At 48.6% G+C, this 64,991-nt stretch overlaps 2 protein-coding genes across 2 annotated transcripts in view; both read left to right on the forward strand.

The window, feature by feature from the left end:
* NCF4 (neutrophil cytosolic factor 4) overlaps positions 1-2,832 on the forward strand; it is an 18,126-nt gene extending 15,294 nt beyond the window's left edge. Inside the window, exons 8-10 of the mRNA XM_027107530.1 lie at positions 843-973; positions 1,213-1,278; positions 2,450-2,832. Coding sequence (XP_026963331.1) covers positions 843-973; positions 1,213-1,278; positions 2,450-2,645 — 393 coding nt within the window. The 3' untranslated portion in view covers positions 2,646-2,832. The remainder of the gene's footprint in view (positions 1-842; positions 974-1,212; positions 1,279-2,449) is intronic.
* Positions 2,833-33,021: 30,189 nt separating this feature from the next.
* CSF2RB (colony stimulating factor 2 receptor subunit beta) lies at positions 33,022-55,347 on the forward strand. Its single transcript, XM_027107531.1, has 14 exons — positions 33,022-33,185; positions 40,232-40,481; positions 41,453-41,576; positions 43,388-43,578; positions 46,811-46,962; positions 47,045-47,213; positions 47,765-47,900; positions 48,061-48,218; positions 49,389-49,528; positions 50,475-50,637; positions 51,707-51,797; positions 52,018-52,075; positions 52,918-53,021; positions 53,664-55,347. The coding sequence occupies exons 2-14, from the start codon at positions 40,331-40,333 to the stop codon at positions 54,790-54,792; spliced, it is 2,766 nt and encodes a 921-aa protein (XP_026963332.1). The 5' UTR covers positions 33,022-33,185; positions 40,232-40,330; the 3' UTR covers positions 54,793-55,347.
* Positions 55,348-64,991: the final 9,644 nt, after the last annotated feature.

A 64,991-nucleotide genomic window follows, 5' to 3' on the forward strand; every position in this document is an offset into this window, starting at 1 on the left:
CTGTCTCAGGCAGTCTACAAGCTGTTACAGCTGAGGGGTATTGCTGGGTCATTCTCCAGAAACAGGAAATGTTTGTTGACTTCTTGTTTTCTAGAAGGTTCTATGAGTCAGTATGCTGGCCGACTTCTGGCCTCAGATGGAAGGGAGGGTTGGGGAGGAGTGAGGGTAGCACTTCAGCCTCAGTTTATACGTCTGTAAAAGGGGGCGGAAACAATATGTCTTCCATAGTATTGCGAAGGTTAAGAGAACAGGTGACAAAGCACAGGCAGTGGCTGGGTCTTGGATGGAGTTTAGGAGAGAGGCCTGGCTGGAGGGAGATTTCTGGCGGTCTGGTCTAGAGCAGATGGAATCCGTGGACAAATGAGTGACTTGGCCCCACCCCTCCCTCCCCCCTCCCCCCTCCCCCCACAGTTTTCTCCCTGAGCGCCTACCACCACCTGAGTCCCCGTGAGGTCCACCTGTTTACCTGTGCATTGTCTGTTGCCCTCCATCACCCTGGAAGCTCCAGGGGGGAGGGCAGGGATTTTCATCCCTTCTGAGTGCCCAGAGCCTGCTCCGTAGCTGGCACTCAAGAAGCCTTTGAATGAATGACTGAGTGAATCAATGACTGAGGTGAAAGCAACTTTCCAGATAAATTCAGGTCTTAACTTGTTCTAAAATGGATGCCTTGGGGTGAACAGCTTGGTGACCTTGCCCACTTTTTCTCCTCCCTCTGCCTGAGGGGACCCAGAGCTCATCCGCCTGTCCTGTCATTATAAAGGGGCGGGTCCCCGGGGCATGGCCCCCGCTGCCTCTGCTGATACCAGGCAGGGCAGTGCCTTCTCCCCCTCCCGCCCCCGCAGGGCACTGTCCGGGGAACCACAGGCATCTTCCCGGTGTCCTTTGTGAAGATCCTCAAGGACTTCCCGGAGGAGGAGGACCCCACCAACTGGCTACGCTGCTACTACTATGAGGACACCATCAGCACCATCAAGTTAGTGGCCTGCTGGGAGGGAGGGGCCTGTCCAGCCTCCCTGCCCCTCCCCACCCCTCCCCCACCTCCATATCACACTCTGGGCTCTAAGACGCAAACCAGATCGCATGTCCCCCCACCAAACACACACACTTAAAAGCCCGCAGGGGCTCCCATGCTCCAGCATGACCTGGCCAGCCTCATCCGCCTCTCCCCCTTCCAGCCTGCGGCCTCCTCACCCCTGCCCCTTGTCCCCTTAGGGACATCGCAGTGGAGGAAGACCTCAAAAGCACCCCGCTCTTCAAGGACTTGCTGGAGCTCATGAGGTGAGGGGCTGGGGTGGGAGGCGCTGGGGGCGTCCGACACCCTGGAGGAGAGAACAGAAGGGGAAACAGTGCATTCAGGGGCTGGGGGTTCTGCAACTATTTCGCCTTCTTGTTTTATCCACAGCCCAGCCCTGAGGGGTGGGTGTCGCCTCTCCACATTAGAGATGAGTGGGGGGCTGCAGAGAGGTAAAGGGGCTTACAGTTTGTGGGCCTGGATTTGCTAAAGTCTCTCTAGGTTCAAAACCTTGGACTTGGACCCTCCGCCCTCAGGGAACCACCACCTCCCAAGATCCAGTTGAGTTATGAACAGTCATTTTACAGAATGGAAATAGCATCGTTATATTCCTGACTGCAAAAGCGATCGATATCTATTCATTATTTTTTTAAAAGAATGTCAGAAATCACAGAAAACGTAAAGCGGTGAAATCCCCTCGCATTTTGCTCCTCTCATTATCTGATACGCATTCAGATTTCTTCAGCACACACCCCACCTGCACCCCGCTCCCCCTTAAATATTATTTAATTGGCTGCACAGCATCGTTCTGCGGATGCACGGTAACTAATGTAGCCACATCCCCTTCTGTTGCCATTGAAGTTATCTTCCACGTTTTTACTACTGTCAGTAGTGCTGGGATTCACATATTTGCTGACTTGCCTGATTATTTCCTTAGGACGACTTTCTAGAAGTGAGATTTGGGGATCAAGGTGTTTGCAAGTCTGATGGGGCTTCTGACCCATTTTGTCAGATTACCTATGGAAAATTGGATGGCTTTTCGCCCATCTACCTGCACCCCAGGTGGGACGGTTCCAATCCTTAAAAGGTTCTTCTCCATAGCCACACACAGGGGCTTTTTTCTGCTCTACTCTGCGCCCAGCAAAACCCGCTCTTCTTCCCTATGACGGTTCTTACGTCTTCAGCACATTTATGCACAAGTCATTTCAAGCTGCACCACTAATTTGTTGTGAAAGTCCCGTTGTCCCCTGGAGGTCTCAGTTTCCCCATCTGTATAGTAGGAGGTTGGACCACTCGGATGACAGGGCTGGTGTCCAGCTCTGACCTCTTCTGATTTTTAGATCCCGACCCTAAAACTCCCTCTGTCCCCTCTCCCTACCCCCACGCTTAGGCCTAAGGCCGCTGGACCTTTCCTGAACCCTGATCTCTCCCACCCAGGCGGGAGTTCCAGAGGGAGGACATCGCCCTCAATTATCAGGATGCCGAGGGGGATCTGGTTCGGCTGCTATCAGACGAGGATGTGAGGCTCATGGTGAAGTGGACCCAAGGTCTCCCCTCCCAGAAGCACCTCTTCCCCTGGAAGCTGCATATCACCCAGGAGGACAACTACAAGGTCTACAACACGGTCCCCTGAGCCAGCGGCATCCCTGGGGCAGTGAGGGGACACCTAGCAAAGAGCCCTCGGAGAGGATTAAGACCAAGAAAGGCTGGGAGCACGGGACACACTTCCTGGTTCTGCACCAGATGGACCTACTGGCCTCGGCTTGTACCATCTCTACATTTGGTCTCTGAATTAAATAAACCATTTCATCTCAAAGTGCTGGACTGAGGAAGATAGTGTCTTTTAAAGAGAGAGAGGAGAGAGAGGAAAATACCCATTAATGAGGATCACTGAGGGGTCATTTATATACGGAAGGGGGCCCTGGCTTTGGGCCGCTAATCCAGCTGCCCTGTTCCCTCGCCCTGTCCCCACGTGTGGTGAAACCCAGCGACACTCGTGTCCCTTCTGGTCACTCCCTTTTACGCCCTTTCCCAGGAGTGGCCGCCTGCCTCACGGAAGTCATACTCCCCCGGGAACCCTCTGGGTCAGGCCAACACCAAGCCCTCTGCATGACCAGGGTCGAGGGCTTCCTCTGCCTTATTGCTGCTGCTCTGCAGAGGGGCAGAGACCTGGGTCGTGGTGTTGGTGGTCTCCATTTTAAGTAGGGGGTGAGCGGAGGGAAGACTCTGGCCCCACTGGGGAGGAAGAGGAAGCAGAATGACGGGATCTTCCTCTGTGAGCTGAAGCTTTTTCTCTCCTAAGCAGCTAAAATGGCAATAGCTATCACCTCCAGAAGGGCGGCAGGAGGAGCTTGGCGGACGCCCCTCCCCAGTGACACAACCACTTAACTGATGAAAGATACTAAAAACCAACCATTGAAAGTTTCTGGAAATTGTTCTGAGGGCATACAGGAAGTGGAGAAGCATTTATTCTAGAAAAGCCTACTAAGTCTCTAAGAACAATGAGTCTGTGGCATTTGAACCTCCATGTGCTCCCCTCCCTTCCCCATCCCCTGCTCCATGTGATGGAAACTCTGCTCCAGATGCGCTATCCTGAGTGAATGCAGCCAAGAAGATGGGGGACCCCTCTCCCCTCAGCTCCCCGCCGTTTGCCATTTCAGCCCCAGAAAGGGCAGGCGGCCAGTGCCTCTCATCCCCACAGCCCTGTGTTGTGGAAGCGCTATTCCAGGCCATCACGGCCCCCTACATCTGTGTGCTGGGGCCGCCATAACAAAGTACCACAGGGATGTCGCTGGCAGTCCAGTGGTTAAGACTCCATGCTTCCACTGCAGGGGACACAGGTTCGATCCCTGGTCAGGGAACTAAGATACCACATGCCGCCCAGCGAGGCCAAAAATAAAATAAATAAATAAATAACCACAAACTGGTGGCTTTCACAACAGAAACTTATTGTCTCACAGTTCTAGAGGCTAGAAGACCGAAATCAAGGTGTCTGCAGGGCAACGCTTCCAATGAAGCCTGCTGGGAAATCCTCCTTTGCCTCTTCTTAGCTGCTGGTACTTTTCTGGCGTCCTTTGCCATCCCTTAGCGTGTAGACACCTCACTCTAATCCTCCATCTTCATGTGTGTCTTCACATTTTCCTTCCCTCTGTGAGTGTCTGTCTCGGTGTCCAAATTTCCCCTTTTTATAAGGACACCAGTCATATTGGATTACAGCCTACCCTGATCATTTTATTTTGACTTAATAACCTCTGTCCAGACCCTATCTCCATGTAAGGTCACATTCTGAGTCACTGGGGGTTCGTATCTTTTGGGGGAGTACAATTCAACTGTAAGAATGCACTAGAAACATCTGTTTAAGAATCATTAAACAGGGCTTCCCTGGTGGCGCAGTGGTTGAGAGTCCGCCTGCCGGTGCAGGGGACACGGGTTCGGGCCCCGGTCCAGGAAGATCCCACATGCCGCGGAGCGGCTGGGCCCGTGAGCCATGGCCGCTGAACCAGTGCGTCCAGAGCCTGGAAGCATGTTTGGATAAGCCGGATAAATTAAAAGTGGTCACAACTGGCTACAATATTTCAAAACTACAGAACATGGAAGTGCAAGGGAAGATCTTAAAAGCAGTCAGAGAGAAGTGGCGATCGCTACAAAATAACAACAATTAGAATGAGAAGTGGACTTTTCAACGGCATCAATGGAAGCCAAAGCCAATATAATTGTATCTTCAGATTTTTGAGACAAAATAACTTTCAAACTAGAATTCTATGCTCAGAAAAACTCTCTTTCAGTAATGAAGTCAAGTGTGGCTACAAACTGAGGATCTGCCATCGAGATACCTGAACTACGCTGTACGTCAGAAGTTAACACAACACTGCAAATCAACTATACTTCAATAAAAAAAAGAAAAGATACCTGAACTAAAAGTATCATTAAAGTACATACTTCGAGAAGAGGGAGAATGGCCCTAGAGGGATAGTCTGAGATGCAAGAACAAATGATAAACAAAAAGGTGAACATAAGTTTTGGGCTTGTGTTGACTTAGCTAAGCTGGAACTATATTTCCAAGAACGTCCTTCCCTGCATGGATCCAGGGTAGCGTGGGCCGGAAGAGACATTTTGCAAGAGACTTTTAGAAAGCAAATGTGAAGCAGCAGCCCTTTTCAGTTCAGATAAGAAGTGCTGTCCAGAGAAACCAGACAGCATGGGTAACCAGAGAAATATCTCCTGACTGATTAGCAACTGCTTGTACCAGTGGTGCATATTCAGTGCAGGGACGGGCGGAAAACAAACAAACAAACAAACAAAAACACTGGTGAGATGTTACCATCCTTCCTGGAAAAATGCTACGCACGCCCCCTTCCTGACCTTCTAATGAAAAGCAGTGTTTCACATGAAAGAATGCTCAACATTATTAATCATTAGAGAAATGCAAATCAAAACTACAATGAGGGCTTCCCTGTTGGTGCAGTGGTTGAGAGTCCGCCTGCCAATGCAGGGGACACGGGTTCGGGCCCCGGTCCGGGAAGATCCCACATGCCGCGGAGCGGCTGGGCCCGTGAGCCATGGCCGCTGAGCCTGCGCGTCCGGAGCCTGTGCTCCGCAACGGGAGAGGCCACAACAGTGAGAGGCCCGCGTACCGCAAAAAAAAAGACATTGTAAAGCAATGGAAAAGAAAATGGTGTGATATTGGGACAGGGATTGACAATCTAGCAACGGAGCAAAACAGACAGCCCAGGAATACCATGCGTACATGATTTTTGATATGTGATAGAAGTAGCTTTGCAGATCTGTAGGGGAAAGGAGGAAGAAAATCAAAGAATGGTACTTGGGCAAATTGCTCAACTGTATGGAATCCCAAACAAATGAGACTGAATCCCTAAGTCAAACAATTCCCAAAGGCAGTTTTAGATATATTAGATTGTAGGAAAGAAAAGCAATGCTTTGAGAAGATATATAGAATACTACCTATCTAATCTTGGAGTAGGGAAGACATTCTTAAATAAAACAAAAATAAATATTAATACATTTGACTACGTTCTGTCAAACATACAAAGTTCTGTTCATCAAAAGATGCATGGGAAAAGATAAGGCAAAAACTAAAAGATATTTGCAAGATATATAAATGACAAAAGATTAGTATCTAAAATATTAAAGAATTCCCACATCTAGAAAAGAAAAATACAAACAATTCTATAATGTTTAAAATGAGCAACAAACATGAATATGTATTCCACCAGGGAGGAGAAAATAAAGGGCGAATTAATATATGAAAAGATGCTCAGTAATAATAAGAGGAATGTAAATTAACTCAGTTTCTTTGGGAAAACATTTTCCATTATTTTGGAGAGTTAAACATTTGTGTATTTTATGATCCAAGAGTGAACTCTTGCATGGGACCAGGAGACGGCAGCTCTCTTTGCAATAACTGCCAACAGAGGTTATCCATCCAAAACTCTCGTCCAGAGAATAGTAGGTTCATTCGTTGATTAGAGCACAATGGTGAAACACACAGCAACACAAATGATGTTTAGAAACATAACTGAATGAAAAACATCAAGTCTCAGAAGATAGGATTCTCTTTTTATAAAGCTCAAAAACTATGAAGAAAAAATAGCAAACACAAAATTCAGGATAGAAGTTGCTTCCGGGAGGGAGGCAGGAAATACATAGGGGAGGAAGACAGTTGGATACAGATGGTGGGTAATGTGTTGCAGTACTCAGGGTGTGAGTGGTAGGTTCACAGCTGTTTGTTATACTTTGTAGCTTACATACATGTTACACATGTTCTTTTCTATGTACCACTAAGACATTAAGGGTATATTAGAGGTTAAAAATGTAAGAGGGGGAGGGATAAATTAGGAGGTTGGGATTAACATATACACACTACTATATATAGGATAGGGAACCAACAAGGACCTACTGTATAGGACAGGGAACAATACTCAATATTTTGTAATAACCTCTAAGGGAAACAAATCTGAAAAAGAATATGTATATTCACCTGAAACTTTGCTGTACACCTGAAACTCACACAACATTGTAAATCAACTATACTTCAATTTTAAAAAGTTTAAAAGTCAGTTTCCATGGGAGATTCATATTCTCCAGGCTTCAGAACTTTGCGTTCATTTTGTGTTAATTAATTATTTGATCTATTATGCTAAGAGAGCATTGGCTCCCTCCCTTGGGTCAATTTGTACATTTTTGGACATGAAGAGAGACTGATCAATTCTTTCTCTCCCGGCTCCAGAATGGCCATGGCAGGACTGAGGGCTGACATTTCCTGTCTCTACAATAATTGGAGGAGGAGGATTTTCTGAGAGGGAGTGACTTCTATGCTTTGCAGTGCCCAAGGCTGCAGTCCGTGAATGTGACCTTAATATGTTTTCTCAACTCTTCTGGCTGACGGACGTGATAGAAATGGGGTTTTCCGGGATGAGGTTGTGGATTGGTGAGCCTGGCCTTGGAGAAGAAAGACCAAGGCAGGGATCCAAGTAGGCGCTGTTGTGGCGAGAGACTTGGAAGCCTCTTCCCAACCTGTAAACTTTGGGACTTTCCTCCTTTGAAATTCTGGCTAATGTTCCATTTCCCCAGAAGCTGGTGCAGTAAACCCGCACAATAGCCCCGGTTTGGAAGTCTGTCTTTAGGAGCAACAAGGAATGGACAAAAGGAAGGAAGGGGGGCCAACCAGGAAGGGAAGAGGGGGAGGGGGAGGAAAGTGAAGCAGCTGACAGCGGTGGGGGGAGGCTGTGAAGAGAGTGAAAGCAGGGGAGGCGCCTGGCTCAGTGAGTGAAAACATGGCTCCTGTCTCCATCACTTCCTAGCTGGGTAACTTGGGTAAAAGACTCAGTTTCCTCCTGTATAAAATGGGCTCATGATAATAGTACCTCCCTTTGTCATAGGGTTTGGGAAAATAAGGAAATATATCTTGTATTCCCTGGCATACCCCAAAAAATGCAGACTTAATAAAAAGAAGACCACCTAAAAAGAAATCACTAAGCCTTAACACAAACTCTGAGCATTTGAGCTGGGGCCCATGGTCCAGCGGGGAATGGGGTACAGTGCAGCCTGGCTGGAGTCTGGAGGGAATCGCAGACACTGTGGTCATATTTTCCCACCCCAATCCACCCACCCCATCCTATGACAATTCCCTCAAGGAAGAAATGCCCTTATAAACATGAAACTGCCCAGGCACTGTGCTGGAGACGCGGTTACTACTGTTAAGTGGACTTTTATGAGCCATGTCCTTTTCCTCTCATGCCTGTCCAGAATACATCAGGAGGTTTCCGGTAAGGCTGGTTTGACATTAAACAGTGTACACTTGGACCCAAATAACACCCGTTGGGATGTTTGGTGGCGTTGGTCCGGGGCTTATGTCCTTCCTGTTTGGAAATTGGGGCCTTTGAGAAGGAACATTAGCTCCTGTGGATGCTGAAGTCTTATAACTTCAGAAACCTGGGCGACTGGAATCCTGGAATCCCCATGATTGAGTCACAGAACCTCTGAAGATCAGGGTGGTGTTTGGAAGAGGCGGGTGGGGCAGAGGCTTCCCAAACAACAAACCAACGTGGGACAGATGAGACGAAAGTCGTACAAAAAGGACAAAACATTTCGCAACCTGAAGCCAAAAGATACCTGGTGATGGCCCAACAGTGGTGCTACCTGCCCCCTTGTCCCAGGGAAAGCAGAGGTCATCTGGTAGGGGCCACTGCTGCCAGCCTTCTGGGAATGGGTGGCCAGAGGATGAAGCCAGATGAAGCCAGACTTTCCTCTGAATAATATCTCGTCAAGGCTGTTGGCACCTGTCCTGCAGAGTTAAGGAAAGATGTAAAGGAAGTCAGTGAAAGTCTGCAAGTCAGAAAATATCAACAGCTGGAAAGTGTTAAGATCTCTTGCCAAAGGGGAAAAGTAAAGTTCTTTTGGAAAAATATAATTTTTTTTGGTAATAAGTAAATAAAAATAAGTAAAATATTTTTTCTATGCACTGAAAGCATCCACTTCTATCAGGTGAATGGTTCAAAGATTAAAATATACTTGAGGAATAGCAAACGATTTGCTTGACTTAATCTGACCGAATGGAAGAGGTAAATTTGCTCCCAGTCAAAAACATCCAGGATATGGACCTAGAGATGATCACACTAAGTGAAGTAAATCAGACAGAGAAAGACAAATACCATTTGATATCATGTATATGTGGAATCTAAAATATGAACTTACTTACAAAACAGAAACAGACTCACAGACATAGAAAACAAATTTACGGTTACCAAAGGGGAAAGGGAGTGGGGGAGAGATAAATTAGGAGTTTTGGATTAGCAGATACAAACTACTGTATATAAAATAGATAAACAACAAGGTCCTACTGTATAGCACAGGGAACTATATTCAGTATCCTGTAATAAACCACAATGGAAAAGAATATGAGAAAGAATATATATATGTGTGTGTGTATATATATATATATATATATATATATATATATATGTAACTGAATCACTTGACTGTACACCAGAAACTAAAACAATGTTGTAGATCAACTATACTTCAATTTTTAAAAGGCTGTACTAAGATATACACTCAAAAACAAATCAAAATTAAATTAGAGAAAATTCTAGAATGTGACCTACAGAAAAGGAAGGAAGAAAAAAGACAGAAAAACAAAAAATAAAATAAAACCAAAACAAAAACATCCAGGATCATATATTGAGCACGTCCCTCTGCCCAGGGCCAGCTCTAAGCACTTCCATGGATCACCGCACTGAATTTTCCAAGTGGTCCCGTGTATAAAGGAAAGTAGCATCCCCAGTTTGGAAATGAGGAAACGGAGGTATGGAGAGACTGAGGAAGTTGTTTGAAGTCCCGCTGACAGTAGCATTTGGACCCAGGCAGTCTGTCTCATTCTTTTAAACACTCCCGATCGTACCACGAGAGCATCTGCCTTTATTTTTGGAACCCAATTCTTTGAATGCTTCAGTTCCTTCCAATATTTTCCCTTAATTTTTGAAACATCATATTTTCTCCTGTCAAACTCAAGGACTGCACCATTCCTGGGTTTCTTGACATGGTGATCGGGTTAGAGAGAGGTCCACTGTAATTCCTCTAACGTTGAGTTGTGGATGCTTGCCATGTTTGGAACAAGTTCGAGATCTTATTTTTACCTCTGGTCTAGTGTCAGAATCTCCTTGGTTAGGCAGAGGAGGCTACTGGCTTCAAATCCACACCAAATGTGCTCTCGTGGGGAATGGCATCGCAAAAGGGCTTCCTCCAACTGTTCCTTGGAGTTGTTGCATCTGAAGATCATGAAATTTAAAGAATATCTCGACCCTTGGGCTTTCAGTAGCGTGTCAGAGAATAAACTTACCTCCAAATACTTATCCTGATCTCTGCATGCAGACACCCAGAAGCCGGGTGGCCCTTCTGGTGGCACATGGGTCTGTTGTAGGAACAGAAATAAACTGGAGAAATAATGATCACGATGAGCATTTCTTCAACTTTTATCATGTGCCTGACACTGATCTAAGCGCTTAGCATCCATCAGCACCTTCCCTCTTTGTGACACCCCATGAAGTTCAAGAATTGGAGATATAGGGGGCTGTTAGGAGTTTTGCCCCCAGTCTCAAGCTGGGGAACAAATGACTCCAGGGGAAGAACATTTCTCCTTTGTGATCCAGTGTTTCTTTCTGTCTCAGAGTTCTGAGAATTTATTCTTTTGCATAGAGGATGAGGTTACATTACCTTGGGGAATAAACTTGTCTTTGATGACAACTCCAGGCAGTGGCTGGACCTCGCTGCTTCCTAGGGGCCCGAGGTCTTCCATTAACTAGCCCAAGTGGTGACCTCACGGGTCAGGGCAGAGAGCAGTGGCCCTGAGAGCCGGAAGCTCCAGGCTAGACCACGCCCCCTTCCCCCTCCGCGTCACCTCGGCTTATCAATTTACAGCAAGAAATATAATTGCAGGGACACGGAACACTTGCAGTCTCTATCCAGTATTCTCTCGGAGCCATCCTGGGGAGATGAATTCTAATCCTCAAGGCCTGGGATGGGGAGATAAGTGGGTGATTAACATGTTTAATTATTTAGCGGATGGTGTTCATCTCACGGGAGAGATCTGTGCCTTAGTTTCCCCAGGGTCCCATCCTCTGAATAGGACTTGAATGGCTTTGGACTCTGTAGCTGCCCTTGTCTGTCTGCCCTGCCGAGGGCTCTACGCCTCCTTCCTGATGGGCCCAGCTGTCTTTAGATACATTAGCAGTTTCAGTGACCAGTAAGCTTTTGGTTCTCTTTTCTTGCCCTGTTCATAAATAATACATGTTCTCTTTTCTTGCCCTGTTCATAAATAATACATGTTGAGGGCTTCCCTGGTGGCGCAGTGGTTAAGAATCTGCCTGCCAGTGCAGGGGACATGGGTTCGAGCCCTGGTCAGGGAAGATCCCGCATGCTGCGGGGCAACTAAGCCCAGCCTGTGCTCTAGAGCCCTCGAGCCACAACCACTGAAGCCCGCCTGCCTAGAGCCCGTGCTCTGCAACAAGAGAAGCCACCGCAATGAGAAGCCCGTGCACTGCAAGGAAGGGTAGCCCCCGCTCGCCGCAACTAGAGAAAGCCCGTGTGCAGCAACAAAGACCCAACGCAGCCAAAAATAAATAATTAAAAAAAAATACATGTTGAAAAATTAGAAACTACAGGGGCTTCCCTGGTGGCGCAGTGGTTGAGAGTCTGCCTGCTGATGCAGGGGACACAGGGTCGTGCCCCGGTCCGGGAAGATCCCACATGCCGCGGAGCGGCTGGGCCCGTGAGCCATGGCCGCTGAGCCTGCGCGTCCGGAGCCTGTGCTCCGCAACGGGAGAGGCCACAACAGTGAGGCCCGCGTACCGCAAAAAAAAAAAAAATTAGAAACTACAGCTAAGCAAAAGAAGTAAACAAAAATCACCCATAGTCCTAGCCAGAGAAAAAAACTTTTGACATTTTTCGATGTATGCCCTTCCAGTCTTTTCCTTTTATATTTTTATATTTATATTTCCTCTTATATTTGCAAAAATACATGATTTATAATTTGAGGACAAAAAGTATTATTTTTCAACCAGCATTTTCACTTAACAGTACATTGAGAACATATTTTTATTCATGAGTATGCCCCATAATTGATTGACAGGGAACTCTGCTCAATACTCTGTAATAACCTAAATGGGAAAAGAGTTGAAAAAAGAATAGATGTATATGTATGTATATGTATATATATGTACATGTATATGTACATGTACATATGTACATGTATGTATATGTATATGTATATATATGTACATGTATATGTATAACTGAATCACTTTGCTGTACACCTGAAACTAACACAACATTGTTAATCACCTCTACTCCAATATAAAATAAAAATTTTTTAAATAAATAAAATTTTAAAAAATTTTTTAAAAAATAAAAAAACAAGGGATTCCCTGATCAACTTAGCCGTAGGAATTCAGTGATGGTTTTTCTTGGGGGGGCGGGTAGGTAGGGAAGATTTTTAAAAATTGTATCTCCTTCAAATATACAATAAATATATAAAATATATAGGATATAACTTGCCATTATAAGTGCACAATTTATTGACATTAATATGAAATTCATGTTTTGATTGGACAACCCATCCCCTTCCCAAGCCACCCTGCCACACACATTTCCTTATTTTCCTCCCATATCGATAACCTGCCTGTGCTGGTTATTAAGCTGTTGTCTCTCAGCTCCAAATCGGTCCTTCTGTCCTCTGCTTTGTTGCCATTTTGAGCCTGGGACTCCCCAACCACATTTCTGCTTTTTCAGCTGGTACCCTCTTAGCGTCTGTTAACGGGGACCCAAGAGAGATGCTTTGAGGCTGGAGGAGGAAGAAAGGACTTGCCCCTTCCTGCCTCCTAGCTGTTCTCATGGGCCTCACTCTGGGAACTCTACCTCACCCCAGCCGTGACAATACTTTCCTCTCCATTTTGTGGTTTTTCCAGCACTGGCAGGACCAGCTTCATTGGGCAACTCTGCCCCCGACCTCCCAAGACACTGGCACCAGCTGAACAATGTCCCTTCTTCAGGCATCTGAGCTTCACCTGAAGCTTCACCTGAAGCTTCACCTGGTCCCTTCTCCCAATTTCTACGTTTTTATAATTCCAAGCTCTTCCCTTTTTTCCCCCAGCACTTGGGCTGGTAGCTACATTCTGCAGTTGCTGCCTCCATGATACCTTAAAGTGCCCGCTCTCTCTTTTTAACCTTTTAGTTACCAAGTTAACAACTTTATACTTAACAATTATTTATGTCAGATTCTCTCTGGTCAAATAAATCGTGTGATTTCTTTTTTTAAAATTTATTTTAAACATTGTAAAGCAACTATACTCCAATAAAAATTAATTAAAAAGTAAGACAAATGAATCAAAATAAAGTTTATTTTATCGATGTATAGTTGATTTACAATGTTGTGTTCGTTTCTGCTACACAGCAAAGTTAGATATGTAATCTCTGGATCGGACCTTGACTTATACAATAAATATAAATTAATTTTATTTATTGCATTGTCATTTTCTGGGACTTAGAAAGTCTGTATTCCAGACCTGATTCTACCATTAGTATATAAAGTAGCTAGTATATAAAGTATATAGCATATAAAGTAATTAAGTAAACAATTCCTCAGCTTGTCCTCTCACTCTGCTGTCATCTTCTTGGGATACAAAGTTCTACCTACTAGACTGCTCTTATTTCCAGGCTATATTAATACTAATACTAATACTACTCATTTATTATGAGTTTTTTATGTGCCACATAGTTTCTTAGTTGAATGTTCTAATTTAGTCCTCAAAACAGCTTCATAAAGAAGACACTAGTCTTATCTTTACTTTATAAACAAAGACATTGATACACAGAGAGGTTAGAAGATGGCAGTGCCCAAGGACTCACAGCTCTAGGTGGCAGGGACGGAAATCAACCCCAGGTAGATGGACTCCAGAATCCAGGTACTTCACCTGTTGGCTGTGGGATTGTAGAAAGAAACAGGCTCTGAACCACAGCTCTGCCACTCATGTGATGAGTGACCAAGAGGCTGAGGTACTGGATGGATTGGATCTTGGAAATGATGCCCTAAGGAGTGGAGGGAGGGAGACAGCAAACCAGGTCCTCAAGCCATCAGTGATTGACAGGGGTCGACTGTAGCATCAGCAGATGCCAGCAACATGGAAGGAAGCTGGGTAGAGTCTGATGCCGTGAACTTCAAATGAGCTGGGGATTTTAGAAGACAGGAATGGGAGAAAAAATCCTCTGCTGGAGAGAGCTGTAGAGGAAGCAAATGTCCTCAGGGGAGGGCAGGCTTGATTCAGAGCTGGACGGGTATCATAGTTTTCGGGACTGCCTTAACACAGTAGCATAGACTGAGTGGCTCAACCAACAAAATCTGTCTTAGCTCTGGAGGCCAGAAGCCTGAAGTCAAGTTATTGGCAGGGCTGGTTCCTTCTAAGGACTGTGAAGGAAGGATCTGTCCCGGGCCTCTCTCCTTGGCTTGGAGATGGCAGTGTTTATATTCACAGACTGTTCTTTCTGTATGCATGCCTGTTTCCAAATTTCCTCTTTTTATGAGGATACCAGTTCTATTGCCTTAAGGGTCCATTTTGACCTCATTTGACCCCTAATGACCTCATTTGAACTTGATTACCTCTGTAAAGACTCTATCTCCCAATAAGGGCACATTCTGAGGTCCTGGTGGTTAGGACTTCAGCATATGAATGGGGTGGGGGTGGGGTTGCAATTCAACCCTTAACAGGAATTAAGGGAACAGTCAGAGAAGAGAGCCTGAGCTGTTGCTAGACCAGGAGTTCCCAGGAGTGCAGGGTAGGGTTTGGAAAGGCTGAGGGATCAGACGAGGGGTCCAATTAGGAAGCACACAGAGAACTTGGGAATGAATTTCTGGGTCACAGGGGAAAGCCTTGGGAGCCTGGAATTCTGGCAGTGACTGGGATGAATCAGAAAGTCAATGTGCTGGGTCTGGCCCTGATGGTCTCTTGGGGAAGATGGTAACCAGTTCCAGCTGGCCTGGGGCCACCAGACAGCTGACCTCTCTTCCATTGTTGATAGTTCAGGGCCAAGTTGGGAATGAAGGCCTCCTCAGGGCCCTCTCTCAGGCAGCATTGAGGCTGGGTGTGGTTTCTCCTCCTAAAAACAAAAGGACAAGGGACCTTCCGCAAGGCCATCAAAGTCGAGATAACATCACTGAGCACCACTGACAATTCTGTGTAGAGGAATGTCCGTGGAATTTCCAGAACCTTTGTGACTTCTCTCAATGAGCCAGGTTCATTACCCCTGTCAAGTTTTATCTTGTAATCAGCAGGGAAACAAAATCCTAAGAATGTGGAACGCCCTTATGGCAGTTTTGAGGCCTCCTGCCTTAGTGGATGTTGAGGGAGAAGGAGGCTGCAGAGGGAGTGGCCCCTTGAAGAGAGACAGTGAGGCAGAGAATCTCTGAAGCCTACAGGAGAACTAACTGAATGGAAAGCCACCCCATCGTCCAGGCTGGGAGGAAGGATCAGAGCTGGGGGTCAGGTCTTGGGGCAGCACCCAGATGGGAGAGGCCCTGATGGCCTTGTACCCCAGGGCTGATGAGCCCATGCAGTCTGGATCTACTCAGCTCTCCTCATCTGCCTTCCCACCAAACTCCAAAGCTCCCCCCTTACCTGAGACAGCCTGGTGTGAGAGGACCTATGTGTCCCGTCAGCTCCTCCATTCCCATGCTAATCACCCCAAAACACATGCTTGCCATTTCCTCTGTCATACTCAAGAAACCATCAATTCAACAGAATCAAATTATGCAACAGAGAGAGCAGTCTAGAGATAAGACTAAAACCACAGTCTAGAGAGAAGCAGAGTCTCATGCAGAACCCCGGGGAAGATGTGTCTGAATCTAGGAACAGAGTCTAAGCACTCCCTGAGTCTTGGGCAGGTCCCTGCCAATGGTGGGGTTGGATGGCGGTCCCCAGGATGGGAAAAGGAGGCCATGTGAGCCTTGAACTCCCTCCCATCTCTCTGTTGGCTCCCTCAACCAGTGCCAGTGCCCCATGTTCCCCAAGGCTGTGCGGGATCCCAGCCTAGGCTGCCGTCTCTGAGCCCAGCAGTCCACACCCACCTCTACTGACTGTTCTATCAGACTTCTGCCTTCAGAATGCCCTCAATCAGAGGCAGCTTCATGCCTCGTGTCACACTCACAGGAACTGTTTGTCTAGGCCTCTCCCCAAGATGCCTCCCAGGGGTCCCTGCATTCTCACCTGGAGCATGGCCTTTAACCTCACAGGTCAGTGGTCTCAGAGATAGTCTCAGTTCCTCCTTTCCCCAAGGCTGAACCTCCTCACTCCCCAGCTGGAGGCTCAGATCCATCCTCAGCCTTAGAACCATTCCTAACCCACAAGAGGAGGAATGAACAGGGTCGCAGCTCTTCCCCACCCCTCCTTGAGGCTCTGTTCTCACCTCCGGGTCCAGCCTTGTTTCTGAAAGCCGGGGCTCTCTTATGCCTGACAGCTGAATTCCTACGTTCCTCCCCATGACAGAGTCTCTAACCTAAAAAGCTCAAGATGATCCTCAACTTGATAAAGAATATCTACAAAAAGCCTACCACTAGCATCACACTAATGCTGACAAATTCAAAGCTTTCCCACTAAGATCAGGTACAAGGAAAGGATATACCCTCTCACTACTTCTTTCCAACATTGCACTGGAAGTTCTAGGTTATGCAATAAGACAAGAAAAGGAAATAGAAAGGTATACAGCTTGGGAAGGAAGAAATAAAACTGTCTTTGTTCGCAAATGGCATTATCGTCTATGTAGAAAATCAAAAGAACTGACCAAAAAAAATCTGCTGAAAATAATAAGCAATTACAACAAGGTTGCAAGATACAAGGTTAATATACAAAAGTCAAAAGTCAATCACTCTCCTGTATATCAGCAATGAAAATGTGGACTTTGAAATTAAAAACACAATATCGTTTACATTAGCACCCCCAAAATGAAATACTTAGATACAAATCTAACAAAATATGTACAAGAGCTATATGAGGAAAACTCTGATTAATAAAATCAAAGAACAAAGTAAACAGAAAGATGCTCATGGATAGAAAGACTCAATATTGTCAAGATGTCAATTCTTCCCAACTTGATCTATAGAGTCAACGCAATCCCAATCAAAATCCCAGGAAGTTATTTTGTGGATATCAACAAACTGATTCTAAAGCTAATATGGAGAAGCAAAAGACCGAGAATAATCAGTACAATATTGAAGGAGAAGAACAAATTGGAGGATTGACACTACCCAACTTCAAATCACTGTAAAAACTACAGTAATCAAGACAGCACAGCACTGCTGAAAGAACAGACAAATAGATTAATGCAACAGAATAGAGAGCCTAGAAATAGATCCACGGAAATATAGTCAACTGATCTCTGACAAAGGAGTAAATGCAATACGATGGAGCAAAGATAGTCTTTTCACAAATGGTGCTGCAGAAACTGAATGTAGACACAGACCTTACATCCTTCACAAAAATTGACTCAAAGTGGATCATAAACCTAAATATAAAATGCAAAACTATAAAATTCCTGGAAGGTAACACAGGAGAAATTCTAGATGACCTTGGGTTTGGTGATGCCACCAAAGGCACAATCCATAAATGAAAAAATTGATAAGCTGGAAAATTTTTAAAAATCTGCTCTGGGAAGGACAGTGTCAAGAGGATGAAAAGACAAGCCACAGAGTGGGAGAAAATATTTGCAAAAGACACACCTGATAAAGGACTATTATAGAAAATACACAAAGAACCCTTCAAACTCAACAATAAGGAAATGAACAACCTGATTAAAAAATGGGTCAAAGACCTTAACAGACACCTCATCAAAGAAGATATACAGACATCGAATAATACGTCGTCAGGGAAATGCAAATTTAAAAAACAATGAGAGGGCTTCCCTGGTGGCGCAGTAGTTGAGAGTCCGCCTGCCGATGCAGGGGACACGGGTTCATGCCCCGGTCCGGGAAGATCCCACATGCCGCGGAGCGGCTGGGCCCGTGAGCCATGGCCGCTGAGCCTGCGCGTCTGGAACCTGTGCTCCGCAACGGGAGAGGCCACAACAGTGAGAGGCCCGCGTACCGCAAAAAAAAACCAAAACAACAATGAGACATTATTACACACCTATTAGAATGGCCAGAATCCAGAACATTGACAACACCAAATGCTGGTGAAGATGCGGAACAGTAAGAATGCTTATTCGTTGCTAATGGGAGTGCAAAATGGTACAGTCACTTAGGGAGCCAGTTTGGCGGCTTCTTCCAAAGGAGTTGAAACCTTACGTTTACACAGAAACCTGCATATAGAGGTTTATAGCAGCTTCATTTAGAGCTGCCAAAACTTGAAAGCAATCAAGATGCTCTCCAGTAAGTGAATGAATAAGTAAACTGGGATTCATCCAGACAATGGAGTATCATTCAGTACTAAAAGAAAAAAGGAGCTATCAGGATGTGAAAAGACATGGAAGAAACTTAAATGCATATTACTAAATGAAAGAAGCCGATCTGAAAGGCTACATACTGTGTGATTCCAACTATATGACATATTGGAAAAGGAAAAACTATGGAGACGGTCAAAAGATCAGTGATGGCCAGGGGTTAGGAGAGGGATGAATGGGTGGAGCTCAGACGATCTTTCGGGCAGTGCAGCTGCTTTGTGTGATACTGTAGTGATGGATACACATCTTTAGACATTTGTCCAAACCCAGAATGTACAACACCATGGACTTTGGGTGATAATGATGTGTCAGCGTAGGTTCATCACTAGTGACTAAAGTCCCACTCTGATGCAGGAGGGTACCAGCAGAAAGGGCGTGGCAGTTGCACTGCAGTCCCATTGAGGAGTGGTCTTGAAAAACCAATGAAAAATCCTCCCAATGGGCATTTTTGAGCACAGCATTTGGCTATCTACTTAGTATGGAAAGAGAAGTGGCCCAGGGTTAGAGTAAATATAGACTCATGTGTAGGCTGTGGTTGTGTCAGCAGCAGAGCTCAACTTCTGCTGTTAGTCTTGCTTCCTGTCCTTCCCTCTTACAGGTTTTGATCCCAAGGACACATCTTAATAAACACCCCACAACACGCTAAACACCAGCTCAGAGTCTGCCTAACAGGATCCCAGCCTAGGACACAGAGAGAGAAAGCAGGTGAGCGAGACCCTGCGATGGAAGAGCCCGTGGGAGCCATGAGTAATACAGGGAGTCGGGCTGAGGGTGCAAACAGGCAGGGACAGGAGGGAGGGGGCAGAAATAGAGGGGAGTGGTCACAGTGGTGACAGGTGCTACTGCTGAACAGCTGACAGTGTAACCAGTCCCTAGAGCTGTCTCAAATTCTCAGCCACACGCAAGTCCCCATCTACTCTCCCAGTTCTGCAAAGCTTGGCTCTATGGGCTCCCGAGGATTCCCATCATCCTGCAGAGGGCACAGACTGCTCATTGCTCCCCAGTGTCTGTATTGCCCTTTTCCTAATAAAATAATTTGTGCTGGATACAGAGTGTAGTGGGTTCCCCAAAAGATATGTCTGCATCCCAACCCCCAAAACACGTGAATGTGAACTTATTTGGAAAAGGAGTCTTTGCAAATGTAATTAAGTTAAAGATCTTGAGACGAGACCATCCTGGAATATCCAAGTTGCCACTAAATCCAATGACAAGTGTCTTTATAAGAAGAAGGCAGGGGATAGACACAGAGAGAAGGGAAGACCATAGGAAGACAGAGACAGAGATTGGAGTTTTGCAGTCACAAGCCATGGAACGCCTGGAGCTGGAAGAGGCAAGGATGGCTCCCCCCTAGAGCCTCCAGATGGAGCACAGCCCTATGACACAACAATTTTGGACCTTTGGCCTCTGAAATTGAAAGAGAAAAGATTTCTGTTATTGTAAGCCACAGAGTTTGTGCTCATTTGTAACCACACCCTAGGAAACTAACATACATAGTTGCCATGAATAAAGACCGAGTTTCCCAGTTTCCCTTGCAGCTGAGTGTGGCCATGAGACAAAGCCCCATCTGTGGGAGTAAGCAGAAGCATACTTCTGTGTGCCTCTCCCAAGCTCTGTTTCTACCAGATGAGGCAGCTTTGAGAAACTTAGAATCCAGGAATAGAACAAAACTTACCTGCAGAGATACCCTCACAGGAAGAGCAACAAACAAACTGTTCCCAAATTTGTGGCCCAGATCAAGCTTTCACCTGTCTGAAGTGTAATGGGGAAAATTAAAACAATTGTATTTAAAATTTATGACTATTTATTCTGAGATTATATCCTTTCCTTAAAAAAAAAAAAAAAAAAAAAACCAAAACAAAAAACATTCTTTCTCTAGTGAAATCAACAGTGGTAGGTGGTGTGGTGACAGGTTTTGACTTTTTTTTTTTTACGGTACACGGGCCTCACTGCTGTGGTCTCTCCCGTTGCGGAGCACTGGCTCCGGACGCGCAGGCCCAGCGGCCATGGCCCGCAGGCCCAGCCGCTCCGCGGCATGTGGGATCTTCCCGGACCGGGGCACGAACCCACGTCCCCTGCATCGGCAGGCGGACTCTCAACCACTGCGCCACCAGGGAAGCCCTGGCTTTGACTTTTTTAATTCCATAGTTCCTTTTATTTACCTAACATTCCAGGAAGGGAACTAGAAAAAAGATGAACATCCCCAATGTGAGAATCAGGAATTGATGGCAAGCTACACAAGCAGCCTCGAACAAAAAGGGAACTGACTGACCCGTGGTTGCTTTTGAAAATGTCCGTACCTAGCACCGCCCTTCCACCCAAATACTGGCAACCCTACGGTGGTCACCATAATAATTTGGGGAAAACTGGGATGGGAAGCTTTACCGGTGTGTAACTTTGCAAAGTCTGAGACATCTGAGGTAGAGCACAAGGTAGGGCAGATGTCAAGGGTCTGACAACGTCTTATTCAAGGAATCCATGTCCTTAGAGAACAGACTTGTGATTGCCAAGAGGGAGGGATGGATTGGGAGTTTGGGGTTAGCAGATGCAAACCATTATACATAGAATGCATAAGCAACAAGGTCCTACTGTATAGCACAGGGAACTATATTCAATATCCTGTAATACACCATAATGGAAAATAATTTTTCAAAGAATGTATATATATGTATAACTGAATCACTTTGCTGTACAGCAGAAATTAACACAACATTGTGAACCAACTATACTTCAATAAAAAAACCCAAACAAACAAAGAATCCATGTTTCTGTGAGGGTTAAAGATGGGGAAACCTGTCTGGGTGGGGAATTAAGGAAAGTTTCATGGAGAAATGGAATGAGTTTGAAATGGGTTTGAAATGAGCTTTAAGGATGAATAGAATTTATATTTTTTGTAAATATTTTGAATAGGTAATACAATCAAAAATTAAAATTATATTCAGTGAAGGTTCTCATAACAATCTCCTTCCCACCCGAGGTGATATTTAAAAATTGAGTTTTATTGTAATTTTTAAATGATTATAACAGTAGTATATACCCACAGAAAAATTTGGAAAAGTCCATCTAGTGTATATCTTTCTACCTGTCTACGTACCTCCCCATTCCATTTCTCCTTAGAGGGAAGAGAGAGTTTGTTTCTTCTCTGGAGTCGTGGGAACCCAGGACCACTGTCCACGCCTCCACACGACACTGCCACGGTCACAAGGCCATGCTGGGTCCTAAGGTTCAGAAAGCCAATTTGCAATGTAGCGCTTTGTCCTTCAGGGGAAGAAAGCATGGAAAAGAGTGGATATCTGGGATCATATCAAAGTGAATGGCAGGCTTATGACGCTGCCCATCTTGTGCAGTCCTGTCAAAGTTTCTCGGCTGGACATACTAAGTGATCAAGGAAGATACCCCCAATTCCTTGCAGACACACAGTTACTTCCTCATAACTTCTTGGCTGCCTGTACAGAAGCAAAATTTCCTGTTATTTTCTTTTCTTTTGTTTTCTTTTGTTTATTATATTTTCTGGCCACACCTTGAGGCATGCAGGATCTTAGTTCCCCGACCAGGAATTGAACCCATGCCCCCTGCAGTGGAAGCACGGAGTCCTGACCACTGGACCGCCTGGGAGGTCCCTCCGGTTGTTTTCAGATTGTAAGGAAATTATGATCGTAGCTGCTCCTTCATGGCAATGTTTATTACCGATCAGCTCAGGCATCATGCAAAAGAGCTGAATGCATGAGAAGCTTCAGACACCAGAATCTCTTCAGGAATATCAAATGAATACGCAGAATTTCAGGGGAACATTTTCAAAGCAAGGGAGTTTTAAAAAATGGTGTCCCTTGGGTAGACACTGGCCTGTAGTCATGCCCCACGGCACCTTTGCACAAGGCTGTGTGGGAGGCTGAGTTGCTGGAGGTCTAAGGCTCACAGATGGGGTTGCATCTGAGCACCAGACACGAAATACCAAAATGTTGGGGAGATGCATGGGGTATTGATCAAATGGAGCTGTCTATGATAGAAAGCAAGGAAAAGCAACAAGTTAAATAGGTAAATTCAGTGGTGTAAGTTACGCAGCTTTCAGTTAAGGAGTTTAAGTCATGCCTTTGCTCTGCAGTCAGATCTTGTGTGGGAAAAAAAACCCAAAATGAGGCCAGAAAACAAGCAATCACTGGGGATCAGCTTACGTACTTCGACCCTCAGGAGTGAGGGGCCCTGGAGCAGAGCTCCAGCCTAGCCTGGTAGAGTCGAGGAACTCAGGGCCACCCTGCACACGCTCCACTCTGGCTGCCCTGCCATTGGTAACAACGGCATTACAACGAGAAGAGTTTAATATACACGAAAGAGACAAGTAGTCGAGGTGAGGCACCATCTGGAGTCATTCTTCACTCCTCGAGCTTTGATGCGCTTACGCATCACCCGGAGAATCTTGTTAAAATATGGATTCTGGTTCACTGGATCTGCAGTGAGGCCTGAGATTCTGCTTTTCTGCTAAGATGCCAGGTGATGCTGCTGCTGCTGATCGAGGGGCCACGCTTGGAGTCACAAGGACTTGGCTGGCATCACTTTGGGGGAAGATCTGGGAGGGTTTGTGGAGCAAAGAAGGATGCCATGAATGGGGGAAGAATATATAGTATATAAAAGGGTGCAGCAAAGAGGGCCCCCTCAGCTGCAAGCGACCAGAAAACCACTGAAAGTAGCTGAGCAGTAAGACATGGTGCCTGGAGGGGGAACAGAACCGGGTGAGTCAGTGCAGGGTCTCGACCTCATCAGGAACCCACGTGCTTTCCCTCCTTCTGCTCTAACAGCTCAGAATGTGGGGGATGATGGCTGGCATGGCTCCAGACGTCACAGGCAGAGGACAATGTCAGGAGGTAGGAATGATGTCTTCCCTTGGAAAGCAAGGTTACCCTTCCTGACTCTTTGGCCAGATTGAGTGCACATGCCTCTTCCTTAAGCCCATCCCTGGCAAGAGAAGAATTACCATACATAGCTCAGACTGATCCAGTTCTGCCTCCCTGGGACTTGGGACAAGAATATATCATAGCCAAGATCTGATTATTCCAATATCTTTGGTCTTGAGGGTCAGTATCTATTGTTTGTTGTTTCCGGCTCATTTCCTTGTGAATATGGTGATCGTTCATCACAGGCTTATGTGGCTGGGTGGAAAGTCAACATGGTTTGGCCAAAAAAATGGTGTCTTCTACTAGAAGACAACTAGATCTTAGTGCCCGAGAGGCGTTGGGGTTCAGCTGGCCCATTGCTCCTTCTGGTCAAGTTGGTATTGTAATAAGTCACACGGTTCCGTAGCCACACGGACACACCTGCTCCCTCTTTCATTATGGCCGCCTGGAGGGAAACCACAGAAAGCAAAGACCCGGCACAGACAGAGAAGGATGTTCTCTCTTCTAACACCCTGTGCTGGGGTTCACAGCAATCTAGGCAACCTGCCTTTACCATGACTGCAGGGTTGGAACAGAACACACCACCGGAAATGGCCATTCAGACCCCAAACAGCTCTCACTGGTGGTCTCTCTACTTGGGCTTCACTTGTGACCGTATTTACAGGGTCTCTGCAGCCCACCACAGTCCTTCTCCTATTACTCCTCTTAGCTTAGACCATGGGCTCTAACCTAAATCCTCCACTTCCTTCTTCCTGCTCTGCCAGGGACCCTTCAGATTCCTGCAACTTAGTTATGCGGAGCAAGTTTCTGGCTAGAGAGCAAGGGCTTCACCTTTCCTAAGCAGAAAGGATCCTGTAGATTTCTCCAGGGTTCGGGGATAAAACAGATCTGGGTTTCTCAGCATGTTATATGGATGAAACTTTCTTGGGAAAGCAACTTGAGGTGAGCCGAGGGCATGGATGGGCCTTGGAAACGCTGTCACTTAAGGGGTGGGCAGAGAAAGAAGAGATGATGAAGGAGAAATCGAAGAAAATAGGAAAGCGTAGTGTTCCAAGGCCAAGGCACAAACATGCATCAGGTACCGAGTGTTCAACAGCGTCTAAGCTCTATTTCCACAGTGAGGTGACCATGGATTTGGCAACGTGGAGGGCCTTGCTGGCCTTGTCAGAGGCAGTGTAGACGGAGCAGTCTTCCCTGGGCTGAGTAAGTGGGAGGTGAGAAGTGATGGTGGTGACTGTAGACAAGATTTTTAGAAGTGGCACGTGTCTCTTCTGCCCAAGGAGGTGGACCCGACCATCCCATTTAATGCTGCAAACTGCTCTTCCCTCACCCACCCAATCCCCTTACCCTACTCCACCTGTTTTTCCCATGGTAGCCTTTATCCCCTTCAAAAATATTACATGCATTTATCCTTCACTAACTATGACCTTTGGTGAGTGTGTCTCTCCCTCGTGAGACCAAAATGGTCCCGAAGACAGAGACCCTTGTCAGCTGTGCTCACTGATATATCCTAAGCGCCTAGAACAAAGGGTTGGCACCCAGTGGGTGTTCAAAAATATTGGTTAAGTGAATGAGGAGGAGGAGGATGGTGATTGAGAGGAATGCTGGGGCAAAGGAGGGGGTTGTTTTTAAAGCTGACAGCAGCCTGTTTATGTTTATGGCTTAGAGGACAGTTTGAAAACACGAAAGAGAGAAGTGGAAAATAATGACTCAAGGTCTTAGACATGATGAGTTTCAGAGAACACTTAGAGAGGACGGTCTGGTTGGGGGGAAGTTGCAAGCGGTGACATGTAAGTCTGGAAGGGTTGATCCATGGAGTGTTTTAAATTACTCCGATGGACTCAGAGTTAACGCCCTGGGTAATGAAAATCCCGGGGTTGCTGCTTTTTTTGAGCAAGGAGGTTGACAGATCACTCTGGTGACCACTCGGGGTCACAGTGTTGCAATGTCTCGGGACATACCATTCCCATACAGCACAAGTGAATGGTGTCTTCTGGAGTTGTGCAACACGGCAGCCCTCTGAGGAAGGGCTGGCACTGAGAGTGGCGCAAGGCAGGGCTGTCTGATGGGAAACTCTTGGAGACATAATAAGGCCTGACTAGGGTGTGGCAGAGAGGCAGGTAGAAAGTTCTAGAAGGCTGAGTTTTTGCCAGAGCGGAATCAACACAAATTCAGATCTATTAGCAGGTGGGAAGGCAAGAGGGTCAGAGGTACTGAATGTAAATGGTTTATGGAAAGACCTTCAGGACAGGGGCTGGCTGGGCCGAGGAGATAATGAGCTGAGGTTCTGGTGGTTGCAGTTGCTGAAGAAAGAAGAAGGAAGTCACTTAGATACCATAAAATGTTTTGTTAAAAGTATGATGGTAGATAAATTCCCAGTCAAAAGCCACAAAGGGAATTTAGAACTTACCCAAAAAAGGACGATTGGAAGAGCCTGTGACCTTCGAGATTGACGTAGGGAGGCCACCTATGAGCTACTGAGCTCGTCTTTTGCTGCTTTTATCATGCTTATTTGATTCCATCCCATCCTGTCCCCTCTGTTTGATCTAACTACTTTCTAGTCCATTCAATAGACGTTAATTGGGTATCGACCAATCCTTGGCATCAGAATAAGAAATAAATGATAAGAAATAAACGGTATGGTCCCTGCCCCTGACTGGTTGTCAGGCTTCCAAGGAAGACAGAAATGCAAGCAACTGCTGTAGACCGTGGACAATATGCTAAAATGAAAACTCTGCAGGGATTGGGGAGGGCAGAGGCAGGAGCAGGTCGGGACCATTATGGTACCTCCTCTCACTGAGTTTCCTAGTGAAGAGGTGGGGCGATGTTGAGTTTTCCTTGGTCATCTTGCTTCCCGAGGCCCCAGGAGCTGGAGTGTGCAGTGGGAGGAAAGGGTAGAGAAGGTTCAGGATTTCCCATTTGCTCCTGGGATCCCTGACTCTCCTCAAAGTCATCAGAGGTAGTGCTGGCCTCCACTCAACCTCTAGCTAGCTCTGACCTTGGAGTGCCACTCATTGCCGGGGAGCCTGGAAGTGCGGGTGTGGACACAGTCCTGTGTGGAAGCCCTTTTGACCGCTTGGTGCCCTCCTCAGTGAGCCAGGTCAGTGAGTAGACCCCAGAGACGATCAGTAAAAGCCTTCACCTCCAGGAAGCCTGCCTGGCAAGAACCTCCATGAACTCCAAGGTCTAGCTCTGCGGACTTCTCCTCTGTGGAGCCTTTTCTGATCTCCTAGGAGATGCATCTCCGGTTTCCACGTGCTTCCACTGTGACTGGGAGGTCCTCACGGGGCATAGGAGGTTCAATACCTAGCACATGGCAGGTGCTCAGTGCTATTTGAATGGATGGATATGTGAGTGAATGTCAACATTTTACGTCCTCCTTCACTCCGTTGTCCCTGCCCCTGGAAGCCTTCCCTTGCCTCGCCGGGCAGTAGTCACCCCTCCATTCCTCATACTCTCATCAGACGCTCTTTGATTATCTACTACAGAACAGGGGCTGGCAAAGTTTTTTTTTTTTAGAAAGGACCAGATAGTAAATATGGCTTTGCAGTCCACACAATCTTTGTTTCAACTACTTAGGTTTCCTACTGGAGCACAAAAAGAGTGGAATAGTTAAGAACATGGCCTCTGGAGACAGATGGGCCTGTATTCAAATTCTGATTCCAGACTCCCTCCCTCCCTTCCTTCCTTTTCAGTCAGAGTTACTAGGTGGCCTGATGAGGGCGGGAAGGCAGCCAGGACTCATACAAGGAGGGTGAATTCCTTTCGTAGGGCTGCAGGAACGGAGTACCAAAACTGAGTAGCTCAAAACAACAGACATTTATTGTCTCACGGTTCTGGAAACTTGAAGTCCAAATTCAAGGTGTCAGCGGGGCGGAGCTTACTCAGACGGCTCTAGGGGAGAAGGCTTCCTTGCCTCGTCCAAATTGCCAGTGTTGGCTGACAATCCTTGATGTTCCTTTGCTTGGAGATGCACCACTACAGTCCCACGGCCTCCTGCTCCCCGTGTGTCTATACATCTTCCCTCTGTGCGTATCTCTGTCTCCACATTTCCCTTTTATAAGCAAGCCAGTCATATTGATTTCGTTTTCACTTGACTACTTCTGTAAAGACCCTATTTCCAAGGAAGGTCACATTCTGAAGTACTAGGGGTTAAGACAGCAACATATTTTTTTTTGAAGGGCCCAATTCTACCCTGTATCGGTGGATGTCAGAGCAGGGTAACAGCCCAGCACAGAGGTGGGCTACACGTGAGCCGGTGAGCAAATAAGGATAATGAAAAAAGAAAGAAAAGAGAGAGGGAGGGGAGTTAGGAGAGAGAGTGTGGGACTACACACTGTCTTTCTTACACATATATTTTATGTCCAATATCTGATTATTCCAAAGCCTTTGTTTCTCACGGGGTCTCTATCTACTGTTGTTGTTTCTGCAGCTTCTTTTGATGAGTTTGGTGATTGTTGATTTTGAGCTTATAGATGGGAAACCAAGAACGCTTTCCTCCAGAGAGATTTGCATTTGTTCCCGCCAGGAGGCAGAGGCTGTCCTACCCTAGAATCGATTGTGGTCTCCTCCTGGGCTCTGAGTTCAAGGCGAGAATCTTGAGTTCAGCCTCCCCTGTTGTTGGGAGCCCAAGGCATCCATTCCAAATGGTCAGAGCAGTTAATCTGCATTTGCACTGATCGCAAATTCGACACCACATTTCCAGTTTGCTTAATACTCGGGTTTCAGCTCACTATTTTTGTTGCTGTTTGGGTTTTTGTTTGAAAAGAAGGGGTGCCTTAGAGAATTCCTTCTCCCCTCAGGAGTCCAGCAGTGCGCTTAAAGACTAAGTGGACCCAGGATCTAGGGGTTTCGTCATGAAAGGGACCCTCGTCATATCTAGAGCATCACACCAACTGAAGTCATAGATCTTGTGCTGTCTTTGCTGCTTGATTCACTGTGGGATGCCACAGGGGAGCAGCAGAGGCTGGCCTGACTGTTTCTGATCCCGTGCAGGTGGTATGCAGGAGCCTTGGGGGCCGTTCCCCAGATTTTTGCAGGGTGTCTACTTTGTCCCTTGACCAGCTCCTCTCCGCTTTGAAGGGCTTTTCTGTTCAGATTTGCTGATTCACCCTCTTTCTCAGTATTGCTTCTGACTGAAGGGCCAGAGGAGCTTCCTGTGCTGGGTTGCTGGCCTCTTCGAGATTTCCTTGCTTCTGCGTCACAAAATTGAGAGCAGAAGGTCACTTCCACATCCTCGACTGGTTGCTACTGGTACATTTCTGCCTGATGTTCATGTTCATTTTGATTAGTATCTGGGAGATATAATCTGTGATTTTGCTTCACTCTCATTTCATCTGGAGGTCTGATATCTACATTTTTCACAGCACCTCAGAAGTTGCAGGTGGTCTTTAGACCAGAAGTTGAGAGTCAGGGGTTACCCATGGCATGAGCGAGTTAGAATGAATAACAGAACAGAGCAGGCTGTGGACGAGTCTGGAGTCAGAAAGCTTTTGCCTATCACTTTGTTTAATTGAAGCAAGTAAGATGCAACTAAGTATAAAGTGATCCCATACAAGTGAAGTTCAAAAACAGGCACAATTCAGAATGGTAGCTCCTCAGTCATTTAAACAAAAGTACTATACGCTCATCAATTCCACTTCTGGGAATATTCTCGAAAGAGGTGAAAGCAGGGACTTGAACAGGTATGCATGCATCAGTGTTCATAGCAACATTATTCACAATAATCTGAAAGGTAGGAACAACCCAGATGTCCACTGACAGATGATTAGATAAACAAAACATAGTCTATTCATACTATGGAAAGTTATTCAGCCTTAAAAAAAAAAGGTATTCTAACGTAAGGTAGACAGCTAGTGGGAAGCAACCGCATAGCACAGGGAGATCAGCTTGGTGCTTTGTGACCGCCTGGAGGGGTGGGATAGGGAGGGTGGGAGGGAGGGAGATGCAAGAGGGAAGAGATCTGGGGACATATGTATATGTATAACTGATTCACTTTGTTATAAAGCAGAAACTAACACACCACTGTAAAGCAATTATACTCCAATAAAGATGTTAAAAAAAAAAGATTAGAAACAAAACAAAAAAAAGGAATTCTGACACATGCTACAACATAGATGAACCATGAAGACATTATGGTAAGTGAAATAAGCCTGTCACAAAAGGATAAATATTTTATGATTCCACTTATATGAGGTACCAAGAATGGTCAATTTCATAGAGACAGAAAGTAGAATGATGGTTGCCAGGGACTAGGGGGAGGTGGGAATGGGGAGTTATTGATTAATGGGGACAGACTTTCAATTCGGGATGATGAAAAAGTTCTGGAGATGCATGGTGGTGATGGTTGCCCAGCCATGTGAATGCACTTAATACCACTGAACTGTGCAAAGTGGTAAAAATGGCAATTTTTTTTTTTTTTTTTTTTTTTTGCGGTACGCGGGCCTCTCACTGTTGTGGCCTCTCCCATTGCGGAGCACAGGCTCCGGACGCGCAGGCTCAACGGCCATGGCTCACGGGCCCAGCCGCTCCGCGGCATGTGGGATCTTCCCGGACTGGGGCACGAACCCGTGTCCCCTGCATTGGCAGGCGGACTCTCAACCAGTGCGCCACAAGGGAAGCCCAAAATGGCAAATTTTATGCTATGTATATTTCACTCCAATTAAGAAAAAAAAGACAACTAATTTACAGTGAGAGAAATCAGAGTCGTGGTTATCTTTGAGAGAGAGTGACAGGGTGGAGGCACAGAGGAGCCTTCTGGGGTCTGAGAATGTCCTGTATTTGATCTAGTGATGGTTATAAGAGTGTATAGATTTATTAATAATCCCTAAACCGCACGTTCAGGATTTCTGCATTTTAGAGTATGGAACTTTAAAATATTTTAAATTCAGGGACTTCCCTGGTGGTGCAGTGGTTAAGAATCCGCCTGCCAATGCAGGGGACACGGGTTCGAGCCCTGGTCCGGGAAGATCCCACATGTTGTGGAGCAACTAAGCCCGTGCGCCACAACTACTGAGCCTGCGCTCTAGAGCCCGCAAGCCACTACTGAGCCCAAGTGCAACAACTACTGAAGCCGTGGCACCTAGAGTCCGTGCTCCGCAACAAGAGATGCCACCGCAACGAGAAGACCGCGCACCGCAACGAAGAGTAGCCTTGCTCGCCGCAACTAGAGAAAGCCCACGTGCAGCAACGAAGACCCAACGCAGCCATAAATAAATAAAATTAAAAAATGAAAACAAACAAAAATGCAAATACGGTAGAGAATTTTTTTTTTTAATTCTCCAAGCGAAACTTCTTAAGTCCCAGCCAGAGAGGAGCTGGGCTCCATGGCATTCATGGCAGTTGAGAAAAGAATCACAGAGTTGAGAAAAGCCAGCCTGCCTTGAACTGGGTGGGATGCAGGCATCCTCCACCCTCCCATCAGAACAGTGCTGAGCAAACACCCGCCCCATCCTGCCCTCTGGGAGCTCGCACTCACATCATAGCCACGCTTCAGCAACCTAATTGAGCTTCTGTTGGTTTATTTTTGCCTAACTTCTTGTTGTTGCTTATTGGTTTTTATATTATTGGCAACTTTATTTTTAGAAGTGGACCATTGTTAACCTCTGATGTTCCATCCTCAGCCCACCTCCCTGCTGGGTCCTGGTCACACATTCCCATCAGTGAGTCCTCATCACACAGGGAGCCCCGAGGCTAAGGGGTACCTCTGCCCACTGAGGAAGGAGTGCGACCTTTTTTGGGAGCTCAGCTGAGCGGGGAGAGGGACCTGGGCTACCAGGTATCGGAGAGCTGGTTACAGTAACAAGCCAACAACTGAGAGAGTTAACCTTCATCACTTACTGCGATGGTGTAAGATGCTATAAGATGGTATAAGCAAGATTGTAAAACTGGTGAAAGAGCCGACTCCCCTTCCCCCATAGGGTCAGATAGATGCTCTCATTGTTGAAGGAGCCAGAACACAAGGCTCCAGCCCTTTTATGGACCTTGGGCTTGGGGGAGGACCAGGGCTAGGGCTCGGAGTGGAAAAGCACAGGGTTCTGAGTCAGAAGGGGGAAGTGTCCTCCCCTCCCCCCATAAGGAGGCCTCCACACAAGGCCTCCACCTAAGAGGCCTAGGAATGCAAAGATGCAAAAGAGGCAGGCGCCTGAGTCCTCGACCTCAGCTCCCCCAGAGCCAGCCCTGCACTGCGTGGACCCCGTCTGAGGTGGAGGGCTTGCGTGTGGTCAGGACTGCAAAACGCGCACAGCATTTTAACCGGGAGCCAGTCTTCTCAGCAGCGTGGGTCTGTTGCCCTCTCTAGGTGGGGGAAACAGGGCGGGGAGGTGTTAGGCCCTCCCCGAGGTGACACGATGGAGCCCCTCATGCTCCTTGGAGAGCCCAGCGCGCGTTGATCCCAGGTCACAAAGCTCGGTCCAGTGAGCCCACACCACCTCGATTTCTGGAAGGGCCTATCTCCTCCCACTAGTGACCAGGCCTGGGGTGGCCCCTGCTGGGTGGGGTTCCCACCCCCCAGACCACAACGGAGGAGCACAGTCCACGCTTCCTCTGCCCCGTGGGGCATTCCAGGCGCTTCCCAGCCAGGCCTTTCCTGGAAGAAGAAAAGCAAAGAACAATCAGGCCAGAAATCCAGTGGCCACAGGTTCTGGGCACTCCCCGCCCCTGGTGCCCACCCCTGCCCTGTACCCTCTTCCTTCGCTTCTCTTCTCTCCTGTCACTGTGTCTCTGCTCAGGAGAAAAGATACTGCTTCCTCCTACAGCCAGACTCCAGCATGGCTCAGCGTGAACAGTCACCAAGCCTGTCTTCGTTTAAAATTTTATATTTTGTTCATCATGGATTTAAAAAATTGTTTTACAATATTGTATTAAAATATTATCTTGATTACTGAGTATTTGGGTGTCTCCTGAAATTTTGCGCCCACGGGGATGCCACACTCATTTGGCCTTAACCCCAGCCCTGCTGTGCTCAGGGAGTCATTCATTCATTCATTCATCCGTTCCACACACAGTCGCTAAGGGCCCCATCAGTGCCAGGGCACAAGCTGGGTACTGGAGAGAGAAAGGGAGCCCCACAAGACAGTGTTGGGGAAAGACAGCTGTGAGCCCCGAGGATTGTGGGACAGTGGGGGAGGGAGGTGCAAGGCAAAGGGACCCCAGGGGAATCAAAATCATAGCAGCTAACACTTAGGGTTATCGTGCCCCAGGCTCTGAGCTAAAGTCTTGCTCTGGGACGTTTCCATGGCCCTTCGATGTTTGCAGATGCCCGTAAGTCACAGAGGTGGTTCCGGGACCCTGGTGAAGTTACATGCAGGTAATTTGCAAAAGGTCACACTCTGAGCAGGTGGCGGTGGGAGTCCAGGTCCCTGTGGCTCTGGGCTCTCGCCTGCTCTGGGTATTGCAGCCACTTCCCCCTGTGTCCCCCTGGGGGTGTCAAGGAAGGCTGCTTGGAGGAACTGTGCATTGAGCTGAGAGAGGATGCGTGGAGGTTTACAGGAAGACCAAGGATAGAAGGTAGAAGTACTTCTGGCCGAAGGAACAACGTTTGCAAAGTCAGTAAGGCTCAGAAAAAAAAATTGATATCTTGGTGTCCACAATTCTGAGAAGCTGGGCAGTCTCCTAAAGAGTCACTTGTACGGAAAGAGGCCAGGCCAGCACCGCTTCCTCTTTCAGCTTCTCTGTTTCCTAATGACGTCAGCATAAGTAGGAAGACTGAGAAGCTGGCTGGCTGCCGGCTGGAGACTCCAGCAGAAGGTCCGTCTGTCCCAGCACAGAGGTACGGCCCGGCTTTGGGGGTAGGCTAAAGGGCAGGGTGGGGAGCAGGGGGAGTGTAGGAGCCTGGGATGGAAAGGACAGGGAGAGCCCGGGGGTGCTGAGTGCACAGGTGTGCTCTGAGGACTTGGGAGGTCAGGGCTTGGTCTCTTGGGAAGTCCTGAACCCAGACTCTTAGGCAGCCAGTGGACGAGGAGACAGTGAGGGCCGACCTGCCTGGGTGTTGTATGAAGGGCTTCGGGGGGCCCAGGCCTCCCTGGAGGATCCTGCTGTCCTGGCAGCAGAGAAGATACCTGGGGCGGTGGAGATCTCAGGCCTGGGAGTCAGACCCCTGTGTACCGTTGTCTTTGCTTTGTCACTAAGTTGTCACAAAGGTGTTGGTGGCAGTGAGAATATCCTGCCCTGGGCTTGTGTCTCATGTCTGGAATAGGGAGAGCACTGATAGTTCCTGACATCCTGGTTCAAAGAGAGAGAGAGAGAGAGAAAGAGAGAGAGAGAGAGAGAGAGAGAGTGTGTGTGTGCGAGCATACGCATATACATATGTGGATGTCCACAAAGATGGAGAGATACCGGGAGACAGAGGATGAAGCCGGGAGCCTTGCTGTGGCCAGGCCCAGAGCTTGGTGCGGGTTGAGAAACTCACTTTGGAAGATAAGAAGACGCTCAGTCCCTTACTTACTTAGAGACTTGTCTTCCCCCGTCCAAGAATGTTTTCTTTACGGTCGCACTCCTCCCTGACACACTGTTGCTTAATTGGGTTTGGGCCCAGATGTGGATGCCCTGTACTGACGTGTGCTGGCTGAGTGGGGAACGTCTGGGGGTGTCTGCATCCGGATGTGTGCAGGTGTGTGCACTTGCCCTGTGGACGGGAGGGCAGGTGTTTCTGTGGGTCCCCAGGGGGGTACAAGCCTGTGGACACTTGCCAGACAGGCTCCAGTGACAAGTTGCAAATGTTTGATGTTAAGTCTTCAAAGGCCCCACTGTTACACTTTTGTATAAACAGATTCTAATTTTCTCTACTTATCATCTTCCCTGTTTTCTAATGGTTTTATGAGTAAAACCCTTCCTATTAATTTTTGGTCACCCTTTTTTTCATTCATTAGTTTTACTTATGTTGTGCTGTATCCACTAATACTACAGGATACTTCACGAGTTCTTTAATGAACGTATTTAACACTAACCAAGTAAATATATGGATACCTTCTTTGTTAAAAATTGGGGGTACATAAATGAGATCATAACATACATATTGTCCTATGACTTAGTTTTCCACTTAATATTACATTTTGGACAACGTTCCAGAATAATACATGGAGATTTAACTCATAAATTAGCCCCAAGAGATACATAGCATTTATTAGTATAGACACCCCACAATTTACCCAATCCCGTGTTGCTAGACCCTTACGTGATTTCCAATTTTTCCACACCTGTGAAACTATTTCTGCAGCTCAGATTCCTAGAAGCAGAATTGCAGGGCAAGTGATTGCACGTTCAAACTAGTAATAGGTATTGTCAAACCATCCTCAAAGTAGCTGAACTAACATACACCTCACAGTCGTGCATAAAAAAGCTGATTTCTCTTTAGGGAAACAATCTTTTTTTTTTTTTTATTTTCGATTCTCGGGCCTACTCACTGCTGTGGCCTCTCCCGTTGCGGAGCACAGGCTCCGGACGCGCAGGCTCAGCGGCCATGGCTCACGGGCCCAGCCGCTCCGCGGCATGTGGGATCTTCCCGGACCGGGGCACGAACCCATGTCCCCTGCATTAGCAGGCGGACTCTCAACCACTGCGCCACCAGGGAAGCCCAGGAAACAATCTTTTAATTGTGTCCAATGTAATGGATGAAAAGTATCTGGTTCTTGCTTGGATACATCCTTTCCCTGGTGGTGGGTGAAGCTGTGTGTCTTCCATATGTTTAATGGCCATTTGGATTCCATGTATGACGTGCATGGAAATGTCCTTTTTCCATTTCTTGATGGGTTCATTGTATTTATGTATTAATTTTAGGAGTGCTTCATTTATTATGTATAGCAACCATTTATTTATATACGTTGAAAATATATTCTTCCATATTATCATTTGTCTTTTTTATCTGACATGTTTAAGATATCTTGCATTGTATGCAAACGTGCTCATTGCTCTTAAGTCAAATCTGTCATTATTTTTTATTTCATGCTTTCTGGATTCGGCGTCTTATTCAACCGCTAAGAAATATTTTTAATGCTTTTATCATTTTAGTTTTGACTTTTAAATCTTTAATCCATCTAGAATTTGGAGAGGTGGGTAATATGTAAAGTAGTCATCTAACTTTTAAAAAAAGATCAGCTGATTGTCTCAATATCATTAAATATGAGTATGCAACACGTGCTTTCCTCTGTGATTTGAAATTCCATTATTCCTTCCCAACTTCCTACTTGGTTATTTTCCTTAAATAACCATCTGTCTACTATTACACTCATTATTTTTCTAGCTAATAGAGCAAGTCCCTCATGTTTGATTTGTTGTAATCTAGAATCAGTTTGTTAAGCCAATCGAAAATCCTTTTGGAGTCTTAATTTACTCTTAATTTACTCTTAATCTAAACTAAGGGAAGGATTGACCCCTTGACCCCAAAATAGTGGTCATGACAACAGCAGGCAGCCTTCTCCTTTTCGTCCCTTTAACTGGGAGGGCACTAACATTTCCCTTTGACTCTGATATTGCCCCAGGTTTCTAGTACATACCCAGAAATGCCAATGTTCCCTTCAATTCCTCATTTGCCAAGGTTTATTTCTTTGTTTAATCAGGAATGGCTTTTGTATTACCAAAAATTTAGGAGCAACTGTCAAGATAAACTTATCCTTTTTCTCCTTTTAATCTGTTGATCTATTTCTTTTAATCATGTATAGAGTTGATGCATTCTTAAAGTCTTTGTCAGATTGTCCTATGAAATTGTTTTTGTCTGGAGTGAATTTGTGCTTTGATTTTTATTTTCCTTTTCCAGTTTTTACTTTTATCATTAAATTTCTTCATGAGTTTGGGAATTTTTGTGTACATGTTTATTTTATTTGGAGTGAGAAAGCTTTTGGCTTTTCTCACCTCTTTCTCCCTCTCCCTCCTCCTCCTTTGCCCCTCCCTGTCATCCTCTTGCTCCCATGTTTACCCCTCACTCTTGTGATTTTTAACCCTTACATTTTAAACACACATATTTAACTTATATTTTCCGTCAGCATTTGGGCTTACTTAGAATATATACGCTCCTCCAGAACCAGACAAGATCCTTAACAAGTTTTCAGTTCTCCTCTTCTTTTCACCCCTAACCTCACAGCCAGCTGCCATGTTAAAATCATCTTAGTTTTACTTCAATATTGTTACCATATTTATTTCTTTTCACTTTATACAGTAACTATTCTTATTTACTTAACTATAAGTCTTATTGGTTCCTTCTCTCAACACTGGTTCCAGTATCACATGCTCTCTTTCTTTCCTGGACCTTTTATATTTTCTGAAATCCACACTGGACTCATTTTCTTAGAAAACATCTGAAAAGTTTCATTGTCCTTACATTTCCAAAATGTTGTGGGTTTTTGCCCTTGAACTTCAAAATAAGCTTGACTTTTTAAGATTCTAGGTTCAAACATATTTTCCTCTCAGTATTTTCAAGACATTACTATCTATTTAGAGTTCCAGGTCACCTGTGACAGAATCTTGCCAACCTGATCTTTTTTCATTGAAAATAACTCATTTGCTCGTCTTTTTCCTTCTGGAAGCTTCTAGGATTACCCTTTTACTCTTTGATGACAGAAAGCTCATTAGCATGTGACTGAGTTTGGTGCTATTAAAAAAAATGAATCTTGCTTTTCACTTAGTGGATTATCGTCTCCTTTAAAGCCCTGTGAATTTTTCTTCTGTTTCCAAGTGTATCTCTTTGGTTGCACGTGGAAATCCCCAAATAACAGTGGCATAATAATATAGAAGTTTATTTTTTCCCTCACATAGAAGATGTTCAGAAGTAGGCAGTCTCAGACTGGTATGGCTGTTTCACAGTGAGAAGAGGGATTGAGGTTCCTCTTTTTCTGTTGCATATGACCTCCACTCTCAAGATAACCTTATAATCCAAAATGGCTGCTGGAGCTCCAGCCATCACTTCCAAATTGCAGACTGGAGGAAAGGAAAAAAGCAGGAGGACAAAAATGGATTCCTCTTACCTGAGCCAAGTTCCTTTAAGCAGCCTTTCTCGGAAGGCACACCCAATGATTCCACTCACATCTTCTTGAACAACATTTTGTCACATGACCACACTTAGCAATAGAAGAGTGTAGGAAATATAATCTTTTATTCTGTGCAGCAATAAACCTAGCTAAAATCTGAGCTTCTGTTACCAAGGAGGAAAGGGACAGCTAGGTAGCTGCCACTGTCTGCCATACCTGCCCTCAATTCTCTCTGTCTTCTGCTTCTAGATGTTGGAACTCCTGGATTTCTTTTCTAGGTCTCAACTTTTCTCTAAGACTTTCCATCTCCTTGCTTATTTGCTGTCTTCAATAACTACTTTTGTAACATGACGGTTTATAGTGTTAATTCTGTGATTTAGCCCATTATTGAGTTGTGGTGCTTGTTTCTTTGTTTGTTCATTTGTTTTTTATGGCTCTCATTACCTTCAGATTCCAAGAACTCTGTTTGTTCTTTGCATAGCAGTCTGTTCTTAAATGCCTGTGATTTCTCAAATTTCCCTGAGGATGTTAATTAAGATGTTTTAAAGTTTTGTGTTGTCTTTGCTGTATCTGTGCATGTCTGTAGAATGTCTACTGGGTCAGTATACGTCAGAATAGACACATATGATACCAATAATTGGGAAATACAACCACTATTGGCATAGTGGTTAAGAACATAAACTTTAAAGCCAACCTGCTGTGGGTTTCGACGTCAGCCTGTTCCTTACTAGCTGTATGATCATGGACCCTATACCGATTTCCTCAACTACAAAGTGGAGATTTTAACCTACACGTTGATGTATTAACATCTGTAAAGCCCTTAGTACAGTGCCTGGCTAATGGTAAGCACTATAACTGTTAGCCACTAATATGTATTCGCTGCATGTATGTGTCTTTTAGACTTGTGTCCTTTGATGTCATTAATTTGCTTGAACTATTTACAGTGTAAGGGCAGTCACCTGTTCTCCATACTTCTAACACATTTATTTTGCAATTTGTCCTCTGCTTTATGGTTCAGTTATTTGTATAAAATACAGAAGAGTTCACTTTTATGCACTTCTGTCAGCCTCTGTCTCTCTGATTTCTTCTAGCGCTTTGAAGCTTAAATAGTTCAAAGATTCACTTCTATGGTTTGCAAGTTTCATATGATGTAACCACATACATTTCATTGACCTGATATGTGGAGAATGGTGTGAGGTAGGGATTTAGGCTGATATGTTTTATGTTGTTATTCAATTGTCTCAACACTTTTTATTATTCCATCACTTCACACTGATTTGTGGTTGCTTCTTCATCACAGAGTACATTCTCTGGTGAAATAGAGTTTGTCTGGTCAGTGCGTCCATTGATTTATCATGTGTGTGTGTGTGTGTGTGTGTGTGTGTGTGTGTGTGAAAACACATTTCTTTACTTAGACCTTTGCAGTAGATTTTGCCATTAGGTGGAGACTCCTTATTTTTATTGAAGTACAGTTGATTTACAATATTTTGTAGGCTTCAGGTATAGAGCAAAGTGATTTGGGGCACATGTATATATCTATTTTTTTTTTACTTTTGATTCTTTTCCATTATAGTTTATTACAAGATATTGAATATAGTTCCCTGTGCTCTACAGTAAATCCTTGTTGTTTATCTATTTTATATATGGTAGTGTATATCTGTTAATCCCATACTCCCAGTTTATCCCTCCCCCACTTGCCCTTTGGTAACCATAAGTTTGTTTTCTATGAGATTCCTTATTTTAAAAAATCTCATTAACTGTCCTCACATATATATATTTTTTCTTCTGAGTTCCCACAAAAAAAAAAAATCTTGTTAATTTTTGATTAGAACTGTGTTAAACCTATAACTGACTTTCAGATGAATTGACCTCTTTACACGTGCAGTATTTACATTTGTGCTAAGACCCAAAGAGAAGCTCTGAGTTTTTAGGCAAGTTACAGGTAGGCAGAGCAAGTTGCCCCAGCTCACACAGACTCTCCCAAGCTGGCCATGGCATTGCCCCCTGCAGGATCTGAAGTGGACAATACTGTCCCTCAGCTCCAGACAAACCCACGCTTCCTTCCTGAGCATTTCCTGGACTAACCACCCTGTAAACATCATTGAGTTTGGTTCTCCTCATGACCACCATGTGAGATACGTTGGGTTGTGCTGATGTTACAGATGCAGAGAGCAAGGTTCAGGGAGCACTGGTGAGTCAGCCAGTGCACAGGAGGGGCACAGCCTGTGCTGAAAGTCAGTTTGACTGAGCCCAGGGCCGTGCTTTTCCCAGCAAGACAGCTTCTGGGGTGCATGTGTGCATGAGTGAAGTTTTAGACAATCTTATGGGCAGAAAAGGAGTCACAGTCCTCTCTGTTCTACTCTCCTGGTACTTCCCAGGGCTGGATGAAATGAAAAAAGGAGATCCCCAGGCTTCTGCGGAGAAAAGGGAACTGGTGTTTCAGGGGGTGGTGTGGGAGGAATGAGGTAAATGGAAAAGGGCAGGGAGAGTCCCAGGCCCCTGCGTGTGTGTGTGAGTGTGCATGTGCTCACATCCAGAGGACCACACTCCCAACACCCAGCGACTCCCCCAGGCAGATGTGGGTCAGTACCAGGCGGACCTGGGGACAAATCAAACACCAGGCCTCCCTCTTAGATTTTTCTCAACTCCGGTGCACTGGGTACGCCATGTGCGATCCAACGGGAACCCACATCTTCAGAGGCCATTAAGTGTATCTCCCTCACGGTCACGTCCCAGGCACTGAGGCTGAGGAGAAGGGACTGTCCCAGGTGCCAGGCTGAGGCAGCAGTGGGAGCTGGAGCCCAGGCATCAGAGCCACTCCTGGGTCCGCCCCACCACGTGGGCCGAGTCCCAAGGGCTGACGCTTCCTTCCGCAGGCCTAGAAGAGGCAGGGTCCTGGAGAGAGGAGCCCCAAGAGGCGAGGACATGGGTCTGTCCTAGCCCCCAGCTGGGCAGGAACACAAGATTCTAGAACAATGAGGAGTCCAGACCCTACCCAGACCTGGACCCACCTGAGCCAGCCACCTGCTCTTCCAGAGCTGACTCCAGAGATGGCGCTGCCCCGGGGGCTGCTCCCCCTGGCCCTGCTGCTGCTCTGCTGGGGGCCCTGCATGGCAGGGGCCCAAGGTGAGCCCGATCGCTCCCTCCGCCTCTCCCTCCGCCTTCTCACTGCTGCGCCCCATCCCTGAGGAAGCTCCAGACCCTACGCCCCCAGTCTTCCCTCCCTTCCTTCCTTCCCCCCGCACCCCCTGTTATTTCTTTTCTCTCCTGGTCATCCCTGGAGTCCCCTCTTCCCTCCTCCCGCGTTCCCGCTCATTCTTCTCTGGCCTCCTGTGAAGGTCTCTCTGGTTGTGTGGCTTCTCTGCCTACATTTCTCACTGCGGCATCTGAGGCCTCTGACCTCCTGGCTGGCCATTCCAGTCTTTTCTCTGACCCTCCTTCGCCCCCAGACATCGGCACCTAGACGGCCTCAACCAATTCCCACCACGGCACCTTTGCTCCTGGGGACCCTCAGCCTGGGGGTCTCTCCTCCTGCCCGGAGGCCCTGCTGAGATGCTCCCCGGGCTCTTCAGGCCCATGAACCCCCCTCCCCAAGGGTTCACTGAGAGCTTGGCTCCCCTGATAACCCTGGAGACCACGCTCCCTTTCCCAGCAGCTGACCACGAGAGCAGGGTGGGGACGTCCCAGAGTAAGGCCCTGCCACACTGCCCCTTAGGGGTGGGTTTGTGCCTCTGCTCCCAGGCCGCAGCACCCAGGGGCCCAGGGGCAGGGCATGTGCCTGAGGCATGTCCCCACCCTGGGTGGGAGGGACCCTGTTCCAGGAGCAGGGCAAGGTGGGGGCTCAGGACATATACTGTGAATCAACTAGACTATGTGTTTCCGTGCAGACAGGAGGGTCCGCGGCTGGGACCCTCACAGCTGCAGAGGCCCCAGCCCCACCCAGGGCTCCTGGGGACCTCTGTCTGGCCTCCAGGAGCCTCTACGGGACTCTGGGAGACTCCTCCCCAGTGCCACACACCAGGAGGGGCTGGGAGGGGCGGTGACAAGGGACATCTGGAGGGGAGAGGTGTGACCCCCTTTCTGCCTCCCCCTGTCAGGGACCTTCCCCCTGCAGACCCTGCGCTGCCATAACGACTACACCAGCCGCATCGTCTGCAGGTGGGCAGACACCCAGGACGCCCAGCGGCTGGTCAACGTGACCCTCCACCGCAGGCTGAACAGGCGAGTGAGGCCGGGCCTGGGGCCGGAGGGCAGGAAGGGCCTCTGCTGTGGGGACTGTGCCGGGGTCAGGGCTGGACGGGGGTCGGGGCGGGGAGGCCCCTGCCCAGGAGCTGCTGCCCCATCAGGCGGCCTGCCACGCCTACGGGCTGGTGTCTGACGTCAGGTTTGGGGGAAGACCCTCCTGTGTTAATATCGTTATGATGGTGATGATAATCTTCTCTTGTTTTGTCACGATTGAACAAGATCACCAGACAGAAATTGATCTCGGTTCATCCTCCCTGTGAGGCGGGCAGGGATATGATGCCCAATTCACAGATGAGGAAACCGAGGCCGTGGAGGTGAGGTCCCTCTCCCAGGCCACACGGTGGGGAAGTGGCCTGAGTGGGACCAGGGTCCTGCGTCCAGCCTGCATGGCTGGGCTCCACGTGCCCCCCGGGCCCTGCCACCTCCAGAGTGGCGGTTTCTCCTCTCTCCTCACAGCATCTCCCGGGCCTAACTCATTTGGGAAGGTGCTCCCATCATTCTGGGATTTGGTGAGAGTCTGACTCACCATAATAGAAATGAAAGAGCTGGCATCACAGGGTCTGGGGTGTGCCCTGGAGGCCGTCCCTGGGAAGGAGCCGCTCCCACCCCACAGCGTCACTGCCCGTCCGTTCTCTCTCCTGCCCTCCCAGGAGCCTCAGTCTTCCTTGTCCGCTGTCCTCAGCCCCCACCCCATCTCCCACCCTTAGCTGTGACCCACTTCCTTCTGCTCGGGGACAACAGATCCTCCCACCCCGACACCTAGCCCCCCACCTCACACGTCTGCCGCCTTCCTGGCCCCGCCCTGCAGGATCTGCCTTGTCCCAGGGCTGCCTGAGGCTGCAGCCGGGGTCCCACCTGGTCTTGCTGCTCAAGGACATCGCTGCCACCACAGTCCCCACTGTTTTGTTTTTCAGTCGCCTTTCCCTCCTTTCCTTCTCCACCACAGCATTCAATCCATCAGCAAATGCTGTCAACTTTATCTTCAAATAGAATGTGAATCTGGCTAACGCCATGGTTCCAAACACTTCCTATCACTGAGGTAGTCCAAAAGCCTCCTAACTGGTCCCTCCCCTTCCAATATTGCCACCCCCTGCGACCCAATGTATCCCCAGCCCAGGAGCCAGAGGAATCCTTTCAAAGCATGCCAAAATGTCACTCCTTTGCTCATAACTCTGAATTTTCCCCAGTTCCAGTGAAATCAAAATAATCATATTTCCTTAAATTCCTTTTGAGCACTGGCCTCCCATCACCTCCCACAACTAGGCTTCTAGACCTCCCACCCTTACATCTCTACTCTGTGCACACTGGTTAACTGCCTAGTTATACAGCGCTCCAAACCTGTGCCTACCCCAGGGCCTTTGCACTTGCTGTTCCCTTTCACTGAAATCCCCTTTCCCCGAAATCCCCTTTCAGAATCCGCATGGAGTCCTCTCTCATCTCCTTCAAGTTTCTGCTCAGATGTCACCTTTTCTAAGAGACCTTTCCTGCCTCCCTTATTTCAAATTGTGTCCCCAACCCAGCCCTTCTGGCCTCTTCATACCTCTTTCCTTCTTGACTTGTCTATGCACAGTGTTCTCCATTTGACACACGACCTAGTTTCTTCCGTTGTTTCATGTGTGTCTCCCTCTATTAGGATGTCAGCTCTGTTGACAGGGATTTGTGTGTGTTTTGTTCCCCGCCAGGCCCCCTGATCCTAAACAAAGCCTGACACATGGGAACCACTCAATAATATTTGTGAATGAGTGATTCTTCTTCTCTCTGGGCTAACCTGCATCCTCTCCTGACAGGGGCCTTCCGCAGCCAGTGTCCTGCGATCTCAGTGATGGCATGCCCTGGTTCAATGGCCATTGTCCCGGCTGTGTGCCCAGAATGTGTGTCATTCCCTACGAAGTTTTTGTCATTGCTGACCATGACTACTTCTCATTCCGACCAGACCAGCCTCTGGGTGCCCAGCTCACCGTTACTCTGAGTCAGCATGGTGAGGCCTGGGGGCCCTGGCCAAGGGTGGTCCCCTGTGTGGACAGGGGTGTCCAGGCTGCAAAAGATGGGCCAGGGAGGGAGATCCTTCAAGGGGTGTAGACAGCGGCTTGAGTTGGGTTTGGTTCTTGGGGGAAGAGGATACAGTCTCCTTAGATGGAGGCATTGGGTCAGGTTCAAGGTGAGGAGCCCCAGCCTAAGGTACCCACCCCTCCCAGATGCTCCAGCACCTGCCACGTTATTGCCTTCCAGACCTGAGGCTTCCCGTCTAGAAGAACAGTCCTTCCTAGTCAGATACAAACTTTCTTCTTTCACCGATTTGGTCTCATGGAACGTCTGTGACAGCCCATTTAATAGATGAGGCATTTGAGACCCAGAGCAACTACGTAACTTTTCCAAAGTGCCACAATGAACCATGACGATAGTGATGGGCCGGACTTGCCGGGTGCTCTCTGCATGTTGGAGATGAAGGTCATCCCCTTACTGCCCTCGCCGCGCGGCCCCCAGTGTGTGCGCTGCGTGTCCACAGAGCCTAAGAAAGTCAATGGTCTTGGGTGGGAGTCGATGATCATTTTATATGAATAGTCGGGCTTCATTTAACTGTACCTCAGACAGAAATACAACCAGCACTTTCATTACATTAATTCAATTATATTTGTGCTTAGAATGATTCTGAAATAAACATGGGGTCATTTTTAAAAGTTAGTATTGGGCTTCCCTGGTGGCGCAGTGGTTGAGAGTCCGCCTGCCGATGCAGGGGACACGGGTTCGTGCCCCGGTCCGGGAAGATCCCACATGCCGCGGAGCGGCTGGGCCCGTGAGCCATGGCCGCTGTGATGAAACAGGCTGAGAGAGCAGGAATTTGCCCAAGGTTAGGTACTCAGATGCTAGTGTCTGAATTTATTGTCCTGGATCCCAAACCCTGGGCCACCTGCTGCTCCTTGCAAGTGTCGGATGGGGAAGGGGCTCCAGGCTTTGCTTCCCGCCTCTGTTCATCACAGCAGCACAGAGCTGTTGCCTGGAGGAGGGGATGAGTTAGGCTGTGATGAATTCACTCCAAACAATGTCTCAAAACATGTGTCTGATGGATGAGAAGGAGTCCCGTCCCGGTGGAGCTCAGAGCGTACAGGGCGGGACACACCAGATGTTGTCGGGTGTGATCACTTACTGAAGGCGGGTGCGTGCCACGTGCCGAGGGGCAGTGGACAAGGGGCCCCTGGGAGGTCAGGACAGGCTTCCCCAAGGACGGAGCTTTGCAGGGAGATCTGAAGGGTGGGAGGGAGGAGAGTGGGAAGAGCATCCTTGGCAGAGCAAGGAGTGTGTGCAAAGGCTGGGCGACTCGGGAGGATGAGGCAGGTTAGGAAAACCGCAAGTAATTGTGTCTCAGAAGCATCAACTTCGAGAGGACTGGGCAGTGGTAAGGAGGGGGGCAGGGAAGGCAGGGGCCTGACCTGGACAGGCTTCTGTGCTCTGCAAAGGAGTTGTTTAGGGGTCAACATCTAGACGATAGAGAGCCACTGAAAGGGCATGTCATGATCAGATGTGGGTGTGATGATGTCAGAGGTGGGTGATGTACAGTGTAGATGGCAGGCGACAGGAGGTGGTGGGAGGACGGAGAACAGAATGTGACCTAAGGTACTCATCCCAGAGAGAAATGATAGGGATTCAACTGCCGTACGGCCAAGGGATGGGAAATTGGAGGGATACAAATCTAAATTAGGATATACAAGCAATTCATTCATTAATCTGCTCTTCAATAGAACACTTGCACATACAGGAAAGCAGTGAACAAGCCATCAGTGTCCCTGGCCCTGTGAAGCTTAGGAGTGATGACAGGTGTCATGGTTGAGATGGGGACCACTTAGAAATGGCGAGGGCAGTGTGGCATTTGCCTGCCGGAGCATATGTTGAGTGGGAAGTTCAGTTTTAGCCCAAACCATTTAGGCAATGAATCAGGGAGGCCTTGAGGTGCTGGGGAACGGAGAGATGTGCATCTGATCTGCTCTGAGGTTACACATGTAGGGATCGGAATATTTCACTTCCTCTGTCACCTCCACCTGTGAAATGAGCTCATGGACTACATCCCTCAGGTTGGATGAATAGGTTTTCCATTGGTTTCCCAGTCTGTTCAGTTGGGAGCAGCTTCCTACGGCTCCAGGCTGACAAGGAGTCCCACTGCTTGACAGGCTCAGGGGCTAGGAGTGCATGATTGATTAGTGATGCCTGCTGGGGCTGGGGCTGGGGCAGCGGTGCTCTGGATCTGCCATTCTGGGCTGAAAATTTTCTGAGGCTCCAGCTCTGACACGCTCTATCATGCCCTGTCCCCTGTCCGGCATAGAATATTGACATCTCGTTTGTCCCTTACGGAATTTTTTGTGTTGGAAAGTCATCTCTCAGCATTCAGATATAGAAGCTTCAGGAAGTCTGCAGCCATGCCATTCATGGATGACTCTGCTCACCCAACCCTGTAGGTCCCAGCAGGTGTCTGCCTGCTGTTGGTGATGGAATGATTTCTTGAAAAGTCTCTGAAGGTGGACCTACATGTACTCATTCATTTATTCCTTCGTTGATTCATCCACTTTGTCCCCATATGCAATGAACCACTCGTCTCAGGCCCTGGGGAGAGGCAAGGGGGTCAGGACCCCACCCCTGACATCCACAAGCTCCTGGACTACTTGAGGGGACAGATGTGGAAGCATCTGTATCCTCCAGGGCTATAAGGATCATACAAAGGGCTATGGTGGGGCAGGAAAAGGAGCAAGGGATTCTGCTGGGGGAGGGGTCCAAGAATGTTCTAGAGGAGGAGACATGTCTGTTGGGCACTGAGAAGTGCAGGATGACACTGGACACTGAAATAAGAAAGTGTGGACAGGAGAGGGAGTAACATGAGCCACAGCGTCCTCTGCTGGGAAGGAGGCCACACACACCTCCTCATGGGCAGTGGGGACAGGAGGAAGGTCCACTTGGAGTGACTGGCAGCCCTTTGCATGGAGCTTATGTTCTGGGCGCCCAGCAATCGGCACATCTTCATTCACATGCACATTGGATCCTCACAGTTCAGCAGATGAAGGTCTGAGGCCCACAGAGGTGAGGGGTCTCTCCGAGGTCGCTCAGTCCGTGGCAGCAGTGCTTGGCCTGGAACCCAGGTCTGTCCACACATGGGCCATGCAGGCCCTGAACCTCCCACACAGTCATCCAGCCCCTTAGGGACGCTTTCCTTCCTCTCTCTCCAGTGCAGCCCCCCGCACCCAGGGACCTCAACATCAGTGTTGCCGGGGACAGTGTCCTGCTGTCCTGGAGTGTGGCCCATGGGGGTTCCCAGAGCCACTGGCTGTCCAGCCTGGAGTTTGAGGTGGTCTACAGGCGGCTTCAGGACTCCTGGGAGGTAGGGACCCCACCAGCTGTGCCCTGCGCCCACGGGGACCTGGCCCAGCCGTTCCTGCTCCAGCAACCCCTCTCTCCCCCAGGACGCCCCCACCATCTACTCCAGCGCCTCCCGGGCCATCCTGGGGCCAGAGCACCTCATGCCCAGCAGCACCTATGTGGCCCGAGTGCGCACCAGGCTGGCCCCGGGCTCGGGGCTCTCGGGACGGCCCAGCCAGTGGAGCACAGAGGTTCGCTGGGCCTCCCCGCCAGGTAACAGAGTCGGAATGGGACACTGCCCCCCTATGGGGAGGGCAGCTCATTACAGCTCCTGGACAGAAGGCGTCCAGGGGTCCGCCCCATGGGAACCACAGAGGCTCTGAGCCATGTGTTCACAGTGACTTCCCTGGCCCACCCCGTCCCTCCTGTGACTCTGCAGAGGCAGTGGCTGCATCTTACTCACTTCTGGGCCCCAGTTTGTTGCCCACTTTCTGTGGAGGAACAATTACAATTTAATCACAAAGGCATATGAGCATCTGTGTTTTCGTGAGAGCTGCACCTTACACAGACATACCAACGTGATTGCGTTAAATTCCCAAACCCTGAGGCTGACACGCCCTCCCAGCTTTGCACAGGGGAGTGTGAAGGCTCACAGAATTCACTCTCTGACCTGTGTTTACACAGCTGGCCCTTTGGGCTGAGTTCAACCCCCTGGTCTTTTTGGCCCCAATGCCCATAATCTCTGTGATGAGCCTCATGGTGGGCCCACTGAGGGCTAGGGAATGAATGAATGAGGACTGAATGAGGGACTGTCTCCCTCCCAGGTAATGAGTCCCAGCCCCAGAACCTCCAGTGCTTCTTCGACGGGGCTGCCCTGCTCCGCTGCTCCTGGGAAGTGAGGTCCGAGGTGACCAGCTCGGTCTTCTTCACCCTCTTCTACAAGTCCGGCCCCAGTGCAAGGTGAGTGTCCCCTGCCTCTGTCCCCTCTGCTCCTCTAGGCCTAACCATCTCCTGGCCTCCTCCTGCCCCTGGAGGCCCAGCAGAAGCCACAGTTCATCCGGAGGTCTCATCCCTCATGTGGCCCTGCCTCTCCCTGCCTCCCCTTTGCCGTGATCCTCAGGGAGGAAGAATGTTCCCCAGTGCAGACGGAGGAGACCAGCAGCCCTTACGTCCGGCACTGCTGCCAGATTCCTGTGCCTGACCCCAGGAACCACAGCCAGTACATTGTCTCTGTTCGACCGAAAGCGGAAGAGAAACTTATAAAGAGCTCAGATAACAGTGAGTTTGCCCCCAGCCTTCTGCACGGAGAGTCTTGTGACAGCACTGTTTCCTTTGTAACCCGTATAAACTCAGGGTTCCCCAGGGCCCAGTCTTCATGTTTGTCACTTTCAGTGAAAAGTCCAGGGAGCAAATTGAACAAACATGATTCCCATGGGTCCTGGAAGTTCTCAAGTGGCAATAATGCAACAGTGACGATGGTCAATAACATGAAGGAAGATGCAATTGATCTTCTCAAGAATATCAATATTAAAACCTTGACCTCATTCTTTTAACTCTATTTTCCCTTCCAGCTTTGCAGCTGCTCTGAAGTTCCTACTGTTGCCCGTGGCCTCTTGGTCGTCCCACCAAATTTTCCCTTTCTTTCCCTGTTTGATTTTTCTCTTTCAGGTTTCCAAAGTCCTCCCCTGATGGATATTTTCAGTCTTCAAGATAATTGATCTATGATTTACTTCTTCATAGAGCAAATGGACTGGGGACTAGCGCGTATGCAAATGGACTGTAATTCCTTACAGGTTAATTTTCCTGATTCCTGGTACATAGCAAGGACCTTATGCAAAGGAATCTCCTGCATTGCTTCACGATGATCAAGTTCTTCTGCCCAGTCTTTAGTGTGTGTCGGAGACAAGCAGCCAGTCTGTCCTAGTCACCTGGGTTTGAACCCACTACTTCCTCTTTGGGATCCTCCAGGTTGCAGTCTTTGTCTCTACCACTTGTTAGCTGCTTGTCCTTAGCAAGTTACCTGATCATTCTGGGGCTCAGTTCTCTGCCCGAGAAGTGGACAAATTGTGTATTTACTACATAGGGCTGCTGTGAGAATTGAGAGAAATAATTCATGTAGATTAAGCATTCATAATAATGCTTAGGACACTGTCAATACTGTAGATTAGAAAAAATTCACAGTAACTTTATTTCTACTTAAATACTAGGGGTAACCCATACTGTTGGTCACTTCACTACAAAACAAGTGTATCTCAGCATCTCCCAAGTGAAGGGTGGCTCAGGTCAAAATAGATGAGATGGTGAAGTGGGGCTGCAAAGACTCTGAGATGGTGAAACCTGGGGTCCTGGGTCAGTGGAGACAGCACCTGTGACCAGCATGGAACACAAGGGATATTCCACTGGAGGAATGTTAGAAATGATGTTCTCTAAAAGTTTCCCTCCCTCCAGTCCAGATGGCTTCTCCAACCCTCAACTTGACCAAGGGCAGAGACGGCTACATCCTGCACTGGAAAGAAGGAAAAATGAACTATGAACACATAGCTTGCATCTTCCAGGTCCAGTACAAGAAAGAAGAAGCCTCATGGGAGGTGAGGGCCTGTGCCCGAGGAGTGGCCCGAATGGGGGAAGGGGGAAACGAGAAAGACCAGGGAGAGTGCCACCTGCCAGGTTCCTGGCTCCCAGCAGGTGCCCAGTCAGAAGGAGCCACTGGGAGTTGGTGGTCGTGCCCCTGTGCAGTCAGCAGGTCATTGTCCCTTCCCTTGGTGAAGGAACTGAGACTCACAGAGCTGATGTGAACTTGACCAAAATGAACGCGTGACCCTGAATCGCAAAGGAGCTGTAGACTTCAGGACGAGAGACAGGTGGAGGAAGGGTTTTCAAAAGTCATAAAGGGGGCATTTCTTCACGAGAATCTCATCCAGAATGCAAATGTGCAGCTGCTAAGAGGAGAGCTGCTCCCTGCAAGGTGCGCGGGGCTCCAGCCTGGGACTCAGTGTCTGGGCCCCACCCCCTGGTATCCATCAGGGCCTGTGGGCAGAGCCTGGGGCTCCACAGAGGCCAGTTCAGAAACCTCGGAGCCAGCCCCAGACCTTCAGGCTGGAAATGGGGAAACTGAGGCCAGAAGGGGGTGTGTCAGTGGTGGAGCAGGAAGTGGTCCCTGGGCTCCTGAACATCTGTCTAAGGGTCCAGAGTCCAGTCATCGTGCAGTGCACCCCTGGGAAGGCCATAATTAGGGTCCAGGCTGTCCCAGGAGGAGCTGGGAGGCTGAGTGGGGACATGGTGACTGACTCCTCAGGGTTTCTGGGCCTCGGTGTCGTCATATGTCACGGGGTGCATTGCAATAGGTGCTGTCCCCCTGTGGGCACTGGAGTATGGTCCTCCGTGGTGAGAGTGATGCTGCCTCAGATCTGATGCGACTACAAGCTGGGGACTGATGGGTAGCAGAAAATCTGGGGTGTTGAGGCGGGAGGGCTTCATAGCTGTGCCCACGTGCACCAGACCTCAGCACACCTGCTCACACACCTGCACCCACAGGAGACCAAGACAGAGGACTTCCAGAACGCCCACAGCATGTGCCTGCCACCTCTGGAGCCTGCCACCAGGTACCAGGCCAGAGTGAGAGTCAAACCTGACCCCCGAGGCTACAACGGGATCTGGAGCGAGTGGAGTGAGGAGAGCTCCTGGGACACTGAGTGGGGTATGTCCTCCCGGCCCCCACTCACCCCTCCAGGCACAGCCCCACTGGACAGAGGACGGGGATGATAGGGGCATGAGATGTAGCCCCACCCCAGGCTAGCATCCTTCCCTGCCAGGTGTCATTAGGGATGAGAAAGTGACACCTGGTGTGCAACACGGACTGCAGGTGAGGTCTCGAGAGGGCAGAGGAGAGCACGTCTCACCAACAGGTCTCCCTAAGCCTGGACCTTAGCCCTCTGTTAATATGGCCCATGCTTCCCATGCTTCCATTAGCTTTTGTGGCAGCTACTACCCAGGGACCACTCAGCCTGAGTTTTCTGTTACCATAAAGAGCTACAGACTGGGGCCTGGGATTGGAAAGCTTTGGTCTGATTTCTCAACCTTCCCTCAATCTGCACTTGCTAACTTCATTTATCTGTCACCATCGCCATAGCGGCCACCAGGAGACAAGTACAGAACAAGGTCCGGGAGGTGATGGCAGAGAGAGGAAAAAGTGTTGGCAGCAAAAAAATTAAAAAAAAAAGTGTTGGCAGCAAGGTCCCCCAGCCAGCCATAGCAGGGAAAGAGCGCGAGGAAGAGGACCCCAACCAAGCAGAAAGAAGGGCTGGGCCCCTGGACCTAAGGGAAGGAGACCAGGGGAGTCCTGGAGGCGCCCAGCCTCTGAGGGGCTTGAGGCCAAGTGGAGAGTTGTGAGGGCCCCTGATGGGCCTTTGCACCTTCTTGTTCCTCCACCATCAACCCTTTCCGCGTCTCGGCCTCTCCAGGCCTCCCTGTTCTTGATGACCACCTTCTATGCTGCCTCCTTCAGGAAGTGCCCTATGATTGCCTCTGGCTGCAGTCACTGCCCACCTACAGCAACACCAGCTACTGGACAGGATCTAACCCTCTGTGTCCTGCCCGCAATCCAGCACTGTGGGTGGCTCAGACAAATGTCCTCTTCTTCTTAGTCTGTTTCTGGCCTCTTCTTCCCCTCTGCATGCCAAAGCGGCAACTTCGCCTCATCTCCTGAGCCCCCAGCCCTTTCCCTCCCCAAAATCTAATGCTCCTGTTTCCTCCTGGCTGCCTGGAAGTGCTGCCCACGTGGGTCCTGGCGCTCACCCTGGTCATCAGCACCTTGATCCTGCTCGTGTCCCTGCGCTTCTGTGGCATCTACGGGTACAGGTAAGGTGACTCCAAGATGGAGGAGGGCGCTACCCAGGGCCCCAGACGATGCCAGGGACCCCACAGCTGACTTTCTCTAGTCTCTGCTCTGCAACTCACACCCTGTGGGGCCTTGGTCAAAGCTGCCCGTTCCCTGGGCTTTACTTTCACCTCGGTACATGAGCACGAGGCAGCTGCCCTGAGGTCTTGGGCAGCGGTCACCTCCCTGCTGTCTTTCCAGGCTGAACCAGAAGTGGGAGGAGAAAATCCCCAACCCAAGCAAGAGCCACCTGTTCCAGGTAGGGGCTGGCTGTGCTCCTGCGCCCACGTCCCCACACCCGTGTCCTCCTCCCTTCCGGTGGGCCTTGAGTAGGGGTGGTATGTGGCCAGGCCAGGGGCTGGGAAGCTCTAAGAGCCGGGCCGGCCCCTGTAAGCCCAGCACTGCGATTCTCTGGGCCCCCCCGATGCACAGGGTACCCCGCCCGGGGGGACTCACGTGGAACAGCAGAGAGGGCTGGCGTGGGGATGCTAGGACCTGGGGGGCGCAAGGAGAGCCTTAGTCATATCGGGGGCAGGAGGGGTGGTGGGAAGCAGCGTGGCTTCCCCAGGACAGGGCAGCAGCGCTGAGCTCTGAAGGATAGAGGGTGGTGGCAGGTGGGAGAGGCCACTGCTGGCAGAAGGCGAGTGGAGGGTGGAGACAAGACTCCTTGGAGAGGGGACCTGAGGGGCGTGGGCGGTGAGTCTGGGGCGTAGCACGGGAGGCTGAGAGGACACCGGGGAGGGCGCCGGCACGTGGGGGGCGGGAGCCCTTTGGTCAGGCAGGTGGGGCCAGGACGGCCTTGGGAGGGTCTCACGGCCAGTGCGGAGGAGACTAGGGGTGAGCATGGAGACAGGGACAGCCCAGATGGGCGTCCTCGTGGGCACAGGCTGCCCGTCCTTGCTGCCCAGGGCCCCGGGCCAAGTCCCAGCCCCTCTCTGGCCTTGTGTTCCTGGGGTCAGGAGGGTGTGGTCGCTGCTGCCCATGCTGAGATGCCGCCACGTCTGGGGGCTCCTGAACCCTCGCCACCCTCAAGGCCCTCCCCCCACCTCACCTCCTGGGGTGCCCCCACCCCACAGGCACAAACGCCCTCTCTCCCCCCAGGACGGGCGCGCCGGGCTCCGGCTCCCACAGGGCACGCGCGCCGTCGGCAGCGGGAGCCACGCACACAGGGGGCTCTGGGGCGGCAGCTTCGCTCAGCCGGAGGGGTGAGTGTCAGCGCGGGATCCCTAGGAGGTGGGACGGTGGCTCCCTCCTGCACGTCGGGGCTCAGGGGAGGTGGCCTGGGACTGGGGCTCGATGGGAACAGGGCCCTGGAGGCTGACTGCTGTAAAGTGAGAGGGGTCCCGGCTGGACGGCGGGATAGGGAGGGTCGTGGCCAGAAGCCGGAGACTGGAGCAGATGACCTCCCTCGGCCCTGCTGCCCAGGGGGTCGCCACGCTGCCTTGGTCCCGCTGGGTGGCAGAGGATCTGCGAAACCTCATGGCCTCGGCAGCTGAGTGGCCGGCTCACCACTAAGCCTCAGGTGGGGCAGGTGAAGGCCGAGGGCATGGCCGAGCCCAGGCTGGGCGCTGACGCTGCCTGCTGGCAAGGAGAGGGAGGTGGGAGGGACCACAGCTGGCAGAGCGTGACCTTGAAGGAGAGCGCGGGGGCTGGAGGGGGACCCACAGGGAGGCTGGAGGGGCGCCCGGTCTCCTGTTCCCGGCCGGCTCCCTCACCTCGCCCTGCTCTGCGTTTCCCGTGAGCTCTGGGTGGAGCCCGGCCTCCATCCCACCCCCTGGTTCCCTGTGCGCGAGCTGAGGCGTCTGTCAAGGGTGGTGTCAGTGTCCCTGGCCTTGTTCTCCCCACAGGGCATCCCCTGTAGACTTCGGGCACAGTGAGGTGTCACCTCTCACCACAGAGGACCCTAAAAATGCCTGTGACTTGTCATCTGAGCCTGACATGACTCTGGTCACCTCGGACCTCCGCACGGAGCAGCCGCCCGGGCCCCCGCCAGAGCTGGCCACCCCCGCAAGCAGGCCTGAGAGCCAGGCTTCCGGCTTCGATTTCAATGGCCCCTACCTGGGGCCGCTTGACAGCCGCTCCCTGCCGGACATCATGGGCCAGCAGGGGCCCCTACGGACAGGCACGAGCAGGAAGCCGCAGCCCCCGGGGCCCCTGGAGTACCTGTGTCTGCCCACAGGGGGGCAGGTGCAGCTGGTCCCACTGGCCCAGGTGATGGGGCCGGGCAAAGCCAGGGATGCGGACCTGAGGTCCAGCCCAGGCACCGAAGGGAACCCTTCCCTGGAGCCAGGGGCAGGCCCTGCCCCTCCTGAGCCTGGGGTGATGGTGGGTGGTCAAGGCCCGAAGGACAGGGCCCCCCCAGGTCTGCCCACTGGCTCTCGGGGTCCTGAGGAAGGCACTGTGGCCACTGGTTACGTCACCACTGCAGAGCTGACATTCACCCCACCCACGGGGGCCCCATCTCCTTCCCAGGCTCCCCCTCTGAGCCTCCCCTCAGACCGGAACCCCAGCCTCTGTCCTGGACTGGCTGATGGTCCCCCTGGACCCCTAGCCCCACTGAAGCCAGAGTTCGAGGGCTATGTGGATCTCCCTCCAACCGCAGGCCAGTTTCCCCAGTCCCCTCTGGCCAGCCCTGCCCCTCCTGCAGCCAGCAGTCCTGTCCTGGGCCCAGGACCGCCCCGGGCAGATGTGTTCTCAGTCTCCCCAACCCCTGAGGGGCTCCTCGTGCTGCAGCAGGTGGGTGACTACTGTTTCCTCCCTGGCCCAGGGTCTGGCCCTCTCTCACCCCAGAGTAAGCCCACCTCCCCAGGACCCTGTCCTGAGATCAAGGACCTCAACCAGGTGTTCCAGGCCAAGAAGCCCCCGTCTCAGGCCACTCCCCAGGTGCCGGCCATTCAGCTCTTCAAAGCCCTGAAGCAGCAGGATTACTTGTCACTGCCCCCTTGGGATGTCAGCAGGCCTGGGGAGGTGCGCTGAGACCCTGTAGACGTTGAGGGAGGGGCATAGAAGGACAGGGTCTGCCTTTCCTCCCGCCCTGCCTTTCCCTCCTGCCAGCCCCTGGTCCCTTCCATGGTCCTTTCCGCAAAGCCAAGGAGAAGTTTCCATGTTGTAACGTGGAGACCAGAAAAACAAGTCAACCATCTACCTCCTCCCTTGACCTTCAGCAAGGTCAACCTCCTCTTTCTCTCCGTCCCTCTCTGACACACAGGCGCACGCGCGCGCGCACACACACACACACACACACACACCCACTGTTCTTTCAAATTCACTTCTTTTAGGTTCTGAATTATTAGAGATTTATACACATACTCATTTCATTTGCCCCCATTTTCCTTTTTTCCCAGTTTCCCTGCTTTTCCTATTGTCTTCTCTTTCCACTGATTTATCATTAGAGTGAGTTTGAGGTCTGGGCTAAGCCTATTCTGAGATGCCATGTCTCAGTCAGAGCCTATTCAGATTCTGACATGTCTGGTTTCATGGAGGACTTCTGTCTGTCCCTGGCGGGCATGAACGCACACGACAAGATTCCAGCCCAGGGACTTCCCCGGCGGTCCAGTGATTAAGACTCCGCCCTTCCAATGCAGGGGGCGCAGGTTTGATCTCTGCTCAGGGAACAAAGATCCCACATGCCATACCCTGTGGTGTGGCCCAGTGCAGGGAGGGGAAGAGATTCCAGCCCTGAGGCAGGAGGCAGAAGGCGTGGGGTGAGGGCTTGGGGGTTTCAGGCTTGGAAGAGCAGCCCTGGACTCAGCATGCTTCTGTCGGGCGCTGCAGCCCCAGACGTGGTAGCAAAGCAGCAGCCTCCATTGTCACTCCAAGAAATGGGCATGGTGTGAGCATCACTGTTCTGAGCTCATAGGAAGCCCTGCTAGTCTCACAGAGGTGACTGGGGAGCCTCAGGGACCCCAGGCCCTGCATCCTGTACAGGCCACTGACCTGAGCAGTGGACAGTGCCAGCTCCTGGTTGAAGTGATGTCCTTCCTACACCCAGGCTGGTGGGGCCTGGAGAAATTCAGGATGGGAGGGGAGTCCAGAACCCACATCAACTGCAGAAAAGTTGGAAAGAACTGCTCAACAAGGGAAAAAGGAAAATGACCTAAGGGCATGTACACTTGGGCTTATAGTCCAAATCTCCCAGTTGCCCGTCCTCCAGAAAGACCTTACAAATGCCATGTCCACCAGCCATGTACAAGGGGCTTTTGGTCTATGGCTTGTCTTACGCTGGGAATCATGATTCTTTTAAATCTTTGCCTTTCTGATATGCAAAAAAAATAGCATTAAATTGTTTTAATTTGCATTATTTGAGAACTATCATGTTTGCACATATTTTCATAGTTCTTGGGAGTTTGTATTTTTTTTACTGATCTAAGCCCGTTAAGGTCTTCATTGTGTTGGATGTCCACTTTTTTCTGATTAAGCTTTAAAAGCTATTTAGCTCCTGCCTTTCATAGATGGTGTAAATTTGTTTTCCTCGTTTGTGGTTTGCCTCTTAATTTTGTATGTGACGCTTTCGGATGTATTCAATGTAGACCTGTCTGAGGGATCAGATAGATCTACGGGTGAACTTCTTCACGCTTCCACTTTGGGTGTCAAATTGACAAAGCCCTTCCCCACTTCAAAATTGCATTTGTCCAAAGTTATATTTTTTTCTGGTTCTTTTTGTGTTTCAAGCTTTTCATGTGAAGTTAGAGTGATTTTGGAATATATGCACGTGAAACGGAAAGCCGGTTTTATGTTTCCCCTAAACGAGTCGCCTGGGTGTTCCGGCATCATTGATTGAATTGCCCATTCTTCGTCCATGTATCTGAAAGGTCACATTTATGATATAGAAAATCCATGTGTATTGTCATTTTCTAGGCTTTCCTTTTTATTAAGTTGTCCCCTCCATGGCACCCCACCATTCTAACTGTTCTAGCTTTATAATATGTTTTAATAGGTGGCAGAGCAAATGTTCTTGTTCCTTTTGTCCACAAATCCCTGTTCATTACAGCATTGTCTGTGATCGAAGAAAATGATAAACAATTTAAATCCTCACCAATAGTGAAATTAATCAGAACATTTGAGTCCATTCTAAGGTGGAATCCTGTGTTCAAAATGAATGAGGTGGGGGACTTCCCTGGTGGTGCAGTGGTTAAGAATCCACCTGCCAATGCAGAGGATACGGGTTCGAGCCCTGGTCCGGGAAGATCCCACGTGCCGCGGAGCAACTAAGCCCGTGCACCACAACTACTGAGCCTGCGCTCTAGAGGCCGCAAGCCACAACTACTGAGCCCGTGTGCCACAACTACTGAAGCCCGCGCACCTAGAGCACGTTCTCTGCAGCAAGAGAAGTGACCACAATGAGAAGCCCGTGCATCACAATGAAGAGTAATCCCCTCTCGCTGCAACTAGAGAAAGCCAGCCTGCAGCAACGAAGACCCAACGCAGCCAAAAATAAATAAATAAATAGGAAAAAAATCTAAAAAGGAAACAAAAAGAGTGTCTCTCTTGTGAGCTGAACAAAGGCACTTTAACAGTCAGGCAGAGAGGCAGGGTTCCCTGTGGCAGGCCATTATGTATGCTTACAGCTATAGACAATGATTGTAATAACAAAAGCAACAAAAAGCAAGGGTTAAAGGAAAAGAAACAGATCCAACATGGAGTCAGAATCGGCTCTTCCCTGTTACAGAATGACGTATCATTGACAGTTTACACAATCTAGAGTTAAGCGTCCTTACAAGATCAAGAAGGAATGTTACCTTTTGTTGTCTTGTCAATGCTGGGAGAATGTTGCGTTTTGGAGTTGAGCAGGTATCGCTGCTGATGTACACACAATGCAGGTACACAGTGCACGGTGCGGGGGAGAGAGGAGACCGAAGTGCAGAGGAAAAATTTTATGTTTACATTTTCTTCTCTTGCCATAAAATATGAATTTTATTTCACACCTTGAACGTGATGATTTGAAGTGTACCAGGGGCTGGAGGTGGATGATTATACTACCCTTGGGCCAGCGCCCAGGAGCCATGCTGGGTCAGGGACCACTCCAGAACCCTCCAAGGGGCAGACCTCCCAGGACCCTGGGAGCTCAGCCTGAGCTGAGAGGGCTCCACATGCCACCTGTGCCTGGAAGCTTCCACAGTGATGGTTCAGTTCCCAAGTGGGGTCACTGCCTCCCTACAACACTCAGGATATGTATAAGCCCCAAAGGGACCAGCAGCACCCACCCTATGGGCCAGGTAGAGGTGCCCCTCTCCAAGTCCCCTCTATCCTGAGCTGGGAAAAGAGGGGAGAGAGCCACACCACCGCTTCTGCAAAATCTTTAAACAGAGTTGGGTGGTAGAGATTGCCAGGAAGGCTCTGAAAGTCCTTAGACACATATTTGTATAAGGCAGAGAGCCATCCTCAGACCTAGGACCAACCCTGGCCCTAGGCAGCAGGGATGCTCAGGGCCAGAGCAGTGTCTGACCCCTGTGCACTTTTGTTCTCATCCTTGGGTCCAGTCTCATTCCTGAGAACTGGGGCAACCCGGTGCCAGCCTGTGACAGTAGAATCCCTGCCTTCCTTCTTATGCTGGAGTCTCTGTCCTAAAAGACTCAAGAGTCAGACCTGTCCTGTTCTGTCCCTCCCCAGCTCCTGCTGCGCTTCTGGTACCATACCCTGGGTCCTGCAAGTGGGACCCCTCATACCAGAGACTTCCTCTTGGCCCCCCTGATTAATGAGTGGGGACTTGCTTCCTCCTCTGTTACTGCCCACCCCTCTTCTCTGCTTTCCTAGCTCTCTCTACATAGGTGGTTTCCAAGCTTTGCGTTTTCACTGATATTCATGAGTTAAAAGAAAGAAAGAAAGAAAGAAAAAAGAAGAAGAGAAGCAGTACCAAATTTTTTTTTTTTTTTTTTTTTTTTTTTTTTTTTTTTGCGGTACGCGGGCCTCTCACTGTTGTGGCCTCTCCCGTTGCGGAGCACAGGCTCCGGACGCACAGGCCCAGCAGCCAGGGCTCACGGACCCAGCCGCTCCGCGGCATGTGGGATCCTCCCGGACTGGGGCATGAACCCGTGTCCCCTGCATCGGCAGGCAGACTCTCAACCACTGCGCCACCAGGGAAGCCCCCAACTTTTATATTTTTAATCAGACCAATTAAAAAGAAACCATCAGGGACTTCCCTGGTGGCGCAGTGGATAAGACTCCGCACTCCCAATGCAGGGGGCCCAGCTTCGATCCCTGGTCAGGGAACTAGATCCCACATGCATGCCACAACTGAGGAGCCCGCCTGCTGTAACTAAGACCTGGCGCAACCAAATAAATAAATATTAAAAAAAAAAAAAAAAGAAAGAAAGAAACCATCGTTTGGGACTTCCCTGGCTGTTCAGTGGTTAAAACTCTGTGCTTCCACTGCAGGGGGCGAGGGTTCCATCCCTGGTTGGGGAACTAAGATCCCACATGCCGTGCAAAGAAAAAGGAAGAAGAAGGGCTTCCCTGGTGGCGCAGTGGTTGAGAATCTGACTGCCAATGCAGGGGACATGGGTTCAAGTACTGGTCTGGGAAGATGCCACATGCCGCAGAGCAACTAGGCCCGTGAGCCACAACTACTGAGCCTGCACATCTGGAGCTTGTGCTCCGCAACAAGAGAGGCCGCCATAGTGAGAAGCCCGCGCACCGCGATGAAGAGTGGCTCCCGCTCACCGCAACTAAAGAAAGCCCTCGCACAGAAACGAAGACCCAACACAGCCGAAAATAAATAAATAAATAGCGTTCCCTTTAAAAAAAAAAAAAAAAGGAAAAAGAAAAGAAGAAAGAAACCATCATTTACTAAACCTTAGACCAGCTTCTTGACCCTAGGCTCTGACGTCCCTTTTCTTAGAGCCTTTTCTTTAGAAAACTTGTAAACTCTTTCTCTGCCCCTTTGAGATATCACATCATTTTTAAAAGCCCCTTTCCAGTTTTACAACCCAGAACTGTCTTTCTCAAGGACCTGGCTTCCAGCCCTTTGAATTGTCATCAGCAAAGAATATGTGTCTCTCTCTCCCAGTTACTGCACAGAGGTAGGTGCCTAACCACAGTGCGCACCTCACTCCAAGTTGTAAAACTACCTCCTGACATGAGATAAGATGAAGTTTACTTCTTCTTTGGCTAAAGCCAGTTGGCAAACACAGACAGCCCGTGAGCTTCCTCTCTGGTAAGCCCTTAAAAAAAACCCTGCTCTTTTTGTTTCAGGAAAGTTGAGTTTAAACTTGGTTCTAATCTTTCTCTACTGTTGCAGTGATCTTAAATAAAGTCTTCCTTGTTTTATTTTGCCGGGTACAATTCGCTTTGGCAATGGAAGCCTCAGCGGTGGGACAGTCCCTTGGAGTCCCAAACCCACCAGGGATTATGGCTTATGGAGAGATTTCTAATGTTATGGGACCTACTGGTAGGGTCCCTCCTTTAATTTATTGTGCTGATTGATTTCCTAAGTTGGCACTATCACTGCCTTGTGGGATTGAATTCTATTCAGTCAGATATCCCTTTAAAACACTGCTGGATCTGATTTGCCAATATTTTATTGATGATTTTGCACCTGCATTTGTAAGTCAGGTTAATCTATAGATCTCTTTTTACGTTAGCTTTATCAAATTTTGGGAACATGAAAGAAAAATTTAAAGAGTATGATAAGTTAAAAAACATTGCTTTCACGTTTGGATTTCAGGAGGAAAAAAGCTGTCAAATCTCAAGTATTTTAAAATTCTGTTACAGTAAAAAAGAAAACAGAAGGCTGTCTCTCTTAACGCTGCAATATGCATTGAGGTAGCATGTTCTCTGAATATCACGCTGCTTTAAGAAATTTACTAAACTTGCTGTTGCGTCATTTATGTGTACTGACATAATTTTTGAACCATCATCAGTTTTCATGAATGATATAATTTACCCTGAACAATGTTTCAGAAGCCTTTGAAACAACTGAGTTATTCAAAGATTCTTAATATGAGCAATAAAAAGTAAATGAACACGTTTATTAGCGTCAGAGGAATTCATTTTTTTCTGGGAGGTGAGTTCGAGTTTAGGAAAAGCAGGTAAAGCAGAACTGCATTGCTTTGGAGGCTTTTTCTTTAGTTTTAAACTCTAGCCTGCAAGCCTGTTTCTGCTTAGCAGCTGGCCGACCTCCATTCATCTTCCTGATCTTAGGTTTTCTTTCTAAAGAGGGACTTACGGGGCTTCCCTGGTGGCGCAGTGGTTGAGAGTCCGCCTGCCGATGCAGGGGACACGGGTTCGTGCCCCGGTCCGGGAGGATCCCATATGCCACGGAGCGGCTGGGCCCGTGAGCCATGGCCGCTGAGCCTGCGCATACGGAGCCGGTGCTCCGCAACCGGAGAGGCCACAACAGTGAGAGGCCCGCGAACCGCAAAAATAAATAAATAAATAAAGAGGGGCTTATGTGCTTTCTCCCCACAGTTTAGGGATGTGACAGCTGCATTGAACTAATTAGGAAGTTTTCTTTCCATCTTTACCTTTCCTCTGGGATCATTTAAATAACACAAGGACTATCTGTTGCTAAAAAGTAACTTGTCTTAAAAGAACTTAAAAACTTAAATGAATTTAAAAATTTAAAAGAACTTGCTTGTTAAACTGTCTAGACCTGATACATTTGTAAGTGTTTAATTATTAAATATGCTTTTCCATTTGTTTCTATGATTATTGTTTTTTGGTATTTTAACACTTAAAAGGAGACTTGGTGTCTGAAAAACACTCTACATTCACCTCTCAAGGATCTGTGTCCAAAGCAGAAGCCCCTGTCAGAGCTATGTCTGTCTTTTGCAGCGTAGTATTAATTTAATATGCTTCTGTGGCATATTTACTTTTTTTTTTTTTTTTTTTTTTGGCGGTACGCGGGCCTCTCCCTGTTGTGGCCTCTCCCGTTGCGGAGCACAGGCTCCGGACGTGCAGGCTCAGCGGCCATGGCTCACAGGCCCAGCCGCTCCGCGGCATGTGGGATCTTCCCGGACCGGGGCACGAACCCGTGTCCCCTGCATCGGCAGGCGGACTCTCAACCACTGCACCACCAGGGAAGCCCAACTTTTTAAAACTTTTATTGAAGTATTGAAGTATAGTTGATTTACAATGTTGTGTTTAATTTCTGCTGTACAGCAAAGTGACTCAGTTATACATATATATTCTTTTCATATTCTTTTCCGTTATGGTTTATCACAGGGTATTGAGTACAGTTCTCTGTGCTACACAGTAGAGCCTTGTTTTTTATCCATCCTATATATAATAGTTCGCATCGGCTAATCCCAAACTCCCAGTCCTTCCCTCTCCCCCCACCCCTCCCCCATGGCAATGGTGCATATTATTAAACTGAGCATCAGATTAAAACCAACATCAGAAAGATTCTCATCTTTTTTTTCTCTCATTAGCGTTTCTGCTTCTTTTTGAATTGGTTTTGGTGCATTATAGCTTACAGGATAATTGGGCATTTCATCCAGCTCTTCCAAATTATCGACACAAAGTTGCACATGATATTTTCCTATACTTCTATTAATTTTCTCTATCTCTACGACAATATCTACTTTTCTCATTTAAACATTACATGCTTTTGTTTTCTCTTTTAAAACTTAAATCTAGGCCAGGGCAGCATTAAGTCTTCTAAAATACTCAGAATAAAATTATTGATATAATCTACATATGCTAGATAAGATCATTAATGCCCTCAGTGCAAAATGTTTTCTAACCCAGAAGCAGAAAAAGTCCTAGTGACAACTTCATCAGTATTAACATTTCACCTTTGGCGGGTCGTTATCAGGTTCCTTCAAGAAAATTCTTTACATGGAACCTAAGACCTCATGATACCAAAACATCAGGACTTTCTTCTTCTGGTGGGAAGAAAGAGGGGAATTATTCTTCCTTCCTCCTCCTTTCATCTCTCCCTCCCTTCTTTCCTTCCTTCCTTCCATCCTGCCTTCTTGTTAGCTCTTGCCTCTTTTTCTTAAGTGGCTATGCCAAGGGCCTCATGTCCCTCCAGGTAAAGTTGGCTTACCTCTAAAAAGAAGGAATTACACCCTGTCTGCAAATTCTTCATTCTAAATTGCCTTCGCAAAATTATGTTTAAAAATAATTCAGAACTGCGGTTGGAATTCCACTTGCTCGCTGTCTCTGTACATGTATGCTTCTCTTAAAAATTAGAGAAAAGTGCGTGATTGCATCATTATCCCAAACGAGATAAAAGGAACGAGTGATTGAATGTCACATGGGCCCTGGTAACTTCATCTGGCCGTTGCAGGGGGTCTCTTGGCCACAGGCAAACCCCACTGGTGTTGCCACCATTGGAAAGAGAACTGGTAGAAAGCCAGATTCTAAGATTGCCCCAGAGGTTGAAGAACCCCGTCTTCCAGCAGAGGGCTGGGAACAGGGCCAGGGTGCCTGGCTTAAAGCAACACCACGCATTATCTCATGGTCTCTGGGTCAGACCAGATGTGGCTTAGCTGGATGGTGCAGCTCAGGGTCTCTGGCAAGGACACAGTCAAGGTGTCAGCTGGGGCCACAGTCATCTCAAGGTTTGACTGAGCCAGGATTTGCTGCCAAGTTCACTCAGTGATTGTTGGAGGGATTCAGTGTCTCATGTACTGAAGGAATAGGAGCCTCGGTTCCTTTCTGACTTTTTTTTTTTTTTTTTTTTTTTGCAGTACGCGGGCCTCTCACTGTTGTGGCCTCTCCCGTTGCGTAGTACAGGCTCCGGACGCGCAGGCTCAGCGGCCATGGCTCACGGGCCCAGCCACTCTGCGGCACGTGGGATCCTCCCGGACAGGGGCATGAACCCGTGTCCCCTGCATCGGCAGGCGGACTCCCAACCACTGAGCCACCAGGGAAGCCCTCCTTTCTGACTATTGACCAGAGCCTGACGTGCTCGGTTTCGTAACACGTGAGCTGTTCCTCAAGCAATTTGCACCATGGCAGCTGGCTTCACCAAAGTTAGCAGGAGAGACCAAGAGAGTACCAGGAGGAGGAAGTCGCGGCCTTTTACAACCTAATCTCAGAAGTGAGGTCCCATTGCTTGCGTGGTGCTCTGCTGATTAGAAGCAAGTCACTAGGTCTATCCCATACTCCCGGGGAGGAGACATAAGGGCATGACTTCCAGAAGGCTGGGATCATTGGGAATCGTTTGAGAAGGCTGCCAACCACAAGAGTCTGAAACAAAACCACATACGTGGGGAATTTACTATCAGACAAGGTATCATTTCACATCCTGGTGAAAGGGTGGATGACTCACCCCAAAATTGTTGAGATAATTAACTCTCGTTTGGAAGTTAGGTTCCCTACCTCATACTATTCACAAATATAATTTCCAAATGGACTAAAAATCTAAAAATAAAACAATAGGGACTTCCCTGGTGGCGTAGTGGTCAAGAATCCACCTGCGGATGCAGGGGACACGGGTTCAAGCCCTGGACCGGGAAGATCCCACATGCTGCGGAGCAACTAAGCCCGTGTGCCACAACTAGTGAGACTACGCTCCAGAGCCCACGAGCCAAAACTACTGAACCCACGTGCCACAACTACTGAAGCCCACACACCTAGAGCCCGTGCTCCGCAACAAGAGAAGCCACTGCAATGAGAAGCCCGCGCACCGCAATGAAGAGTAGCCCCTGCTCGCCACAACTAGAGAAAGCCCGCGCGTAGCAACAAAGACCCAACACACCCAAAAATAAATAAATAAATAAATTTATGAAAAATAAAACAATAGAATACCATAAAAATAGTAGAAGAAAATACAGGCAACGGTTTTTATGATCTGCAGATAGGAATGTCCTCTAAACCTGATTAGTGGGAACAATTCATGAGAGAAAGAAGCTCCCTGGTGTTGTTATGACTGTTGTATTCCCAGGACTAGAAACTGTACCTGGCATGTTACAAATGCTTAAGTAATACTTGAAAAATGACTGAAGGCATGAAACCCAAAAGCCCTAACAGAAAATACTGACAGATTTGACTATATATAATTTTTAAAGGTGTATGTGGTGGTGAACACTAAAAGTAAAGTCAAAAACAAAACCATATGCAGTCACTATGGAAAGCAGCATGGAAGTTCCTTAAAAAACTAAAAATAGAGATGCCACATGATCCAGCCATCCCACTGCTGGGCATATATCTGAAGAAGACTGTAATTCAAAAAGATACATGCATCCCAATGTTCATTGCACTATTTACAGCAGCCAAGACATGGAAGC

The sequence above is a fragment of the Aethalodelphis obliquidens genome, unplaced genomic scaffold, assembly GCF_003676395.1.
Source record: "Aethalodelphis obliquidens isolate GAN/ISIS:26980383/991018 unplaced genomic scaffold, ASM367639v1 scaffold8, whole genome shotgun sequence".
NCBI classification, from domain to species: Eukaryota; Metazoa; Chordata; class Mammalia; order Artiodactyla; family Delphinidae; genus Aethalodelphis; species Aethalodelphis obliquidens.

Coding starts and splice junctions, on each gene's coding strand:
- CSF2RB (XM_027107531.1), top strand. CDS start 40,331: ATGAGGAGTCCAGACCCTACCCAGACCTGGACCCACCTGAGCCAGCCA. Junction 41,577..43,387: donor CTCCACCGCAGGCTGAACAG/GCGAGTGAGGCC, acceptor CTCTCCTGACAG/GGGCCTTCCGCAGCCAGTGT. Junction 53,022..53,663: donor AGCTTCGCTCAGCCGGAGGG/GTGAGTGTCAGC, acceptor TTCTCCCCACAG/GGCATCCCCTGTAGACTTCG.